Source organism: Populus nigra, chromosome 16, assembly GCF_951802175.1.
Source record: "Populus nigra chromosome 16, ddPopNigr1.1, whole genome shotgun sequence".
NCBI lineage: Eukaryota > Viridiplantae > Streptophyta > Magnoliopsida > Malpighiales > Salicaceae > Populus > Populus nigra.
In genome coordinates this window covers 4,419,594-4,491,682 of record NC_084867.1, presented here as the reverse complement: position 1 = coordinate 4,491,682, position 72,089 = coordinate 4,419,594, and the positions used below count along the sequence as shown (strand labels likewise).

Here is a 72,089-nt window from a genome sequence, read left to right as displayed (position 1 = left end):
AGCTTCATACACATCTCTAGGGGCCAATTGGAAACTATTAGTATGACCGGTCAACAAGAATAGGGTGCACCAAATGGTCCAAATGGATTAAATCTATTTGTACACAAGCTAAGACATATATTTTGTACTTCCATTAAAAACTGAGTATACACTCTATTAAACTGCTTCCAAGCTTCACAATCAAAATGGAGCATCATGACTCCATCCACTGAATCATATGAATGATGCTATGTCATATGCTCGATAGCCTTTGAATATATCAATAACATTTACAGCCTATGAGTGATTGGGAAGTAACCAACTGTTTTTGTATGCGACAAGTGTCCTTTCTTTACCATTGTTAGGTTTATACCAATCATGCAACAAGTTTTGCACTCAGTAAAATTTATATATTTATCGTAGGATAATATGCAAAAGTTTGGACACATTATTTTTTGGTATCATAGGCCAAAAAGTTTCATCATGGATTTTGCAGCATAAAAGTTGTTTTTCAGCCTATTCTTTTCAGGTAACATGTTTTTAGCCTATTCAATGACGTTACCATAACCGGCCCCACTCAAACTATAATTTGACTTGATGGTAAAAACTCATGTTATTGTCGATAATTTACTGTGAGTTGTGCACTCATTCAATAATGGTTCATCAAAATCTTTTAAAAGTTTTAAAAACCTAACTGTATCTATATTTAGTTCTTCATCTAAAAAGGATGTTATATGAACCTTTATTTGAATAACTATGATTCATTCTCATTACATTTATCATCATATATACTCCTAAGTGGATTATTATTATCATTTGTAAACCCATGTTACTAGAACTGGAAGTTGAGCCAATCATTTTTTTTAACATGATTTCACGAGGAACATAGAATTTTTCATATGCATACCAATATAAATGTTATATGACAAATTATTTTTTAAGTAGATGCATTATCACAATATCTTTATGGTAGAGGTTTTTATTATTACACTTTATAAATGAACATCTAATTCTACTTGTACTAATATTCTTTGGTTTATAAAATATAAATTAATAAAACTTTCAATCCTTAAAAATAATTTTTCCTATACAACTCTCCTGGAAGACCATAACCATCATAAAAATAAAATAAACCTTGCCATACTTTTTATTCAAAACCAGTGCCATAAGGTTTAGGTGTCATCGAAAATAAAATAAAAGTTTCATTTCTTTCCTTTCAATTATCAGTTGTAATAAGCCTATGTTAATCTGGTAACATGAAAGGTTATGAAGATCCGACTATGAACCAAAATTAAAGAGAGAAGTTTGTTAAATGGAGAAAGGGCGTTACTCTGAGCTATGCTTCTAGTTTGAGATGAAAAGTCACTTCCTTGTTTCACCTAAAGGGAAAGAAATGAGTCAGATTAAATAAATAAAAAAGGAAGCAAATAGCATTTTCAAGGGCTTCAATCACACACCCAAGAGCTAAAATGAAAGCAAGCAAAAACTAATTCCAATTACATCAAAGAAGTGTCAGTGGCAGAAGAGAAGAGCATCTTACTGCTTTTCAAGAAGGCTTCAAAGATTTTCCACCTTAACATTTAAGAGATCAACCTGGAATTCAAATAAATAAAATTCCAAAATATTGCCAGTGCATTAACATGTATCCTACAAATTTTATAGTTTTAGAATATAGCACGAAAACTGTATCCAAGCATCAACAGCCACTAACTAACCATGGAAATTGTAAGAAACCATAGTCGAAATCCTAGAAAATAAAAAGATAAGAAAATCAAAAGTTGAATATGTAATTGAGGAACACCTCCAAGTTGAATCGAAGCCACAGAGAAAATTATGGAGTTTTCAATTAATTGTGAAGCTAGGGTTTTGGCTTTAAGAATTGAAGGCTTCTTATTATTCTCTCTTCCTGTTCTTGTTTCGTTTTTGTGGGGATAATTGAAAGAGTCGTTGGAGCAACGGCTACATGTACTGGAAGATGAAGAAAAATCAGCTGGGTTTTGGTGTAAGCTGGGTTTTGGCTTTTTTCAATATATGTAGGAATGGCTTCTTTGTGGGAGAAATGGCATTTTGCTATTTTCCCCGTTGGAGTGAGTTAAATAGAGATAAAAAGCCAAAAAAATTGCATTTTTTCAGTTTGGCTTTTCATTTAGCATTATCGTTGGAGATGCCCTAATAAAAAGTACAGTGGATTGCAATAAGAGATGAACAAGAACTCATTTTTTTGTCTCCTTTTTTCTCTTTTTTGAATTTCTTAACCTGAAATCATGTTTTTCAATTCAACCCTGTTTTTTTTGTAGACTAGACCAACAGAAAAGAGAGAAAAAGCGCAAAACAGACAAAAGAAAAAAAGGAGAAGGAAGGTGCCGTGGAGAAGAAAAGGTGTAGAGAGAGAAAGGAGATGGTGTTGTTGGTGGTGTTCAGTTTTTCTCCTTTTTCTTACACAAACTGATAAATGAAAAAAGAAGAAAAGGAGGCACCAAACTGACAAAATAAAAAGAAGGCAGGGAAGCCGCGAAAGAGAGCCCCTTGCTTTCGTGTCACTATAGCTGGGGATGGTGGTGATTCTTCTACGATAAAGTGGAATCTGTCAAATAGAAAAGAAAAAAGATACATTATCAGAAATCCTTGTTCTTTGATGTTTTCTTACGTTACCTCTTTGGATATTGATGGGCTTTGATTGGGATTGGGATTGTGTTTTGTAGTTTTTATCTTCCTTTATTGTGTTGTGATTCTTTATGTTAAGGTGCAATTTCTATATTATGGTCTTGAATAAATGCAGAGAGTAAGGAGGATTCTTCAAGGGTGATGAGCCAGGTTGCTAAAAACACTTGATGTTTGTATTCTATTTTTTTATTTTTCAGGGGGGGCTTTTTTCAAGCTTCTAGTGGCACATTTTGTGTTCATCTTGGATCTTGATCATCCATGCTGTTTTCGACATCACTATTTATTGGCTTTTGTTTTGTTTCTCTGTGTGCTTCACCGTTTGGAAAGGTGTTTTATTGAAGATGTCCAAGTGTCACTTTGCTTTATTGACCGCTCACTTATATTCTGAAGATCGATCAACGACATCACAATGCAAAACATGTATGGCTCTGTTATGATTCTTTAGCTAACAACAAGGGCATGCAACCTCTTGTTATGGACCAGTGTTGTTGAGGGGAGCTTCATTGTCTGCTTCTCTTCTTCGTTACTTGTTGTATTACAGGCTGAGTTTCTAGTGATCGAACTATATTGTCATAGAATTTGCTTTGTATATTTGTTGTTTTTTCACTACACCATTAAACAGTTTTACCAACGGATTAATTCCGTCGGTGTAAGCCATGACATCCGTCGGTAAAATTATCGTTGATGGTCTCACCGACGGAATAAATCCATCGGTATACTACTTGTCGGTAATTCCCCGTTCCATTGCTGATTCTGTCAGAAATAAAAAAACAACCACCGACGGAACACCGACGGAATTACAAGCGGCGACACGCGGCAAAAAAAATTCCTCGCAGGAATATTACCGACGGAATAAATCCGTCTGTATTTTCAACAGTAATCACCGACTGATATTCCATCGGTGATGGTGGCATGGCGATAAATGTTTCAGAACCCCGTCAAATACCGACATTATATTCCGTCGGTAATAGTAATAGTAAACACCGACGATATATTTCTGTTGGTAATTGTGGCATGGTTGGTAGTTGTTTGGCAACTCTCGGTAAAATACCGACGGCCGGTTTCTGTCAGTAAAGCCGTCCGTATGTATTTAAAATATATATATAAAAATTATTAATAGTAAAAAAGCATAATAAACAAATAAAATTGTATTAAACATTAAAAATATAAAAATAATGTTAAATAATATTCATCCAAGTATTCATTACAAATTTAATGTGTTTTAAAAAAATTAAACTAGAATAGCGGCGGAGCTTGAGGAGGAGGAGGAGGATGGTTCTTCCCGGGACTGTACGGCTAAAAAGAAGTTGCACATGTATCATCACCCATCCTTGATCTAATCTCCATGACCATTTGACGGAGCTGATCATAATTCATCAAGAGTTATTCATATTGTTTTTTCAAGGCCACGAACTCCTCAGACTGGGTGCTCGATACTGATGGAGAGCTCCCAACGGTTGAGAAACTACGGGCCGACCGCAAGTTTTCGGGCATAGTGTTGGAAAGCCCGTAGACCTGATTTTTGTCGGGTCACCAGACGATCCCACCTCCATCCACAAATCCAAATCGAAATATGGATGGGTTGAAGGATCATCCCCACATCTCTCCCTCAACCAGCTATTATAGGTCTCCTGAATTTTTTTTAAAAAAATCATCATATTCAATTCAAGAAAATTATAAATTACAAAATAAAATGATTGAACAAACATACCACGAAGTGCTGAGCACGGTTGTCCACGAATTGTTGCACCCCCTTTTGGCGGTCTTGACTCCGCACACGTGTCTCTACAAATAGCTCTATTAGACTCAGCTGACGTCCAAGAGACGCAGCCTGTAAGGAAAAAAAAAAGTTGCAAGTTAAATATATTTATAAGCAACAACAAATTAATTAACGATATATTTCATGTAAATTAATCTTATCATCCGCTTTGCATGTGCGCTGAACGGAACAGAGCCGCCGGTGTGCATGGTCACCGAACCATGAATTTATTAGTTCTGGTTGTTGGCGCCGGACTGTGAGCACCGTGAGAACCGCTCTGAGGTCACGTGCTTAATATATGTCATCCATATATCTCCCGAGATGAACAGCGATTTGAATTCCTGCCAAACCGCCACCTCATTCCATCCTTCAAGACCGTTATTCCTCGCATGTCTTTTTTATTTTATTTTTGATGTCATACCAAAACTCACAACCTACTTTCATAGTAACAAATTAGAATTTTGGAACATAAAATTATAAAAGAAAAATAAATATTAATTATGATGTTACCTAGTTGTCGCGTGATTCTCCCATACCCTCCTCGCTGCTAGAAGAACTAGCTGCAACCGTCTGCTGACGACGTGCTGTAGAATTCATTCTACGCATCTACACAAATTTATACGAATAATTACATAATTAACTTCGATTATTTAATAAAAATTCAACAGCACCTCCCCTATACTAGAGGCTACCCATAATTTTCAAACCTGCAAATCTTTACAATAACCACAAACCAATTGACTCCATTAAAATATCTTTTATACAACCTAACATCTATAGAAATTCAACATCTATATATTTTCAACTAACATTTATAGAAATGCATAAATGACAATTAAAATTGATGGAAATAATAAAAAAACATAACAATCAATAATATAATAAAATTGAGACAACAATGAAATTTAATTCTTCATTTCCAATTATCATTTCAATGGAAAATTCAACAATAAAATTATATTAGAGACTACATCTACACAAATAAAAAGACTAAATTATCAAATAATTATTACAATACAAACAATAAAAATAATTAAATTTTCATTTAACACAATTACACAAATTTATACGAATAATGAAATAATTAAATTTAATTATTTAAAAAAATTCGTCAGCACCTCTCCTATATTAGAGACTACCTACAGTTTTCATACCCACAAATATTGATAATTACACAAATATTGCAAAATCAACTCTATACAACCTAACATCTATAGAAATTCAACATCTATATATTTTCAACTAATATCAATACAAATTCAAAAATAACGATCAAAATTAATCAAAATAATACAAAACATAACAAACAATAACATCATAAAATTAAGATAAACTAATTAAATATAATTCTATATTTCAATTAACATTTTAAAGGTAAATTCAACAATAACAATTCAAATTTAACAAAATCTTCTAGATATTATGACAATATAAACAATCAAATAAATTTAACAAATTAAAAGAAAAAACTAAAGCACAATACATAAATTCAAAATAAATTTAGGAATGAAAAATGTTACCTTAATATAATGTTGATTTCAAGATTTTATATACAAACAATACACAAAACAAAGAAAACCACACAAACAATCATAATTAAAATAAAATAAAATAAGTAAAAAAAATACAAAGATAAAGAAAGAAAAATACATATCTTTTAATATGTCGAAAACTACCAACATAACAATAAAAAGTCTTGCAAAAACCTAATACAAACGGAGAGGAGAAGAGGAGATGAAATGAGGAGCGGAGCAAATATGATAATAATAATATTTTGGGCGGTGGCATTAAATTCCGTCGGTATTTAATTGAAAATCGTGCAAAATTTTGGGCAGTAGCATTAAATTTCGTCAGTATTTAATTGAAAATCATGCAAAATTTTCAAAAATCCCTCTATATTTTTCGACATTCGTCGGCAAATCCGTCAAAAATTGTGCGCCAGAACACGTGCACATTGGTTTTGCCGCTTCTGTCGGCAAATTCTGACAGGCGTGCGCTTCGGTTAGTGCGCCATCCATCGATGAACGCGTCGGTATATACGTTGGTAATTATGGCATGTCCATCAGTATTTGTGGCAAAATGCCATAATTGTTTTTCAACTCTCTTTGAAATACCGACGGGTATATGTCCGTCGGTATACCCTTTGGTAATTGTGGCAAAATGCCGTAATTTTTTTCAACTCTCTGTGAAATACCGACAGGTATATGTCCGTCGGTAAAACTTGCAATTTTTTTCCAAGTGCTGGTTGTGTTGCGTGTCTATCCTCCTACACAAAAGCTTGCATTGCAAACTTGCAGCACGCACAGCACAATAACAAGAGCTGATAATTATAAAATAAATATTTCATGTTGCAAAATATCATGCTTAATATTACATTATAAAAATAAGGCTTTATAGCATATTTAGTCAAAATTTTCATCTTCGTCCTCAATTGAATTGTTATCAACTTCATCGCACTCTTCAATGTAGTTATCATCTTCTTCATCAACATTCTCTAGTCCACTAGAGCTCAAAACAACATTCTACTCCTCTACGTCAACATCAAAAAGACTATCATCGAAAACACGAAAATGCAAATTTTCTTCTAAGTCAATCGAAGGAGCAACTCGATATGGTTGAACAACCTCACTAGCTTGAAAGACTTCATCTATCACACTTGTGTCTTCATTCTCATCCTGAACAACCTCGACACGACCCCTGGGTTTGGTTTTTAAAACGGATAACCAATCACCTCTTGATTGGTCCTTTCTAAAGGAATGGGTGTATATGTAATAAACTTGTTGGCATTGCTTTGCAAAAATAAAGACATCATTTATGTTGCGATGTCTAGCTTTTGAGTTGATTTCAACGAGACCATAGTGAGGATCTACTCTGATTCCTCTGTCAGTTGTGTCATACCAATAACATTTGAATAAAAACACTCTATTTTGGTCGCTATGATATTGCAATTCGATGACCTCTTCCAATCTAACGTAGTAGTCAACTTCAAACTCACTAGAAGTCGATCCCTTAATACAAACACCACTGTTGTATGTCTTTCTTCCATGCCCATATTCTTCAGTATGAAAGACATATCCATTGACAAAATACCCGTTATAGCACTTTACTTTTCTTTCAGGGCCCAGGTTTAGTAAAGACTGTGAAATAGCAGCACTACCTCCCGTTTGATAAACCTTATATATCAAATACAACAATAATCAATAAACAAATATTCTGTAATATTGGCGTATAGTTAATTACATTGCAAGAGATAATGAGTTTGTGATAGGACTTACATGTGTTCTAAACCACGTGGAAAATTGTTCATCTTGTAATTGAAAGATCTAGAATTCGATCAGCTGTGAGTTATTGGACAATAAGTATCATCGATGTTGCCTGTAAGGCTATTCCAAATTATATTAGTTTATGGTATCACAATATATAAATAGTACACTCTTGACAAAGTTTAAGTCAAATATGTACTTAATTAATAAAAGATCTCAGCTCATCGCAGTTAAATAGGACATAATTGTGTGCTTATCTGAACTCTATTTCAGACAAATATCTTCCCCTCGTGGTTTTTTTATGTGTGGGTCGTCTAAGATTGGAGAATATTGACAAGTTCTCACTTGAAGGCACTTCACCACCATCATCATGTCGTGGAACACAGTTGATCCTCATTCTCAAATGAGGTTCGAAATAGTATGAGATAAATGTTGAGATCTCCTCAACAATATAGGCCTCACTTTTTGACGCCTCAACATGCACCTTGTTTTTACCTTTTTTTTTTAAGATTGAACAAGTACCTGTATATATAGAATTGATTAGTACTTAAAAGTGCATTTTTATCAAGGTTTAATATCATCATTTTATACTTGAAGTATCAATAACTCCTTAACTAAAGCATGTTTTATAATAACAAGTCTGATACCATAAGATACCTTTAATTTATGATAAATATTCATCTTAAATCCAGGTCTATTACATAAATGAAAGGATTGATTGATGAGTTTAAGTACGGAAATTGAAAAGACAGAAAGAGGGCCAAACTTAGAAAAGAGATGCTGGTTAAGTCCAAATTGGAACACTATTTGGTCATTGGGTCATATCTGGAGTTGTAGATCTTGGATTTAGGTCTGCTATATATAGATGGAAAGATAAGACATAGGCCCAAAACTTTCATGGGGAGTCCAAGATTTAAAAAGGTCGTTTTCAAGTCCAACTTGTAGCAACAATGGAGAAGTCCAAATTTGTCTTGCAGCCCAGACACTATTTAGTGTTCAGCCCATATCTCAAGTTTTAGAAGTTCAAATGACCTCAAATTTTTTTTCCTGAAGAGCTGAGTTAATTTCTTAAAACTTTCATGATTTAAGTCTGTTCAAATTATGACGTTATCAATCATGTTTTTGGCAGACAAGAAGATAAAGATTGTTACCAAGTCAAGATGTGGTCACCCTCAACAATTAGTCAACAAATCAATAGTTTTGAATTTTGGCCTATAAAAGGAGGCATTTGCCATGTATTTAGGCATCTTGGTTTTCAGATCAAGATCATGCTCTTGCTCTCTCTTTATATTTTATAATGCTTAAGTTTTGCTTATATTAATCTCTTGCTTATGCTTTTCATTTCATTTCCTTGTTTATTTATGTTTCTCTCTTTCATTATGTTTAGCTAAGTTTATTATGTCAAGGTGAAAAGGTTACACTAATAGTGTAAGAATAAGTATAATATAAACTCAACATGGACCTTAATGTTTGATACTAACATGTTTTATAGTTGTTATCTTGTTCACTTTTAATACTTTGCTTGTTAAATGGTTAATCTAGATTTATGTTGTATAATCCTTGGTACAACAAATACTTGGCACTTTCATAGCTCAACCGTATGGTATAACCAACACTTGTGTTATGAAAGGAACTTGATTTGTTGTTAACATAAGTTATAATCATGAATGCCTGACAATATTTACAAGTATTAGCATTATTCAAATAAGATAACAAATATAATCATGTTAACAATTTATAATCCGATTGGAACCTCCTTTGTGTGTGGTTTCTAGTTGAATAATAAAAAGAGTTTATACTATACTTGTTTGAAATACCATTAGTGGATCCTCTACCCTTGACAATTATTTTATCCTTGTTTAATGTTTACATCAATATCACATCTCAAAGCTATCTTTAACTTATTATTGTTGTTGTTGTTGTTATTGTTATTTATAATTTATATAGTTAACCTCCCTATGTTTCGACCCCGGTCTTACCGGGTGTTTTATTACTTCGACACTCCTGCACTTGGGAGAAGACATCAATCTTTTAGTCGTGTCAAGAATTAAACAAAAATTATAAATTTAAAAAAAATAAGAAACATTTATTTATTAATTACATAGCAACTGTAATATCTAACCTCTCGAATGGATACATCCATCTGTACTGGACCGATCCTCCAACTTTTACCTCAAACGGTAAATATACGGGTAGATGCTCCATTGAGCCAAAAAATGATGGAGGGAATATCATCTCAAGTTTGCATATTGTCTCCACAATATTTGCTTTAAGCCTTTCAATGTGATCAACATTCAATTTGCTCAAGCATATATCTCTGAACAAATGACTGATCTCTGTGAGTGCATCCCATATCCCTTTTGGCAACAAATCATGAAAAGCTAATGAGATGAGTGTTTACATAAACACATGGTAGTCATGACTTTTCATTCCAAATAATCTGCATTCCTCCGTATTAACCAGCCTTGATATGTTCGAGGCATGTCCATTGGGGAAACGCAGACTCTTAAGCCATTTGTAGACTAGTAGTTGTGTGTTTTTCTCTAACACGAAGCTTACTCTTGGTTTTATGACCTGTGACCCATCACAAACCAGCTCTATATTTTTACGGTTACAGAACATTACATCCAATCTAGCTTTGATGTTGTCCTTTATCTTCCCCTTCACATCTATGACGATGTTGAAAATGTTCTCAAACACGTTCTTTTTAATGTGCATGACATCAAGGTTATGGCGGAGAAGATTGGTCTTCCAACAAGGAAGCTCCCAAAAGATACTTCGCTTCACCCAATTATGGGTCAAACCATAACAAGGAAACTTATGCTTACCTTACCAAACACAATGTCACCATACTCTGACACAACATCATGCAATTCTTCACCAGAAAGACACGGTGGTGCAACATCCTTTTCAACTCTGCCAACAAAGAAATCCTTTTTGTTCTTTCTGTACTTGTGATTCGGTGGCAAGAAACAATGATGACAGTAAAAAAAAAAGAAGCTTTACCCCCGTTTGTTAGCATGAATGCCTTATTGTTTTCCATACAGCATGGACATACTAGTTTTTTATGCGTGCTCCAACCAGAAACCATTCCATAAGCAGGGAAATCATTGATAGTCCACATCAAAGCTGCTCTCATAACAAAATTTTGGTTCCTTGAGATATCATAAGTCAAAGCTCTAGAGGACCACAGCTGCGTCAACTCATTAATCAACGGTCGAAGACAAACATATATATTCTGCTTCGGACTGCTCGGACCTGGTATGACCATAGATAAAAACATGACAAACATACACATCCCTGGTGGCAAGTTATAAACTGTCAGTATGACCGGCCAACAAGAATAAGGAGCAGCAAATGACCCGAATGGGTTAAATCCGTCTGTACACAACCCAAGACCCACATTTCTTGATTCAGCTGAAAAGTGAGGATGCACACTATTAAATTGTTTCCATGCTTCACCGTCAGAAGGATGCACCATCACTCCATCAACCGCATGATGTGATTGGTGTCATGTCATATGCTCAGCGGTCCTTAGTGACATGAATAACCTTTGTAGTCTAGGTGTAATTGGGAAGTATCTAAGTTTTTTATATGCCACAAGAGTCTTTTCTCTGCCAGTTTTGGGTTTATAACGGGAATGCCCACATGTCATGCACTCGGTCAGCTCAGTATTTTCAAGGTAGTATAACATGCAGAAGTTAGGGCACATGTCAATTTTCTAGTATCCTAAATCGAGGGGTTTCATCATGGACTTGGCAGTAGAAGTTCTCTTTCAGTCTGTTCCCTTCAAGTAAAATGTTTCTCGCCCATTCAAAAATCTTGTCATAACCAGCCTCACTCAACCCGTGATCTGACTTGATGGTGAACACTTGTGTTACGGCCTATAATTTATTTCATGCAGCCATCTCATAATGGTTCGTCAGAATCTTTCAACATATCAATAACCCTTGCTGCATCTGCATTAGGTTCTTCTTCTATGATTGGACATTCACTGACATTACATTCACTCATTCTCATTACATCCATAACCATATTCCTATAAGGATTACTGTTCTCATTTCCAATTTCATGCGTGTTGCTAGCACTAGAAGTTGACCCAACCACCCTTTCTACCATGCTCTCATTAGGAACAAATAGTTCTCCGTATGCATACCAACACAGGTAATCCTCCATGAACCCTTTGGTTAGAAGATGCATCGTTACAACATCTTGATGCAGAAACTTTAAATTTTTACACTTCCTGCATGGACACCTAATACCGCCATCAATAAAATTCCTCGAGATAGATTTTGTGAAATTAATAAAACCTTGAACCCCGTTACAATAATCCATCCTCTGCAAACCTTGGGGTGAGTCCCGATACATCCATGAACAATCATCCATGACTTCCATCGTACCTCTATAAAATTATGACGACAACATGTATTAATTAACTACGTTACGTAAATAAACATAACAAAAATACCTGTTTTCCCCGACGTTATCCAACAAACTAAAAAAACACTTATGTTAAATATTCATTATCAATTATCAACTATCAACGTCCATACAAATTTATACATATATAAATTTACAGAAATCACAACTTCACAATAGAATTCATAACAATTAAAACAGACCCGTTAAACAAGCTATTATTTATTTCATCACAACACACTAATTCGGTGTAATTCAAACAAAGTTTCAATAATTTACAAACAAATATGATTTGACAAAATCTAAAATAAACTATAACAACTATAAAATTATACATTCATACTACAAGTTTTTTTGACAAATAACAATCAAACAAGTATATACGTTAACAAAATACATATACTAAAAAAATAATAAAATGCACATTTCAATGTTAAAACTATATAAAATGATAAAATCCATAAGAACGGATGTTGTGACTATGTACAAAAGTATAAGAAACTTGAGTGCTTATGTTGAGAAGATGGGAGAGTTGGGATGGGTGGTTGGCTGTAGTTTGGGAGGGGAGAGGTGGGATGGGGAAGAAGAAGGAGAAACAGAGGAAAAGAGTGTCGGCAGAGTGGGTATATAATAGCTTTTACCGATGGAATCACCGACGGACACATTCCGTCGGTATACCCGTCAGTGATTCTGCCGATGAAAGTGTCATGTCACTGTACAGCTATCCCGGTTTGAATCCCTCGGTAAAATCATCTGAAAAAATCCACGTCATCACACCGCTGTAACTTTCCAAAAAAAACTTTATAGTCCATCAGCGATACAGTTGTTATGTACCGATGGACATATTCTATCGGTATATACCGACCATATCATCGACGAATGGTATTTGTCGGTATATATCGACAGATTGGGAGACAGAATTATATCTGTCGGCAAAAATTTCCGACGGAATATTTCCATCGGTAATTCTGTTGGTTTTTGTCGATTTTCTGGTAGTGTTTTACCTTCTCTTTCACACTACCAATTGATTATTGGGAATTTTTTTGTTGTAATCTACCCTGATTGTGTAAGTTATTTTTAATTTTTCTCTTTGATTTTTTCATATTTTTCTATATTTCTTCCAGATTATGGAGCTCCACAGGAATTCAGCTTCAATATTAGTGGTACTAATTAGAGTTGGTCTTGGTTTAGTTGCTAATGCATTGCCATAAGTTGAGAATAATTAGGAGGCTTAACTTTGGTTTGGTTAATTCTTTTTATTTATATGTGTAGGGCAATATACAATAGTTACGGTAGAGAAGACAACACTAGAATAATGCCTATAATATTTCTTATATATTATACATTTTATAATATGCCCCCTCATGCTGAGGGTGGAGGATCGACCTGAAGCTTTAAATGAAAAGCAGTAAACGAAGCAATAGAAAATGGCTTAGTAAAGACATTTGTAAGTTGATCATGAGAGAAGATAAAATGAATCTGAATCTTCTTCTTCACAACTCTATCACATACAAAATGATAATCAACCTCAATATGTTTTGTGCGAGCATGAAAAAACAGGATTCACATATAAATAAGTGGCACCAAGGTTATCACACCAAATGATAGGAGCAGAAATAGACAGAATCTGAAAATCTGTTAATAAATACTGAAGCCAGATAACCGCAGCAGTACCATCTACTAAGGCTTTGTACTCAGCTTCAGTAGAGAAGCGAGCAACTGTACGTTGCTTACCTGATTTCCATGAAATCAGCGTCTAACTATAGAGCACAAAATAACCACCTGTAGATACTACTTGCCCAATCTACATTTGTAAAGCCATGTAATGTAAAGGAAGGACTACAAGTAATATGCAAGCCATGTGTTGATGAACCCTTAAGATAACACAAAATACGTTTCATAGAAGCCCAATGAGAATCTGTAAAGGCATGCATAAATTGATAGACTCTTTTAACAACAAAGCAGATATTGGTCTCATAAAAGCGAGATATTGAAGAGCACCCACAATTTGACGAAAGCGTGTAGCATTAGAAAACAAAGGATCTGGCAGTATGATGGTTTTGGATGCAAAGATAGGAGTATCAACAGGTTGGCAAGATATCATACCAGCTCAACTAAGGATGACAAGTGTATATTTATGTTGTCGTAGCATAAGACCCATACCAATAGACTAAACCTCAATACCTAAAAAATAATGAACAGTACCCAAGTCGCGAAGCTTAAATTCTGAGCTTTGCAATTGTATAAAGCATTGAAGCAGAAGAGAGTTATTACTTGTAAGCAAATATATCATCAACATATACCAGAAGATAACAATTATCAGTACCAACATAAAAGATAAATAATGAGGTATCCACCTTGGAGGTTCGAAAACCAATGGATAGCTTACAGTCATTTAGACGAGTGTACCAAACCCACGAAGCCTATTTTAAACCATATAGAGACTTATACAATCTATACACATGAGAAGGGAGAGTAGAATCTACAAAACCTAGAGGTTGTTTCAAGTAGACCTCTTCAGCAAGGATGCCATTGAGAAAAGCATTATGGATATCAAGTTAATGAATTTTCCAATCACGCAAAACCGTAATGAAGAAGACTAATTTGATAGTCGCTTGTTTGATAATAGGATTAAGGGTTTTAGAGTAATCAATACCTTCTTGCTAAGTGAAACCTCTAGCAACTAGGCACGCCTTATACCTCTCAATGTTGTCATCAACTCTACGTTTAATCATGTACACCCACCGACTACCAATAACTTTTATTAAAGGGTGAAAAGACACTAAGGTCCAAGTTTTGTTAGCGCGTAAGGCTTGAATTTCTTAGCGCATAACACTATGTTGCACCTCATACCTGTTAGCATCATTAAAAACAAGCGGTTCATGAGTAGGAGGAGATACTACCCAACTAATGGAAGCAACAGTGGCGGTGGTAGTTGTTGTAGACAGTGTTGTCTTTGGCTACCTAGGACGGAGAACTATGTGATGTTGATGACTAGTTGTTCATGAAGGAGAAGAGCTTGTACCTGGAAGTTGTTGGAGAGGATACGAGGAGAGATCTACACAGAGTTGCAAGTCGGCTGGAGAGTTTGTGGAGAGACTAGTCGGCACAACAAACACTAGTGAACCTGTTGCAGAACTGGTTTGTTCTACAGCAGCAGACTTAAAAACATGAATATTTGTCGATGGAGAACCTATTCCTGCATAATGATAATTGGAAAAACAAGTAGATGGTGATAGTATGACAAGGTTGGGCGGTGATGAAATGGTTGCAGAATTTGTGGGCAAGTGAGGGGTCTATTAGGGTGTGACAGATGGTAGAACATGGGTATTGGTTTGGCAAGCTTGTGAAGTAGTAGGCTGAAAGATTTAAGGGAGGATTCAAAGGTGGGAGGTGTGTAGGTTGTGTGGAGGGTACTGGTATATATGTTATCTGTCCAGAATTCATAAAAGGAAAGACATATTCATGAAAACGAACATGACAAGAGACATAAATACATTGAAATGCTAAATCAAGACAACAATAACTAAGATGAGATGAGCTATACCCTAAGAACACACATGGAGAGGAATAAAAATACAATTTGTGAGCATGATATGGATGCAAAAAGGGGAAACAAAAACACCTAAAAGTACGCAGAAAATTATAATCAAGAGTACGACGAAATAGACACTCAAATGGAGATTTATTTTGGAGAACAAGAGTAAGCATGTGATTAAAAAGGTATACCGATGATTCAAAAGCATAATTCAAAAATCGTGATGATGCACTACATTGGCCTAAAAAAGTGTGGCCAATTTCAACAACATGCCTATGATGACGCTTAACGATGCCGTTTTGTTCATACATATGAGGACAGATTAACCGGTGATGAATACCAATGGTTTGAAAGAATTGATTTAACTTACGATATTCACCACTTCAATCAGTTTGAACAAATTTAATCTTAAGTGAAAAATGACGCTGAACAAGTGTTTGAAAATGATGAAAGATGGAAAATACATCAGATTTGGCAACAAGTGAATAATATCATATATGTTTGGTATGCGCATCAATAAATATAATAAAGTAACGGAAGCCATCAGAAGAAAACAAAGGGGCGGGACCCTAAACATCACTAAATATTAAATCAAGTGGGGTAGTAGTTTTGTGACCCATAGGTCGCAACGACAGACGCGATGACTTGCCTAATGGACAAGCTTGACACTAAGCAAGACAACGTCTAGAAGTACATCCTATTTTATTGTCGAAAACTAACAAATTTAAAATGCAAGGGGTTGAATGACCTAAACAACGATGCCACAGATTGACAATTGTGGAGATGCAAGGAGACCAAAACGCTTAAGGCATGGACGTGGAAGAAGACTCGGAGAGGACATAGAGACCATCATTACTCTAACTGAAAAGGAGAACTTCCTTGGTGATGAGATCCTTGACATAAAACACAGAAGTGTGAAATTTGAAATAAACACGATTATCGCGACAAAATTTTTGAACAGATAACAACGGTTTTGTAATATGGGGAACATGAATAACATTAGATAATGTGAAAATGTATTTTAAGGAATGTAATGTGGTATGTCCAACATGTGATATGTCAACGCCCTTACCGTCACCAAAATACAAATGATCATTACCAAGATAGGTTACAGAATCGGTCAGAGTTGCAAGATCAAGTGTGACATGTTGATTTGCGCCGGTGTCAAGGAACCAAGTCGTAGCAGAAAAATTCCCAACATCATGGTGAGCATAGGGTTGCTGGGTACTGCCATAAAACTAGGAACAATGAGGAGCTGTGTGACCGCAATTTGAGCACAATTGGCAGCAGATATTCTACTATCCAGACCACTGTCCAACCCTTGTGTTGCACCTATTCTGCTACCCATTGTTTGGCCTTCAATCGGCAGTAGATTGGAACATGTTCTAGTGATTGTAGTGGTTGTTGTTGAGCCGTCAATTGCCACGAGAACACCCCTGTTATGACTGAAATGTGAGATGTGATGAGACATAGCAAGATGAGCAGAGGGCTGTGGTGTTAGCAGCAATGGTGGCTATTATAACGACCTGGCTTTTTCATGGCCAAAATCGATGGAATTTTATTTTTTTAGGTTCGGTTCTAGATGTTTTTCACCATATCATTCTACATATTTATAATTTCATTCTATTCAATAATAAGGCATAATCCACGTAGGATCATATAAATCAACATTCTCATAAAAAAGATTCGCAATACATATGCCCATAATATTATATCTCTATACACATGCTTAAATTTATAATAGCCCAATCAACATCTCATAGTCAGTTTAATATTCATCGCAACACAATAATATCCATCTCAAACAGGTCATTTCAGAACATTAACATTTTCATCATTGTTTCAACATTCATCAAGAACTCGATTGACCTTTCATAATCGTTTCGATAATCATCAAGAATTCAATCAAACAGTTCATCGTCTTTACATCATTCAACAAGGATTTAATAATATATAATAATAAGTAAATGATTTCAAAACATAAACACCATACGAGAAAAAGGTGGAAACCACCTACCTGCTTCACCAACGGGTTGTCCTTGTCCTAACAATGATCTAATCCCGGCCGTACCACCTAAACATTAATGACCACAAATCAGTACATTTGCATCCTTAAATCACATTCATTACTATACTTATTTCAAGAGTCCATGTGTTCACATTCAAGTGTTCTGCATTTTACACCATCATACAATGAAATTGTTACAAGCATTTAAGTCATTTTCCCAAGGATCTATTATAGAAAATCAACAGCGAAACTGATTCGCTGCTGGCTACATAGTTCGGCAGTGAACTGTTTCGTTGTATGCCACACAATTCGCTAGCAAAAACTAGTTCCCTGCAGGCCACACAATTCGACAGCAAAAACTATTTCACTACAGGCACGACACAATTTGGCAGCAAATCATAAATTTTATGTAGAAAACACACTTTCAGCAACCAATGCTAATTCGTTGCAGCAAGCACACTTTCCACAGCGAATGCTAATTCGCTGCAGACAACTCAATTTCAGCAGCAAATCACAAATTCGATGCAGAACACACACTTTTGGCAGTGAACGTTGATTCGCTGTAGACAACTCAATTTCAGCAACGAATATGTGATTCACTACAAACAACACCCTTTCAAAAGCAAACGTTGATTCGTTGCAGGCAACACCCTTTCAATAGCAAACGCTGATTCGCTGCAGACAACACACTTTCAGCAGCGAATGCGAATTCACTGTAGCCAACACACTTTCAGTAGTGAATCATAAATTTGCTGCAGAACACACACTTTTGGCAGTGAACGTGATTAGTACTTAAAAGTGCATTTTTATCAAGGTTTTATATCATCATTTTGCACTTGAAGTATTAATAACTCCTTAACTAAAGCATGTTTTATAATAACAAGTCTGATACCATAAGATACCTTTAATTTATGGTAAATGTTCATCTTAAATGCAGGTCTATCATATAAATGAAAGGATTGATTGATGAGTTTAAGTACGGAAATTGAAAGAATAAAGAGATGGCCAAACTTAGAAAAGAGATATTAGTTCAGTCCAAACTAGAACACTATTCGGTCATTAGGTCATATCTGGAGTTGTTGATCTTGGATTTAGGTATGTCTTATATGGATGGAAAGCTAAGACATAGGTTTAAAACTTTCATGGGAGTCCAAGATTTAAAAAGGCCATTTTCAAGTCCAAATTGTAGCAACAACGGAGAAGTCCAAATCTGTCTTACAGTATAGACATTGTTCAGTATTCAGCCCATATCTCAAGTTTTAGAAGTCCAAATGACCTCAACTTTTTTTTCCTGAAAAGCTGAGACAATTTTCTAGAACTTTCATGATTTAAGTCTGTTCAAATTATGACGTTATCAATGATGTTTTTGGCAAACAAGAAGATAAGGATTGTTACCAAGTCAAGATGTGGCCACCCAATCAATAATTAGTAATTAAATCAATAGTTCTGAATTTTGGCCTATAAAAGGAAGCATTTGCCATGTATTTAGGCATCTTAGTTTTCATATCAAAATCATGCTCTTGCTCTCTCTTTATATTTTGTAATGCTTAAGTTTTGCTTATATTAATCTCTTACTTATGCTTTTCATTTCCTTTCCTTGTTTATTTATGTTTCTCTCTTTCATTATGTTTAGCTAAGTTTATCATGTCAAGGTGAAAAGGTTACACTAATGGTGTAAGAATAAGTATAATATAAACTCAACATGGACCTTAATGTTTGATACTAACATGTTTTATATTTGTTATCTTGTTCACTTTTAATACTTTGCTTGTTAAATGGTTAATCTAGATTTATGTTGTATAACCCTTGGTACAACAAATACTTGGCATTTTCATAGCCCAACCGTATGGTATAACCAACACCTGTGTTATGAAAAGAACTTGATTTGTTGTTAACATAAGTTATAATCATGAATGCCTGACAACATTTACAAGTATTAGCATTATTCGAATAAGATAACAAATATAATCATGTTAACAATTTATAATCCGATTGGAACCTCCTTTGTGTGTGGTTTCCAGTTGAGTAATAAAAAGAGTTTATACTATACTTGTTTGAAATACCATTAGTGGATCCTCTACCCTTGACAATTATTTTATCCTTGTTTAATGCTTACAACAATATCACATCTCAATTATTTATAATTTATATAGTTAACCTCTCTATGGTTCGACCCTGGTCTTGTCGGGTTATTTATTACTTCGACACTCCTGCACTTGGGAGAAGACATCAATCTTTTAGTCGTGTCAGAATGCTGATTCGTTGTAGCCAACACACTTTCAGCAGCAATGTTAATTCACTCCAAACAACTCAATTTCAGTTACAATACAATCTCAGCAGCAATCATAGATTCACTGCAGAGTCACATGATTTTAGCATGAACACACACGTGCACTTTCAATTCCAACACATAATTTGTTACTAAAATCCAGCAAACACGTGATTTTAACATCAACACACACATGCATTTTCAATTCCAACACATAATCAGTCACTAGATTACAACAGAGTTTTATGATTTTAACATTAACACATACATGCATTTTCAATTCCAGCACATAATCAGTCACTAGATTCTAGATTCCAACAAAGTTTAATGATTTTAACATCAACACACACATGCATTTTCAATTCCAACACATAATCAGTCACTAGATTCTAGCAGAGTTTCATCAACACACATGTATTTTCCATTCCAGCACATAAGCAGTCACTAGATTCCAGCAGAGTTTCATGATTTTAACATCAACACACACATGCATTTTATTACGCAAAGCATTCTAGCCAACTCTTCTGCTAGGGTCAGTCCTCTTTCATGTTTTATTCATTCCATTCATTCATTTTTCTTTCTTTGTTAAGTGTTAAGTGTTAAGTTTTCTGAAGGCTCAAGAATAAGAGGAAGGAAGTTACATGACCCATACCTATCAAATCTAAGTAAGTTTAGGGAAAGTTTGACAGTATTCTTTCTCTTCTCTTTTTCGCTCACCTCCTTCTTCCTCTCTTGGTTTCTAGCCCCTTTCTCCTTCCCTCTAAGTAGTTGTTCAATCTTCTCTCTATATCTTAACTCTCCCTCACACACATTCAAAGATGCATTCTCTACTGGTTTGGTTTAAATTTCCGTTAGGAGGAGGAAGAGAAGGGAAACACGCAGCTTCTACAAATAACTTTAGGATAAGCAAGAGGGCAAGAGCATGCAGTTTGTTTTAGGAAGAGTGACCTTTTCTCTCTCCTTGTATTTATAGCCTTAATAAGTGTTCTAGGGTGTTTGGGCGCTAGACCAAAGTTGTCCTTATCACCCTTTTTGGTTATCTTGGGTTGGTTTCTATTCTCATTTTCCCCTAGGATAGGCTGGTCCAACACAAATTTTTATTAGGTTTTACTGTGCCGCTGCTGATTCAAAAATCAACACCCAATAATTGTGTTGCTACTGATTCAGAAATCGACAACCAAACTATGCCACTCCCGATTCAAAAATCAGCAGCCAAAAATTTTGCAATGCCGATTGAAAAATCAACATCCAAAAACTTTGTTTCTGTCGATAAAGAAATCGGCAAAAAAAAAAACTTTGTTACTTTTGATTCAGAAATCGACAGCCAAACTATGCCGCTGTAGATTCAGAAATTAGCAACCAAAAACTTTGTCGCTGGCGATTCAAAAATCGACAGCAAAACTGCGGTACTACCTATTCAAAAATCAACAACCAAAAACTATGTCGTTGCTGATTCAGAAATTATAGCAATGGTGGTCATTTCGACTTTACTTTTCTTTTTTTGTTGAGTGTTTACAGTTGCGGTTGTAGACATGGAGACAGTAGAGAGGGATTTGCATCCATGAAAAGAAGGGAGTTCTTGTGCAAAAATTTATAGGTAAGAAGGTGGTTGTAAATGTCAGCATACAATAACGGTTCTGCCTTGGTTTTAAGACTCGTTACCAAGTCTTTGAACTCACCACGAAGGCTATAAAACACATATAGATTAAAGTCCTCAAGAAAAATAGGCCGGCCAGCAGTAACCAATTCATCAAATAACGATTTGGCTTATTGCATGTATATACTAACTGATGAGTCACCTTATCGAAGATCTTAAAAGGAACCATGAAGTTACATGATGCGAGAATTAGACGAAGACATAAGAGCTTTCTCATGAGTGCGCAAAATGCATTGTAAGGTATGACAATCTACCACGAGATGCAACACATCCACACACAGAGAGAGGAGAGGAGAGCAATGCACTCAAAATAAGTTGATCTTGTTGCTTCCAACAAAGAAAAGAAGGGTTGATTATAGAGGAAGAACTAGCAGAACCGTAAAAAATATGAGATGGAGGACACGACACTAAGCTGTCAATAAAGTGAAAAATGCCTTGACCAAAAAGATAGGGTTGCATATGCATTCGCCAATAGAGATAATTTATGTTTATAAGTTTCAACAAATCAACTTGGTGGGTGTTGGATAGAGCAACGATAGCAGAAGGTGGTGTTCCTATAATGTGCAGAGGAACGATTGAAACATGCGAGGAGAAGTCACTAACGTGTTCTGCAAGCAAAGACTGTTGTTGTTGAGGAAGAACACCACTGACAGGAGCTTGTAGATGGCTGGCTAGCTGGGCTGCACCACCGATGGTGAGAGAGAAGTTGGCGGCAACAGTAGTAGAGTTCATTTAAAAAAGAAAGAGAGAAGGCCAGTTGCAAGGGGAAAAGGGAGAGAAGAGTTTTAATGATAGAAAGCTCTAATACCAAGTTAAGAATAATTAGGAGGCTTAACCTTTGGTTTAGCCTATCCTTTTCTATTTATATGTGTATGGCAATATAAAATAGTTACGGTAGAGAATACAACACTAGAGTAGTGCCTATAATATTTCCTATATAGTATACATTCACTTCCTTTTTACATTCTTAAATTGATTAGTTTTAGATTTTTTTTTCTTAGGTTATCTCCTTCATAATGTATTTATTTTTCTTTTCATTTTTGGGTGTTCCATTATTGTTTGATGAGATATGGAGTTATTGTAGGGCTTCAGTTTTACCAATATCTGCTTAAGTCTTCCTTTTCTTTTCTTTTTTATTGGCTCATCTTTATAAGTATTCCCATTATTATGGAATATATTGTAGAATAGAAAATATATGTTCTTTGATGTATTGATTTATCATGTGTAGTATGCTACATTACAATACATGTGTACTGCCCTAATCATATAAATAGTAGAGGTGGCTACCTGATTATGTTAGCCTCTTAATTATCACAAACTTTGTTTCAACTTGGTATCAGAGCTGATTTATCTAAATAGATTTACGACTTCCCCTCCTTCACCTTTTTCTCCAAACAGCAACGGGATTCCATTTTCCTCCTTCATGATTAATTCTATTGGATTAATTCTCTGTTGAAGCAAACATTATCTCCCTCTATTGCAGACATGCTAAAGTCTGTTTTTCCCTTCCATACTGCTTCTTCTTTGCAATGATTAAGTGCTCTACACGATTAACATCTTCCCCTCTGTTGGATTAAGTTTTTTGCTGGACAAACGATTAAGTGTTCTACAATTCAGTGTTCTACTCAACTTCTATCTTCTGTCTTCTTAATAAATATGGATCCTTTAGTTTTTACTGCAACTGGCATCAATGTTAGTTCTTCTTCTCCCAACACCAATGTCAGCGCATCCTCTCCCAACATCAACGCAACTATGTTCCCCTCTACTATGATAGTAGTTATTATTCTCCTCTCCAACACACAACATGTCATCAACCTAAAACTCACCAACAACAATTATTTATTTTGGCATATGTAGATGAAGCCATAATTGATTGGCCAAGGGGTTTTCTCGTTTGTCGATGGCTCGTATACATGCCCATCTTCGCATAACCTATTCAGTGACTCTTCTGTCACCTTTGCTAGCTTTAGTTATGGTCCTTCTCAAACGTTTCTGACATAGAAACAGCAAGACCAACTCATCCTCAGTGCTCTACTCGCATCCCTCTCCATCGATGTTCTTTATCTTGTAGTGGATTACCCAACTTCGGCCAATGTTTGGAGCATCTTAGAATGTGTTCTTGTCTCTTCATCCAAATATAAGATTATACAATTGCATGGCTCTCTTCAGAACCTTTATCGAGATGATACTGTCATTCTTTACCTGCAGAAAGCTAAGGGATTTTTTGATGAATTAGCCTCAGTGGGCAAACCTATCTACCTCACTGATTTCAACTTTTATGTTTTTTGAGGCCTTCATGGTGAACTTCATGATTTGGTTACAAGTTTGTCAACCAAAGTCGAGCCCCTTGCTTACTCTAAACTCCATAGTCACTTGTCTATACACGAGTTTACACAGAAGCTCTCTTTAATCTATTCTGATTATTGCACCGTTGTTGCCCACACCTTCACAGCCTCCCTCTGCCTATGTTGCACAACGTACTTTTGCTAGATTTAATGGCAGTGGCTCCTCTCCTCATTGGGGTAGAGGAAGGAAAGGAGGCTGGAGTGGACATTCTCACATCAACTACAACCAATATAATGGGCAGTCTTATCGTGGCAATAATAGGGGTTCCTTTAGCAGAACAACCGTAACTATGGTAGCAATTGGAAGCAGCAGAAATCAGCAAGGCAAAACCAGTGGCCACGACATATTAGATGCCAACTTTGCAGCATGATTGGGCACTCTACACAATAATTCTCACAGCTTGTGCATCATGGGAATCAAGCCTCGGCCAACCTTTCCTTTAGTGATGCTTCAGCAACAAATTCTGTCACTTGGTTTCCTGACACAGGTGTGAATCAATATGTTACTCTAGACATTATCGGTATGACACATGCAGAACCTTATCTCATTAATGATCAATTGTATATTGGTGATGGTAAGGGACTTGTTGTATCTAATACACCTCATAATATTTTTCATACTCCAAAACGAGCCTTTACTCTGTCTAATATCTTACATGTTTCACAAATTAAGAAAAGACTCCTATCTATTCAATAATTTTGTTATGAAAATTGTGTTTCTTTGAGTTTCACTCCTCTTTTTTCTATGTCAAGGATCTCATAACCAAAAAAGTTTTTCTTTTCGATCATTGTAAAGATGGCCTCTATATCCTTTCGGAGTCCTCTACCATGTTTATGCCCCAAGCCTTTCTTTGCTCCCTCATCACAGTCTTCAGCCCAACAAGTAATGTCTTGCCCTACTCTTGAGCCTCTGAATTTTAAGGAGGTTGATCATTTTATGTGCTAGCATACTACCATGAAGTCTGAAATTACAGCTTTACATGCCAATAGCACTTGGTCTTTGGTAACATTTGATCCATTGCGATGATTTTGACTCCTTATCTTGCAATAAAAGGTAAATATCAGAAATTATTTTTTTTTAATTGGAGTGATTTTTCAATTTCTTTACCAATTAAAGGTTTATTGAGATTTATGAGGTATGTTTTAGGTGGAAAAAAAGGTTGAAAAACATTTTTGTTTACATCAAATGAGGTAGAGCTTAACTTTCTAATCACATGAAGTGGCCGGAGATCATGCTAGTAACAACACACATCTGCCACTACAGGCAACATGTCATTTACTTTGTATTATTTTTTTAAAATGCCATTTGCTCATTTAAAATAAATAAATGAATCAAGCTATTAAGGCATGCAGACCCACACATGTTTGGCCTCCTCTCTTATGAGCTAGGCACATTGATCTACTGAAGCCCAAGCGTCTGGCCTCTTTTTATAAAGGCTTTTATAGCTTTTTTTTTGTTTTTGTTGTTTCCTTTAATTTTCATTAAATGTTTTTGAATTTAATTTATTACAAATATAGTAGAGATATTGTTATCGTTCAATTTTTACTTAGTTTTCGAATAAGATTATATCATTTTTTAGTATTAGGGAGCATTCTTTTTGTATATCTTCATTAGTTTTTTATTCTTTTTTATATTTTATTCTTTGACTATCATGCACATATCTATTTTTATGATCTTATAATTAAATTAAAAAAAAAAGATTGGCCCCAAAAAGTTTACCGCGAAAACACACAAATAAGGTGTTGTTCTTAAATTTGTAACACATTCGCGCCAAGATCATCAATACATTACATTTTATTTATTAAAACTTATGTTTATGATAATGATGAGCTTTTAAAAAAAAAAAAAAATTTGAGTAAAACAAATGTCAAAACAAGAAGTGCATTAACAATATAAGAGGTTTTAATTAATTTTTTTTATTATTATTTCAAATTATCTATTTTTTATATATTTATTATGATTGCTTTTGGTTTTCATTAAATAAAGCACATAGCAAGAAAAGGCATTTTTTTTGTTAAAAAAATAGATTGATAAGAAAAAGATGAATTATACTAATAAATTATTTTGTTTCCATATAATTATTTCTTTTCTTAAAAACAGTTTTGACATATATATAATTAAACAAAAATATTAAATAGCTCCCAGTGGGACAAGAATCTGCATTCATATCTTAGCTTGTTGATTTAATTAGTATTATGAGTCTTTTTAATATTTGTTAGTGTATGTAATTATTAATTTGCATGATTAAAAATATATATCAATTTTCAATTAAAGTTTTTTTAAAAGAATAAAAAACGCATTGACAATAACTTTTGATCCGAATCACTAAGATAACAAGTTATGCAGCGAAGTCCTATTTTCCAACCTTAAAAGTATCGTAATCAATGATGTAATGAGGATATTTTTTATTCCATAAATTTTTCTTCTGCGTTAATCACGCCTAAACAATCACCGTCACCTTCAACGTTGTTGTTTGGTTCTTGTGATCGCCGTAAAGCACCCATCGTCTTCGTCCTCATAATCATAGTCGTGATCTTCTGCTATACATCCTTGAAACATTTAATCTTGACCAGGATGACGAATGTAATTCCAAGTTCATGTCATCATAATTACAGTTAATAATAGTCTTGAGGGTACTTGAGAAAAGAATCCTTATCTGCAATGATGAAATTGATGGCTGCATGCCAAGCACAGTGTGATCAAGCCTGACGTTTGGGGACTCACCGGAATGTATTTTCTTAACAGTTAAGGTGCGTTTTTCCAGATAGGGCAGGAAGGTAGACGGTGATGGACATGCTGCTTGCTGCTCTGTTTTCAAACTTTCATTGATTTATTCTTCTTAATTTGATTGGCATTAGGATGCAATGACGAAAGCACTGAGACATTATCTACTAAGAAATTGATAACAAGCTTTACTGAACACAACGCATTTCGAAATTCCATTAAGGTCATATATTTTGGACATTTAATTTAACTTCGCTTAGAAAACGATATATATAAGGATATTTTCTAAATGATTTTAAAGATATACGCATTTAAAAAAAATTAATAAATTGTCATGGATACCGAATTCAAAAAGTTAAAAAAGAAATAAATTTCTTAACCTTGAAGGTAAGGTTTTTTTTAATAGGGGTGGGATTGTAATAGTCTTAGCCTTGATTTATTTCTATTTAAATTTAAGGTTATCATATTAAAATATCTTAAATTTGAATTTGTTTGAATTTCTCTTCTATTTAAGTAGAATTCTAGGTTATGGAAAAAATCATGTAAAACATTTATGGATATTCTCTATTAAATCATGAGAGGATTGGATAACTTCCAATACGCTTAGAAACTATCTTTTTATCTTTCTTCGTTGGATCTTTTTAGTCATTTTTTTTTAATTCAATAAAATCATTATTGTTATCAACCTAAATTATAGGTTTGTTAGAGATGAAAACACATTTTTGACTCCAACCTCTTAGTTGCTGAGATGACCAAGTTGGTCTAAGATGCATGTGTGTTTGGTATTATAATAGTTTTTGTAGTTGTGATTTTAAAAAAATTATTTTATAAAAAATACTTTTAGTTGAGATTGGTTTGGTATTTATATATGTTTGGTTAAAACTGTTGTTGAAATTGAAATTGAATAAAAAGTAGTTTAATGTGTTTGGTTAAACATGCTTTTTAAATTAAGGTTATAAAATAATTAAAAAAAGATATATATTAATATTGATGGTTTTTAATTTAAATATTGTAGATTTAACTACCATTATTACATCATTAAATAAATAATATTTTTTATCAAATATTTTTTATTATTCTATTAACTTATCTACAATTTCATCACGTATGAAATTCATCTAATAAAGACTATAGTTTTCATGTTTTTTTAGTGTGCAAAAAAATCAACTAATATATCTTCTGAAACAAAATTGAAATTGCGATTAAATTCCATAAATCTTACGTCATCATGCAATGTTCTTCTAATTTATGTAGTGTTCTTAAATAATATTAAACACTAGTTTTTCGAGTAAAATACAATTTTTAAAAAATAATTTTGTTTTTATCGGGTCGGATGCGATTCAGTTGAGACACTGTTCATGTCAACAGTGCCTAGATAATTCACTTGGGCACTGTTCATGTGAATAGTGCCCAAATGACTTAATTCACCTGGCAGACGCGAGAAGAAGCAGGTGAATTATTCACATGGCAGACGCAAGAAGAAGCAGTTCTCAGCTGCTTTGTGGAACCGGCGGTTTCAACTCAAAAAACATGGATCCCACACAACACTTAAGTGTTTTTTTTATTACTAAACATGATGTTTACGCGGTTGGTTTTAAAAGCTAAAGTTACCGCGTAAACAAACATCTTTTAAATGTGTGTTTTGGGTAGAAATGTGGTGAGATGTAGTTGGCTTTTTTATTTATGGTATAAGCCTCTTAAAACACAAGCTATATCTCATTAAAAACAAAAAATACATGTTTTTTATTATTTTTTTGTGAATCCCACCAAAAAAACTAACTACACCTCATCATACCTATATCCCAAACATACCCTAAAATTCTAGTCCAAAAGGGCGCGGGTTCAAATCCCACTCTCAACATGTTTTGTCTGTTTTATTATCACAAATCTATTTCTTACCAATATAGATTTTTCAAGTAGCTATTAGTCAATACAACAAGTTTACGTTTATTTCCAATGGTCCTGATTATGTATGTAGACCAAAATGATTGAATGTGAAATTTAAATAATTAACTTTGTAATAGCAATTTAATTTGTCATATGTTATGAAAAATATTGCTTGTTAACTATGGTTGTAAACTTAGATAATATTTTTTTAAAAAATAAAAATTCTGGTAAACATATATTATTAGGGTTTTTTTTATTCGATGGTAAAGGCTTAAAGAGTATAAACGAATCAGCATATGATGTAATCGAGACTAATTTTTATTTCTAGATCATCTAAAACTTTATTATGTTGGTCACTTTTTAATTCAAATATTGATATATATAGAGGAAAAAGACTAAATTATTATAAAATTAGAAGTGAAAGCTAAATCAATCACGCTGAAAGTTGAACAATTGAAATAAACTTCTTCCAAAAAACTTAATGGCACATCCTGATTCTAGATGTTAATAATTAAAATCATCATAATTAATGTTAAAGTTAAAGGATTTCAATTTATTGGATTACATGTGAGGGACTAAGATGATGTTTGGCTACGCGGCTACGGCTGCGTTTTAATTAAAATGCAGTTGGCAGCTATTTGGTAATGAAAAAAAGCAAGTTACTGTTCATAGATCCCACATGTTTTTTACGTTCAGAACACAGGTAATGAAAAGCAACGAATTCATGCTTTTCACGCACTGTGCATGCTAATTGCACTGTTCACTAAACAGTGCAATTAGCATGAACAGTGTACACTAATACAATGTTCACAGTTTTTTTTTTCAGTGTGTTAAATTTTTTAACAATTTTTTTTTAAAAAAACACTAGTTTAAAGTGAGTTAAATTCACTCGCACTATGATGTAAACAATATTTTTTTTCCCAAAAAACTAGTATAGATTGAATTAAATTCACTTGCACTGCAATATCAATTTTATACCTGATAATATTTTATCTACACTCAAAAGTTTATGAAAACTGTAGTTCTTATCGGATGAATTTTGTACATAATAGAATTATAAATGGTTTAATGAATAATAAAAAATATTTTATATAACGTATTTTTTATTTCATGATGTAATAGGAGTAATTAATTCTACAATATTTAAATTTAAAACCATTAATATTAATATATATTTTTTAAAATTATTTTATAACTTCAATTTCAAAAGTATTCTTAACTAAACACATTAAACTACTTTTTTTTCAACCTCAATTTTAACCGCAGTTTTAACCAAACACCTATTTCTTCAAACCAGTCTTAATTAAAAATATTTTTTATAAAATAATTTTTTTCAAAACACAACCATAATAGCTACCGCAATACCAAACACACCCTAAGTTGACAACATATTTGCAGGGGTAAAAAATTAATGTCCAGGACTCCATTGTACACCGGAGATATGGATTCAACGCGGAATGAATGTATCGAATATAGAATGCACTAGATACGAGCCCATGACCCCAATCTAATTTGTGGGTCGATAAAAAAAGATATATTTATTCAATGTAAGAAAAAAGAAGAAGTTAAGGTGAAACAAGTGTTTTCAAAAACAAAGTTAAGAAATATGAGAATTGAGTTAATGATTTTACTGAGTTTAAAAAGTTTAACTAATTTAAATAATACAAATATAAAAATATAATGACAAAAAATAAATGGAAAAAAAATTGATAATGTAAAAAAGATTAAAAAAACACATTGTTGAATCCATCTTTGTTAACATGTCAAATTTGCGATCTAATTGTAATGCCAAGGTAATCTCGTTAAAAGCAAACTAAATAAAACTATGAAACTTTATTATTATCAAACAACCCAATTTTAAAGGGAGAAACTGGAAAAAAATAATAAAAAACATAAAAAAGATCCGAGTTAACCCGAGCTAACTTGCTATCCTTGCAACCATAAGCACGAGATTGAGATAGCTACATAGAAAGAAAATTAGAAAAAAAACATGAAGACCAATTCTTAATAAATCAAATGTTGAAGGATGAAATTGAAAAAAAAATCAATTTTAAAAAAGAATCTAAACAAATATCAAAGTCAACCTGTGTTAACCTTCAAAACCCTTGATCCTAGGACTAACCCTGTAGAAGGAAAACCCTAAAAATAATGAAGCAAAATTCAAAATCAATAAAAAATTGAGGGGTGAAATTGAAAAAAATGCAATAAAAAAATCCAAAACAAAAGAAACAACAACTAATAGAATAAGGACTGAATTTGATGTAAAAATAACTTGAAATCAAATGTTGGGGGATGAAACTGAAAACAAAATTCAATTAGGAAAATGAAAAAAAAAGTAGCAATCAAAAGAACGAGGATTAAAATTATATAAAAATCAAATAAAATTAAATGACGAGGAACGAAATTGAAGAAAAAAATCAATTACATATTTTTTAAAAATAGCAATCAAAAGAATGAGTATCAAGTTGAATACACAAAACAAATGAAATGACATCTTTTTATTTTGATATGGAGAAGAAAGAAATGAGAGAGTAGAAGAAAAAAATCCAGCAAAGCCCAACTACTATATTATCGTGCATATGCGTCACACTACCAAAAAGATCAAGACAACATTATTTCAAGTTTTTTTATTAAAATAATATTATTTTAATTTTTTTTTAAATAATTTTAAATTGATTTGAATTAATCTACCGAGCCATGATTTGAATCTAAAAGTGAGATTACCCTATGGTTGAATCGTTTAAATATAGTAGAATGATGACATTACTAGGTAGATCTAGTGTAACACATTATCTATAGACTATACTAATAAATACATGACATGTAAACAAAATCATTTGAACTGCTTACGTCATTAAGTGAAGATCATTGTATTTTGTATATGTGTCTTGTAATTATTGGTATAGTTTTTGGATGATGTGATAGATTGACTTTACCTAATAATTTCTCCACAGGTTGGTTGGTGGAAATCTAATTAATATCTACAATTGATACGTATTTCATTGGACGATAGGACTATATATTAAGCGGTGGATTTTGAACAAAATTCTAGAACATGGTTAAATATATAGTTTCTTAGCTTATGCCAGCACTCAATTTTAAAAGATAATTCGATTCTAATAAAAAAAATAATAAATCAAGATTTCAAAGGTTTTGTATAATTTTGATCGTCTAGAGAGCACACCGTACCAAAAAAAAATATATATTGTGTTGCTTGAGAATAATATGCATGTCGGCAGAGGCTTTTAGTTTTGAAAAAGAAGAGAAAAGGAGAATTTGAAATCAAGGATCTAATTGCAAATAAATGCTAAGATATAGGGACTAAATTGAATTATTCGAAAAGTAAAGGAACTTAAAATTAAAAAATGCCAGGAAAGGCTGCTGCCCTCCCCTCCCCTGTCTCAACGAGAATCCGCAACTGCATCTATATTTTGAAGCATTATCATAATATTTTCTTGACCGGGGGGGACCTAGGTAGCAGAAAGTGGGCAATTGCATCCCTTAATATTTTTTATACTTCAGTTTTAGTCCCTGTACTTTAAATGTTTTTCATATAGCTCCAAATAAAAATGTACTTCTGGCCCCTCCCATAATTTTTTTATTTAAACTTGAATGCATCTAACAGGTTAAGCCATACCCATTAAGCCCTTGGGATTGCTGCGTGTAATTTTCTTTATATCAAAGAGAAAATGACTCGAGGATATTGGAAAGGCACAATTCCTGCACGAGTCAAATATAGCTGCAAAGACGGACAGGTGTAGAAGACTTTTCTACTCCTACCTCCTCTCTTTTTTTGAGCTACAATGGGCTTTGGAGCAACAGAAGCCACGTAGAAAAAGGTACTGTTACATATATTGCTCATCTTGTGTGTTAGATTTGTTATTTTAATGGTTATAAATTTAAATTTTTTTAAAATCACTATATATGTCATAATTAATTTTAGAATTTATAAAATCAATTGAAATATATATAAGACGATCTGAATTTTTTAAAAAACAAAACCACCGTTACATTACAAATGGATTTTGGAGTAACAGGAGACAAAGACTATGAAAAAAAAAATACTATTTTAAATCTCGAGAGATAACTTAATGTGTTAGATTTTAGATTTGTTTTTAATAATTATAAGTTTGAGTTTTTTTAAAATTATAAAAGATTTTATGTTTATTAATTTTATAATTTATAAAATTAATCAAATTATATATAAACTGATAGGATATCTGCATCATCTGCATCATCTGTAGGCATTAAAATTAAAAAAGAAAAGCGCACTGTTACATTGCAAAGCAGACAACCAAGAAAAGATGTCCTTGTTCTGAGATTCCAAGCAAAGGCTCAAAATGCCGCCTCATTTGGCACACTCCAATAGCAACACGTTTTAATGTCACACTCTTTCTTGTTCGGTCAAGCACGTTTCATGCCACTCTAGCATTTAGTATAGAGCATGGATCACAGCTCATCTAGGACCACAGAAGCATGGACACCAAGGGCCCATTACCTCTACAAATTCCAATCATTTCGTTTTCTATTATTTAATTCACTATTTTAGTTTCCACTCTTAATTTTGTTTGTTGGTCTCTTACAGGGTTTATTAGTCAAGCAGATCCTTTGAGTAATTAACTTGAATTCTCTAACTTGTTAATTTATTGGGTTTTAATCTTTATCTCAATTGATTGATGTTAAAGTTAGTCCACTATTCACCCATTATAAAAACAAAGTAATCCTTATTATTCTTTATAATAATATAATTATTGATTTTTTTATTTTTTATCTTTATTTCAAAAATAAGATAGTCTTTTCATCATGATATAAAATATCTTTTTCAAAATTATATGAGATTATTTTTTAAATTTGGTCTTATTTTTTTAATTGTTATTTATTTTGTTTTGAATAATTTTTTTGATTCATTTGTTTTTTTTTTTCAATTTCACCCCTAGGCATTTATTTTCATTTTTTCACATTTGTTTTCTTTTTTTTTTGTTTAGTTCTATTGGGTTAGCTCTCAATGATTTTTTTTTATTTCACCCCTACCATTTTTTAATCTATAAATAGTCTTTCATGTTACATATAATTTCAATTTCACCCTTTATGATTTTTTTAATCTTTCAAGTTCGGTCCTAATTCTTTTAATTGCAATTTTTTTTACGACATTTTTTTTTAGATTTCATCCTCATTGGGTTTTTTCCTGTCAGATTTTGGCCCTGTTCTTTTTTGTTATTCTTTTTTTTTGCAAGTTTTTTTATTAATGGTTTTTCAACAATTTCATTCTTCAAATTTAAATTGGATGACATTTGAGTTTCTTGATGGAACTTGGATCCATTATTTAACAAGTAGCAAGTTTTTTAGATTAAATTAGGTTTAGAAGGTTCGCCTAGGTTTGTTTGGTTTTTCTTCTTTTTTTAAACTGATGTTTTCTTCTTCTTTTTTAATTGAACTTTGACTTATTCTTTTTCCTGGTTTTCCTTCAATTAAGTTAGCATTGAGTTGTTTGATAATCCGAATAGGCTTAGATGTAGTTCTTTTTATTATTTTTTGTCAGTTTATATATTGTTAATGTTTTTTTTTGTAAATATTTAAATTGCCATATTTAACAAAAAAAATTATTCGGCCTATGACAACACGCATGCAACATATCTAGTAGTATCTATTGCTACTAATATAGACTCATCGACTTATATTTTTTTTTATTGTCATTAGGGGTGGGATAATGGATAAAAAAGAGATTAAATAATATAATAGAATATCACATAAATGATGAGAAATAATAAATAAAAATTATCTTTCATAAAATAGAGATTCAAGAAAATTTAAAATAGGGTAGAAAAAGATTCTACACAATCAAGATAATAAAAAAATTAATTAATAGTTAACCATAAAATTCCCAAATTATAGACCATTAGTCAAAGGGGGAATGAATATAAAAAATATATATTTGACAGGAAACTAAATACTATAAATTAAAGACTAGGGTACACATAAAACAGATAAGAAAATCCTAGAGAAAGCACACCTTAGCCAATAACACTAAAAGAAGAAGAAGAAGAAAAAATGATGAAAAAAGAAAAAAAGATTTTTTTTCTTTTCTTGCATAGCTCAACTACCAATTGTCTTCTTTTTTTTCTTTTCCTTTTCGTGTCATAATTTGACAATAAGGCAACTTCTCTCTTCCCTATTTCATATAACCACTAACCACCACATTTACGACAAATATGAATTCAGACTAGCCGTCTTCTTTCTCCAATCAAAGAAAGCCACCACTTCATCTTCCTTCCACTCTCTTCATCGATTGACTAAACCTAGTAGCCATTTTATCTCCTCCACGCCGCCTTCTTTCGTATCTTTTTCAAAATTATATGAGATTATTTTTTAAATTTGGTCTTATTTTTTTAATTGTTATTTATTTTGTTTTGAATAATTTTTTTGATTCATTTGTTTTTTTTTTCAATTTCACCCCTAGGCATTTATTTTCATTTTTTCACATTTGTTTTCTTATTTTTTTTGTTTAGCTCTATTGGGTTAGCTCTCAATGATTTTTTTAATCTTTCAAGTTTGGTCCTAATTCTTTTAATTGTAATTTTTTTGTTTACAACATTTTTTTTAGATTTCATCCTCATTGGGTTTTTTCCTGTCAGATTTTGGCCCTATTCTTTTTTGTTATTCTTTTTTTTTTGCAAGTTTTTTTATTAATGGTTTTTTCAACAATTTCAACCTTTAAATTTAAATTGGATGACATTTGAGTTTCTTGATTGAACTTGGATCCATTATTTAACAAGTAGCAAGTTTTTTAGATTAAATTAGGTTTAGGAGGTTCGCCTAGGTTTGTTTGGTTTTTCTTCTTCTTTTTTTAATTGAAGTTTCACTTCTTCTTTTTCCTGGTTTTCCTTCAATTAAGTTAGCATTGAGTTGTTTGATGTAGTTCTTTTTATTATTTTTTGTCAGTTTATATATTGTTAATTTTTTTTTGTAAATATTTAAATTGCCATATTTAACAAAAAAAAATTATTCGGCCTATGACAACGCGCATGCAACATATCTAGTAGTTTATATATTGTATATTTTTTTTACGTGTCACAACCACCTCCACTCATGAGCGCATGTAATCCATCCGTTTCCACTATTCAAGCCATTTTCTAGTAGGCTTTAAGGTAAGTATGACTTTCCTCTATCTATTTTAACATTATAATGTATTATCCTTTTCTAGGCCATAACCCAATTAACTATTATCATCCTATGATCCAATAGTTGTTTCTCAAAAGTGAGATTAGGCTCTATACTAGTGTTACTCTAATCCAAAATCACTACTTTAGATTTATATATTCCTTTATCTTTAATAAAAAGTTCTCATGTATCTATTTAAGTAAACTTTTACCATGAAACCATAAAAGGTGTTGTTTATATATATAAAAAATAAACATGAAACATCTTAGATATATCTTCTTATTTTTTTTATGGTATAACACCCCTTATCAAACATGTCTATGTGACCATTTAAGATTCCTAGTTATCATAAAACTAAATGGTAACTTTATTTTTCTAATTTTAAACTCTATTAATCCTAATTATCTCATTGAGATGTCATTTCAATGATAAAACATTGAATTGATTCTAGGTTAGAAACTTATTTTAGGTAGGATGTATAGGGATGCCATTCTTTTCTATTACATAACTAGTCCCTTACTTAGAATCTGTAAAGATCAATTAAGATTCCTTGGTGGTAACTTTTTTTTTTTTTGTAATTTTACCCCTTAAGAATTCTAATTAGCTCATCAAGATCCCTATATCATTCCCTTTTTACAAGCTCTTCTCACATGGTTATAAATCTACAAAATTATTTGAATAAAATGATGATGTGTGTGAGGGATCTTTTTAATTTAAAAATATAATTGTAGTTTTTAAAAAATATATTAGGAACATGAGAAATCATCTTCTCATTCTCACATGAATTTAGAATTTGAACATTATTCATTAATTCCACCATGATTTCCACCATAATATTAGAAGGAAGAGTACAACTTTATGTATATTAAATAATTTGTAGTACTAATTATTAACATTAGGGTGGGGCTATCCCTATCACACTCTTTAGTCTACTACTTTTCTTACACCAAGTACTTTGCGCACATATTATTTTATTATATATTTAAAAATTTCACTATATCTTTATTCATATGATAGATAATTATGCAATCTATAATTAACTAGTTAGTGGATTCATCTTTGATCTTTTGATAAATTATTCTACCTATTAACCTTTTTTTCCCTTCTAATTATGAAAACCTATAACTAGAAATTGAATCCTAAGTGGAGTCAAATTACAACCTCATAAAACTATATTGATCAAGATTTTAAATCTTAATCTATCCCAAGTACCACCATGCAAGAACAAGAATAGATAAAGAATAACATGAATTGAAAGAAAAAGATGTTAAATAAAGCAACAAAGTAAAATGAATACTTGTAAAAGAAAGTAAACAAAATTTGTAAATAAAGATGCTAATAAAAAAAATATAGATTGAAAAATTTATAGAAAGAAATTGCATATGTGGGGTTGAACATCTTTCCTAGTAATTGGATGGCCTTTTTTATATTGATACAATGTTTGAATTTCATCTAAACATCTAATTTTCCTTTAATGTAGACAACATCAAAATAAAAAATGCTTAAAATAGCTTGCCATCGGGCAAAAATCTATTTTAAAGCAAGATTTTAGACATTTTTTTATAAAACTTCTTTTGCAGATTTGCAGTCAACACGTAAAAGAAATTTTTGATTTAATAAATCACTTTGAAATTTTATAATACAAAGAACAATTGAAAGAATCTCTTTTTTTATAGTGGAGTAATTTTGTTGACAATCATTCCAGTGGGCGGATGTGTACTGGAGTATTTGTTCTTTGTTATCTTGTACTTTTTTAAGAATCCCACCATATCCTAGGTCAGAAGCATCAGTCTTGATGATCTTAGGAGCTAACGGGTTAGCTAAATGGAGGAGAGGAATGGTTTGAACCTATTTCTTAATCTGTTTGATGAGGTTGGTATGGAGGTCAGACTAAGGAATGAGGTTGGTTTTTAACCTGTCATGTAAAGATTTGGCAAGACGTCTAATATTAGGATAATAGTCTATAACATAATTGAGACTACCTAAAAACCTTTGCAATTAGGTTTTATCAGTAATCTTATCAGGAAATTTATTTGTAAAAGTTAAAAATCTCTCTATTGGTGTTACAATACCTTGGCATATATAATGGCCTAGAAAACAAACACAAATAGAGAGATTTTTGTTTTAGAAACAACTAAACCATTTTGTTTTGCAGTATGAAAGAATATATGTAGATGTTTGAAATGTTGATCTATGAAATGTGAAAAAATAAGTACATCATCGATATAAACAATACAAAATTTTAAATGTGCATTAAAGATGTCATTCATAATACGTTGAAATTCAGATGGTGCATTCTTTAAGCCAAAGGGCATGACATTCCATTTGTATTGGCCAAAAGAAATTGTAAAAGCAGTTTTATATCTATCTTTGGGATCAATCTGGATTTGTCAAATTCTGGATTTCATATCAAATTTAAAAAATATGAATGCAGAATGCAATTTTTGCAATAAATCTTTTTTGTTGGGGATTGGATATATATATATATATATATATAAGATTTAAAGAAATCTTACTAGTATTAGATGGCAATACAAAAGGTTATAATGAATTACAAAAGAAAAGTATTTGATGCCTTCTGCAAATGAACTTGTGTATGGAGTTCTGCCTTCAAAGCTTGGGAAAAGCCTTTTCATATAGAGGAGTTTGAGACTGGATTTTTAAAATTTTCATAAAGTAAAAGATTTGCTTTTTAAAAAGTTGAAAAAGTTGTTTGTTGTTCTGAAAGTTGTTTGTCATCCTTTATAAGTGCAAGGTCAGCTTTTTGAAAAGTTGAATGGGAATCTAGCTTGTTTAACCACTTTTGCTGACAAGAGGAGTTGGGCCAATAAGTTTATAGATTAGGCTAGAATATTTCTAGGCCTAGAAAAATATGTTTTATATATAACAAATGCCTATGATTTTTGTATAGGTGGAAGAATTCTGTAACAATCATCTTTATTGTCATCCACTAGGCCAACAATTGAACCAGAAGATGAAAATGAAGAGGATTCATTGTCTTTGATGCTTTGTAAGAGTTGTTTCATGATTTTAAAATACTCTTCTTTAGATTTTGTTGAGGCAGGAAGAGCATAAGCATGAGATTTGGAAGTTAGAAATTTGGATTGAGGATTTGGGTTTATAATATGAGCCTTCTGGTGTTGTTGAAGTCATTCCATCACAACAAGTTTGGAATTTTTGTTTTTTGCTACAAAGGAGTCCCACCATTTTACTTTGTATCTTCTAATGAGAATAGGATACCCATGCTAGGTATTAAAGTAAAAATACCAAGAAGGATCCTGTTATTTCAAGTATTGTCATGTAATAAGATGGGGATTTGGATAAGTCCAAGGGTTTGAAATACCAATTTAGAGGGAAGATTTTTATGGTTGCAATAGAAGGATCATGATGGAAAAATTCATTTTCTATAGTTAAAATATTTTTATAATGTGGCTTTGAGATATAATCAGATTTTTCTTTTGAATCTTTTTGAAGTAGTTCGATCGAAAAGTTTGAATTAAAAGGAAGCAGAGATTTTTTAAAGGAAGAGCCTGCTTCGATTTTGAAAATTGTTTTGAAGGATTTAACTAGTTAGGAAGATTTCTCTTCTTAGGTGGATTTCTAGTTAATATCTTGTAAAGCCAAAATTAATTCTGGTGAATTAGATAGGGATTCTACCTAATTTTGTACTATTGAAGAGTGTTCTTCTTCCTCCTCTTCTTCTTATTTTTTTTATAACTGCTCCATACCATGATTTGATTTGTTCTGCAGAGGAAATTGTTGATTGAAGTAGTTTTGTAGAGTTTTAAGATTTTTGAGATTTTTGAGACTTAGACTTTGTTTGTGGGTCTGTGCTTTTCTCTGGATTAGGATTTAGGAGGCATCAAGACCGATTTTGTTGGAATTCTCTAGTTAGGAAATCAAGAGTAGAATTTGTATCTCCTTTTATATATATATATATATATATATATATATATATATATATATATATATAAATACTTAATATAGCTTGCCGAAAGGCAAAAATTTATTTTGAAGTAATATTTTGAACATCTTTCTATAAAACTTCTTTAGAAGATTTGTAATCAATGCATGAAAAGAATTTTTTATTTAGTAAATCGATTTAAAATTTTGTAATGCATAACACAATAGAAAGAATTTTTTTTAATAGTAGAGTAATTTTTTTGACAATCATTCCAATGTGCAGATGTATATTGAAGAATTTATTCTTTTTTCTCCTGAACCTGTTTGAGGATACCCTTGTATCTCAACTTAGAAGCATTGTCTCAACTATTTTGAGAGCTAAGGGATTGGTAATGTGTAGGTAAGGAATCTCTTGGGCTTGTTTTTAAATTTGTCAAACGATTCAAAAATGTTCATCAGACCAAGGGACATGGTTTTTTCTTAGTCTATCATGTAAGGGTTTTGCTATTTTGCTTACATTGCGATAACAATATGTAACATAATTAAGACTTCCTAAAAATCTTTATAGTTACTTTATTAGGAATTTGCTTTTCATTAACACTATCATCATAACGAAGATTAATAACATGTTGTTTTCTCTTCCAAAGGTATTTGGTAAATCAGAACAATTTTTTTTCTATCTTGCTTTGAAATTCTAAAATTCTTTTTTCTTTTGTAAAATTGAATTTTGTAATTGTTGCTTAATTTTTTGTAAAAAGACATCTTTTATGAGATGTATGAGATGAGTTTGTTTTCCTTGGATCAATGTATTGATGTAATGAGCATGGATAGAACATACTTCGATTAAATTTAAATTCCTAATCTTTGGCTTTTCTAGGAAAGAAAAAACAAGTTTTGAACCATTGATTTTTGAAATAATATTTTTATGATTAATTTTATAAGGAGTAATCATGTCAATAAAAAAAAGTGCCACGAATAAGAGTATGATTATATAATTAGTAATAACAAAGAAAGTTTTTAGATAAAGCTGGTTATTAAAAACTGATGCTTGAGTTTTATGTTCAATAGCTAATTTAGTATTATTTGTTTCAGAAAGTTTTTTAAAAGTGTTTTGTAAAAACTATTTTTGAACTATTCCTTCTTTAATACAATTAAGATCTGTATTTCTATCAAATAAGACAATAATGTCTATTTTAAAGTCATTTGAAAAAATTAATGTATTTTTATGATATATTTTTTTTAAAGTAATTTGAGTTAAAACATGCAGAAAATCTTCAGAAACATGCTTAATGTTTGATAATGCATGATTCTCTAGGGTTTGGTTTTCTGTTTCTAGTTTAGAATTAGATTGGTTTTCTAATTTTGAAAGAAAATGTTGTAAAATAGCAGTATTTTTGTGGGGCTTGTTTGTGGTTTTGTAGTTTAGTCTTAAGGGTTTTGATTTCAGATTGTAGTTATAGGATAGTAACAACATGTTTGGATTTCTTCTTCTTTTTTTATTGAGAATTTTGGTAAGGTCATAGGTGTTTGTATTGGTTGATGGCAATGAAACTGGTCCTTAGACAGGCTGTGGTGTTTCTAAACTATTGAAAGAACTTAGGAGTTTGTTTAGGTAGGTTTTTTTTTGTAGTTGAGGGTCGTCATGTTTTTTTATAGCTTCAAGAATAAACTCTTGATCTTAGGTTAAAACATGTATTTGTTTTGAAGTGGTATGGTTTGATGTTTGTGAGTCTGAATTGGATTTGTTAACTCATCTATTTGAAAAAGTTCTTCAGAAGAATCTGATAGGTTAGATTCAGTATCAGATGCCTCAATAAAAAGATTTTAGATATGGTGAATGTCTTCCTCTTCTAAATGTAGTTCATGTAATTTTGTATTAATCTAACATAATCTAGAGGTATGGCTTTTCTGGCTATATTTGTAACAGGTAATGTTTTTGGAGTTAAATTTAGGTTTGGGTTTTGATTTTAACTAGAAAGGTTTTATGGGTTTTTTAGTAGTCTTTTTGTAGCAAAGCTCAGTTTCGATGTAGAAATATTCTTTATATTTATGCGTTATTTTTTTGTGAGGTGGCTTATTTGACTTTGAGGTGGTAGGTTTGGAGCATGAACCATTATATGTTAGCTTTAGTAGGGACAAATCAAACTATTGATAAAAGCAACCTAGTTTTTATCGAGTTCTTTTCATCTCTCACTTGAATATTTTTGAAGTTTAAGGTTTTGACAAATTTTAAGACCTTCTTTTTAGGTAAAACTGACAAGCTCCCCATATGTTAATTGGTCTTAAAGGACTATTTTCGAGACAAAAGTATCTTTAATTTTGTTCCTGACTCTTTCTCCTAGAAGGGTTAGCAATCTTGCAAGGAATTTTTCTTCCTAGAAAGGTTAGTTATAATCTTCTCAGAGCATGAAACGAGTGATGAAAGTGTTTTTTATACCAGTTGAAGTCACTGAGTTTTTTTACATCTAAGGGTGGAAAGGAGTTCAACATTTTTTTTCTTTGAGATGAGAAGGATCTCCTACAAAATATAGAGAAATGGTTAAAATAAAGGTTGAGACTATATCTTAGATGGTTTTTTTTGTTACAGTTAAGGATGAGTATTTGGTCTTGAGTCATTTGGATAGAGTTAAGGATCTCAAGGTGTTGGGTTTTAGTGAGATGATAATCCCACCATCCTTTTAACTGGACATAAAATCCAGGTATAAAAAGCTCAGCTATAGCTTTGTCTGAGGTTCCAATTAAAAAGCTCAGCTATAACTTTGTCTAAGGTTCCAATTTGGGTTTTGTAAGCATTGACTATCATGATCATTTGTTGTAAGGTGTTTAGGATATTGTATTCAGACATTTCATCTATGTTCCATTCATAAAGAGAAGAAACATTGAATTTGTGTTGGTTTATAGTGGTTGGTTCATTATGGGTGGCTATATCAGGAGCAATGGTTGTTTTAGGAGTAGGATTCCTCCAAATAAGTTTATTAATTTCAGAAGTTTCTTCGTAAAAGGTTTTTTCATCAGAGGTTTGGGTTTGATGATTTTAGATAGTGTTATATGGCTTGTGGAGGTGTGAGGATTGTTGCCAACTTGTGGGGGGTGTCAGGAAAGCAATCAAGGTCGAGGATGAAGTTTCACGGTAGTTAAGGTGATCTTTAATGGCTTTGAGAAAGTCATTTATGTTGTTTTGGAATTGAGTTTGGCTTGGTTTTGTGATTTGGTATGGCTTGAATACTTGGTTTCTTAGTTTCTGGTCTATGGATTTTATAGCTTCAACCGAAAAAACAATTGTCCTTTATATTTGTTTTTCTATTTTGGTCAATTGTTTTCCGATGGTATTGAGGTTGGTATTGATGAAGTTGTTCTGCTGGGTAATATGTTTAGTGTTTGTAGTGATATCATCACTTGGGTTTTTATAAGAGGCAGCATCTATAGTCTGATTATTATATGGGATTTTAAGATTTCTTAAAGGTGGATGTTTAGACTTAATGGAAGTACCACTAGCAAGTTCCCAAACCAGAGTTTTACTTCTAGATGTTATAAAATATGCATGTTTTGTAAAGGGATATGCAATATAATGTTCAGTTATATAAAATGATTTGAACCAGTCAAAAACAAAATTTGAACTTTATGTAATGTAATGAAATTATAAAAATATTTTTGTATTTCATGTCTTTCTTTCATGAAGGTTTTGAAAAACTAAGATCTCTTCTTAGCGTTATGGCTGGTATAAAAATCATCAATAAAATATTTTTTTATTTACAACAAAATCTATTTCAAGAACATTAAGCTCATTTTGAATGTTTTCAGTTATAAATGAGAACATTGGAAAGGTTGGAGGAGAAGGTTTATTAGTTTGAATATAATGGTTTTGGTATGTTTGTGGTATAATCATCATTTTAGAAACTAGTGTTAGGAATATCAAAGACTGATTTCCTAGATGAGTTTGTGTGGTAAAGCATATTTATAATTAAGGAAATTTCATAAATTCTTTCAAGATTTATTGTACTTGATGTAGAAGATTCATTTGAGAATCTAGAACCGATTGATTGTCTATGGAAGAATAATCTAACTTTACCATCACTATATTTGGTTATGTGTTTGGCTTGGATATTTGGTTATGATGGTTGAATAGACTTAGGCTAAGTGGCACCTTTAAGGATCTATTTTTCTAGTAAGGTAACATCTTTCCACTATATAAATTTAGGAACTACTATATTTGATCTAGAAAAGTCTTTTTGAAGGAGTAAGGTTTTACTTTTTTGGGATTGCAATTTATGTTTGCTATAAAACGCATAAAACATGGCTTTGCAATGAATTTTAAATATCAATGCTACAAGGATTGATCCTTCAAGCATGTTATAATTAAGGGTTTTATTTGTAGGATCATGCTTTGAAGGATGTTTTTGTCTTTGAAGGATATGGCTAGATTTGGGTAACAATAAAAAGAAATAGGGCCACTAAATAAATTAGATTCAATGGAACTAAGTAATGAATCTTGAAAATTTTGGAATCTAGCATTTCTTAGAACAACTAAAATGGAAGTGTTTAGTCTTTTTTTGGTAAGGAGTTTTATTCATACTTGTACTAGGTCAATCTTAATATATTTGTAACTCCTATCTAAGTGTTTTTGTAGGGATTTTTTGGGAAAAAGTTGGATAGTTTCAAAATATTTTGTAAGTTGAATATCTCTTTATTCAGTTTTTATTGTAAAATCAGTTTTGAAAAGATTAAAAGAAGAAGTTTGATAAATTTGGTTCTTTTGAACCTTTAGAATTTTTCAAATATATATAAACTAAAATGATGTTATTAGAATCATAGGAGGCATTGCAAATTTCCTAGTTGCACAAGTGATGAACAATAAAACCTTAAGGACAAAGAATTCATCTTTGACAACAATTATAGTTTCATTCTTTTAAAATGTTTCAATAAGTAAGTACTCTTTTTTATTTTAAATTAAACATTGTTATTTTTATTATTAGTATGCATACTAAGACTTTGATCTTATATATATTGTAAGTTTGAATATATGCTTGGTATGCAAGCTAATATTTTTTTTTATTATGTTTATATTGAAAGGTTATTTTTCTTAAATTTTATTTTGAAGGTTTATAGATTTAAAATTGTATGTACTTCAGGCTTACCTTGAATAATTTTTTTGTTTTATATACTCTTGTTACGATAAACTAAATATGCTTAGTCACTAGTTTAATAGGATACAATATATTTGGATAACAAAAGAAAGTTTTAATAAAATACTATTTGATTTAAAAAGCTTTAATTCATTTTTATTTAACTTTTATGTGATGTATAAATAGCCTTATAATGAAGAAACAGAATTAACCTAATTTTAAAAAAATATATATATTAATATCAAAAACTATATGCCTTTAATAAAGTGTAGAAGTCTCTATAATTTTCGCATATACAATTTTTCTAAGGTAAGACACAATATATTTGACAATCCGTTCGAACGTGCAGTCGAAACTTCGACTGGATGTTGAAACATGAAGTCGAAGAACAAAATAACTTTGTGCTTCCACTAAAGACACTCAACAACGCACATAGTTTCTTTATTGGCTAAAGGTCTCACATTTATCCAAAATATGGTATATCTGAATGTGCGAAGAGCCTCATTCGTACTAATATAGATCATTTATCCTAGCCTAGTCTACCTTTTTTTTTGTTTTTTTTTTTGTCGAAAGAGCCTAGTCTCCCTTTACACTTTAACCTAGCTAGAAGTGAAGAACTTTGTCTGTCTCTCTCTCCCTTTAATTGTCAAAGAAAGCGCTAGCTCCTAGTCTTCTTTGAAGAGTTTAGATTTAATTTTATTTGAATTAATTATTGGATGGAAAAGCATCTGATTTTAATGAATTGGAATTATATATCGTTGAAATTTAATTAAGGTATCAAATTAAATTAAAGGGCATGCTAATTTAAAAAAAAATAAAATGCTGTTAAACTCCCCTTTCACGCTTGTAATCGTCGCATATACAGAAATGGTGCTCATCACATGCACACGTAATATATTACATAATAATTCATGGTGTAAGGACATATTCAATACTTTTGGATATTTTGTTCTAATTGACTGGGAAAGATTAGGAGACTGCGACCCTGTGGTAAATTGTACCGTGAAATATGTTGTTAGTTTTTTTTTTCTTACACCAAGAACAGTGCAAACAGTTGTTTAATTTGCCTGTAAACGAGTCAAGAGAAATGACTTTCCAATGTTTTCAATTTCTTAATTGAATACATAGACTTTAAGGAAGTTCATAGGAGGCTCCAACAGTGGCTTTGCTTCTTTTGAAAAGTTGTTACGCAAAGTACTGTATTCTAGGTGAAGCCTCTTGTGGGCTATGTGTGTGTGTGTGTGTGTGTGTATATATATATAAAGAATAATGAGGCACTGGTTTATATAACTTGCTCCTAGACTCCAATGCCTCATCTTTTGTTCTTGCAATAATATTTTGCTTTTCTGAGTTTGTTTCTCTTACTACATGAGCGAGGACATCATCATGTCTTCTTTAAAAAAGAGCATGACAGGTTCTAAGGAAGATGATACTTCTGAACTTAGGAGGGGGCCATGGACTCTTGAAGAAGACACCCTCCTTGTTCATTATATTGGTCGTCATGGAGAAGGCCGATGGAATTTGCTAGCTAAACGTGCAGGTATAGTACTTAATCTTTTGTAATAACACATCAGTAATATATAATACTGAATTTATATTTATAATATATTTCTTTTATGATTGATTTTTCTTGTTGATCTATATAGGGTTAAGGAGAACCGGGAAGAGTTGCAGATTGAGATGGCTAAACTATCTAAAACCAGATGTAAAGCGAGGAAATCTTACTCCACAGGAACAACTCTTGATCCTTGACCTCCATTCCAAGTGGGGCAATAGGTATGATTTCTTGATCATGTCTTTTACCATATATCCTTCTGTGCCATCAACTTGTCATTAGTCTGGATAGATAGATAGACAGGCATTAAAAAATAGGGCCAAGTAGTCATCACCAGACTGACCAATAGCATATGATATCTTTCATAATTGATCAAGCAGAAAAGCATGTTGAATAAGTATCCACATCTGATTCTAATTCCCTACTTCAGGCATTATTTCTTTCCCACTGTTGGGTGGCATTGCTCTGAAAGTTTGTGCTTTTCAGTTACCCTCCACTTGTAATTATTTCATTTTCAATAGCCAACTAATGTAAGTAGAGCTCATAGATGGCATAGTTGGGTTGTGTTCAATTTGAACACTCAATTGTATTTGTTTCTTGAAAGCAATAGCCATGACGGCGACCAATAGAAGTAGAGATCATAAATGTCGTAGTGTAACTTGTTTATCCTTCCCATTACAGGTGGTCAAAAATCGCACAACATTTGCCAGGTAGAACTGACAATGAAATCAAGAACTATTGGAGAACTAGAGTGCAGAAACAAGCAAGGCACCTTAAGATAGATGCCAATAGCACAGCATTTCAGAATATAATTAGGTGGTTTTGGATGCCAAGATTGCTTCAAAAGATAGGAGGATCGGCAACATCTTCATCAGCCATGCCATCCCAAAGACCAGCAGTAGTTTCTCAGCCGAACCTCAATTATGCTCCTCATCTTTCAACGTTCCCGCCAGCACTCCCTCCACTAGTACAGCAGCAAGAAGCTCCTCTTGATATGAGTGTGACAATGCATTATTTGGAGCCTCATGAACAAACCTCAGACTCAGAGCTTGGCACAAGTTCATGCATTTCTTCAGCAGAATCAATGAATGTCTCACAAATGTCTCAATTATCAGAATACCCTACAAGTCCCTTTCAAGCCATAGGCAACAACAGCAGTGAGTACAGCACCTTGGCGAAGGGTTGCTATTATGTTGACAGCAATTGCTATGACATGGAAGCCATCAACCTAGCAACGATGCCAGTGCCTGGAGAACTTGGGATCTCAGCTGGCGATCGCCACATGGAAGATGGTGATTGGGGTGCATACGATTTCGGAGATACTATGTGGAACATGGATGAATTATGGCAATTTAGGAACTTGCAAGGAAAGGAAAATTAAGGTCTTGTTTTTGGAATACCCACAAATACTTAGTCACGAAAGCGACAAATTTATATTTCTTGGATTAGTTGTGTAATTGTGTGATAAGCCATTGTTAATTTTTGTACCAAATTTTAAACAGTAACTGTGGATTTTGATCCTGTGCAAACATTTATCAATGTCAAGATATTTCATAAAACCTCCTGTCCCTACAGCAATCCTAACCACTAAAACTAATATATATGATCGATGTTTGTTAAGTGCCTTGTTTCCATGATCGTGCGTGACACATCAAGTCAAAGAGTAGTGGGATGGTGGAGAAGTTCAGGAATGATTCTCTTTCTCATACAACCTGGAAGATCAAGTGTCGAGTCAATTTGTCTGAGTGAGGTGCTCGCTAGCTCTTGTTGAACTTCAATCCATGACGACAGTTGTTTCTACCAACTAAAAATAAACGAGGTGAGGTAATTCCAGGAAACAAAATTTCTCACATTTATGCCATTAATTTTAGGACTTTGTGCTGTGAAAAGAAAGCCACCAACCTATGAAAGGTCAACTAATTAAGCATCAACTATGAGAGTATAGTTTAAGTAGTTAGATTTTAAATTTATTTTTAAAAAATTACTAATTTGAGTATTACAAATCTTAAAGGTACTGGAGATTTATTTAATCATTAAATTTAAAATCTTGAGGGATTAGTCGAGACACACATAAACTCGTTCAAATATCCATGATTACCAAAAAAAAAAAAAAATAAGCACAAAAGGTCTCGTGGGGACTGATAATAAATCTTATTAGTCTTGGTGATTTCTGGAAACAAAATAGAGTCGAGACAGCTCATTGTATGGCTTCAAGCTTATCATCACATGCTCAATTCTTCTTTCACTATCAGCATGGGAATTAATATAGTCGGTTAGCTAATATTGACTGGAAGATGAAAGCAAAATGCCATTTGAAGCCACCTACAATGAATTTGACAAATTCAGGCTCCCATAAATGAATACACTGCAAGATTCCAATTTAATCTACACTGGAGCGAGGCTGAATTTTATGATGATTGGAAAAAGATGGCCATGATGCCTTAAAGAGAAATATTCTAATTAATTAGAATAAGTTGACTGGTCATGGCAGGGAACTCCCCACCATAGAATTTTAAAACCCAATATATTAAAAATTAAACAATGTCAAGGAATTCTACTTTCCTGTTTGCTAACGTATCTGATGACTTCACTGCTGTGAGCTCACAGTGGATTATCTAATATAATATTGACACTAACCCCCCTGCAAAAACATTGTTAAAGTAATTTATTTGGAAAGTGGTTGATTTCGAAAGATATGAAAAATAAGTTAGAAATTTTAATTTATAATGTTGGGTTAAGTCTGAAAAATAAATTAAAAAATATTTTATTAATATTTTAATTATTTTTTAAATTTATTAAAATAATAAGAATTCAATTTTATAGATAAAAAAATTGAAGAAAAAATATATAATTTTATAAATTAATTTAAATAAAAATAATAGAAATAAAATATAATAGATAAAAAATTTCAATTAAGAAAATAATAAGCGAAAAGTAAATAATAAAAAAAAATAAGAACTAAAGTTTAAATAAAAATCAAATTAAATTAAATTTTAAAAAATAAAATTGAAATGAAAAGGATTCAAAACAAAATTTATAGCAATTAAATAATTAAAAACTAAATTAGATATAATTAACATATAACAAGATATTTGAATTTTTTATAATTTTGAAAAGTATTTTTCATCTAAAATAAAAGAGAAATATTTAAAAAAAACTAAATGAAATTTATCTTTGACTAAAAAATATTTTTTATTAACTAAATTTTTTAATAATAAATAAACCAAAAAAAAATTAGAAAGTGATTCCACTCTCCATGGTACCTGATACTTTTAAAAGAAAAGTTCTCATTTTACAAGTCTTCGTATAGAAGTTAACCTGTTAGTTTGTCTAAAAAAAAAAAGGAGACTTACTTATTATTTATTTTAATCAACAACTAATAAAGGATGGTGGATTAAGTTAAGACATTATTACATGAACATATTTTTTTTTCTCAAATTAAATCTATCATGATAGTACATAAATATATTTATTATAATATTTATATAATTTATTTAAGGTAGATATTTATCTAGTTATGACAGATTCATACATGACTATTCCTAATTATTTGTAAGAATTACTATATGAACAATATTTTTTTTAAGATTTTTATTGGAGTATGTTTTTAGTATATAAGTTGGATAAAGATGTATAGTTTTACTCATAAAATATATTTCACAGAAAAAAATCATAAAATTATATTTTTTATGTGAAACGGTCGATTCGGTTATACAACTGTATCCATCCGGTGGAGTAGTTAGCAGTTGTCACACTTAAAAAACACAACGCATTTAAATGTTGTTATTTTAAAGCGTGATAATTATCTTGTTGCTCTTAAGAATAGAGATAATTAGTAAAATTGTGTTTCAGAAATGCAATAAGATAAAAGTATATTATTTCACCAAATCTTTTCATATAGTTTATAAAAACTTTTAATTTAATTTACTGTAATAATTTTAATTAAAAAAAATACAACAACAAATTATTATGTTCTACACGTAACATTTAAAAGGACCACAAAGAAGTCACAACTGTTTGATAGTTTTTTGTTTTTAATTTGTGCTTTCCTGGTATCCTCACACTCCTTTAATTTAAAGAGTGACATTAATCTTGTTTGGAGTTTGTATCTATATTTTTTAATAAATTATTTTTTGATAATTAAACTTATATTTTTATCTTCACAAGAATATAATAATATCTTATCCGCTACACCAATACTTCATTGATGATTCAACTGTTTTGATAGTTATCTTCAAAGCAAAGCATACATGGTGGTTTTTTGAGGTTCGTTACAGGAACAGAAATATTCCTATAAGAAACTCAAAATAAAATTTTGAAGATAAAGATCTATCCCTAGCAATTAATTATGAATATATCGAATTTCAAGTGCACCCTCTCTCTGTAAACATTAGAAAATCGTAATTTCTTTCTTCTTCTTCTTCTTCTTCTTGCTTTCTATTCAAATTTATTATAAGCTGAATTCAGCATATCATTTCTGAGAAGAAAAATAAAAAACAATACCACTGTAACAGTTGAACTGCTCAAAACTCACACCTAATTAAGCGTGGATCTGATGCAGGTTTATCAAAGTTTCGTCAACTCTTGAAAGTTACGTACTTGTAAAAGCACTTGAAAAGGTTCAGCTTCAGCCAATTGCCCTGGCATCAGTCATTGTCTTATGGATGCGTGAAGAGACTGAACTCTCCCTTCCCTTTCTCTCCATCTCTGTCTTTCATAGCCATCTGCTGCCTTCACACAGTTTCACGTTTCCCTGTTATGCTTTTCCCATGTGGAGTGGGTCCTAAAATCAATCACTTCGAAAGTTGTCACTCATTGAAGAGAGCACATTTGGTATTCTTATCCAACTGGATCATATCTACGGTTATACTGCTTTTTCAAAAAATATTTGAAGTGAAATGATGTTAATTTAATGTTTTTTTTTTAAATTAATAAATTTTTAATCTCTTATTAAAATCATAACCAAAATTATCAATATAATATTTTAAAAACAAATGTAAAATAAAAAAATATGCTTTGAATCATGCTGTAAATCCATTTCTGATCATGTCTTAAGAAATTCTTTACATTGAAAGTGGTGTGGATCTTGCATCATAACTTCGGAAATAAAACCAACCCATTAACTATTACCTCTTCAAGGATGAAGGACACAACGTTTTTTTCATGGTTGGTTGCTCCATTTTGGGACATGTTCATGTGCATTTTCAACATCTCTTTGACATTTATCAACTATGGAGATTTAAGTGATCCATGTGCATCATGATTTGGCTTAGGGAAGAGGGAAAAAAATTGCAAGAATTTGACCATTTTGATTTCATTGATGGAATAGGAATGGCTAAGGGCACAAAGTTTTGACTCATTATTCTGCTTGACACTCGGTGGTATAAAAAGAAAAAAACAGAGAGATCACACTGTTTGGGCCATGATCTAAATAGGGTGCACCCAACATCGTAAGTGGTCACTATTGGGTTTCTCGAAACAAATAAATGCAATAGAAATGATAATTTGAAGGTTGGATTATCTATGATAATCTTGGATTATCTATGATAATCTAGGATTATTTAGGATATGAGTGAAAATTACTTGAACATCAAATCTTCTTTTTGAGGTTTAATTAATTTTTTTAAAGTTGAGTTATTACAAACTACAAGTCGTCCAAGTGTATAGCTTCTAATAGTAATCCACATGAACCATATGTGATGAATCTTTTAAAACTTTTTTTTTATAAGAAAGGGATTCCTAAATGCTAGCTTTTTCTTTTGTGTTTCACATGTTTTTCTATACAATATGTTCTGTAATAATTGTACAACTCACACACAAAATATAAGACATAACATTTTAATCATATAAAAACTTGATAACTCTATAAATGGCAAAATCACCCCCCTGAATAATATCACATTATTATTTCAGGATAAGTTTTATAAATTTATTTAATTAAGTCCCTATTTTATTTTTAGGTCTAGAACTGTAATCTCCTATATTAATATCTAAAACTTATCCACAATCAAGTCACACTTGATTAATTATCTAGGATAAATTTATGACCAATAGTTCTTAATGTGTGTGACCCATTAGGTTTCTAATATGTTGGCCCAAATATAAAATATAATCATAAATAAACTAGGATTAAATAAATTAAATAATTGATTAGTACTTAAAAGTGCATTTTTATCAAGGTTTTATATCATTATTTTGCACTTGAAGTATCAATAACTCCTTAACTTAAGCATGTTTTATAATAACATATCTAATTACATAAGATACCTTTAATTTATGGTAAATGTTAATCTTAAACGCAGGCCTATCACATAAATGAAAGAATTGATTGATGAGTTGAAGTACTGAAATTGAAAGGACAAAAAGATGGCCAAAGAGATGCTGGTGCAGTCCAAATTGGAACACAGTTCGGTAATTGGGTCATATCTGGAGCTGTAGATCTTGGATTTAGGTCCATTTTATATGGATAGAAAGATAAGACATAGGCCTACAACTTTCATGTGAAGCCCAAGATTTAACAAGGCCGTTTTCAAGTCCAAATTGTAGCAACAAAGAAGAAGTCCGAATCTGTCCTGCAGCCCAGACACTGTTCAGTGTTCAGCCCATATCTCAAGTTCTAGAAGTCCAAATGATCTCAAATTTTTAACCTGGAAAGATGAGACAATTGTCTAGAACTTTTATGATTCAAGTTTGTTCAAATTATGACGTCATCAATGACGTTTTTGGCAGACAAGAAGATAAGAATTGTCATCAAGTCAAGATGTGGCCACCCACTCATCAATTTGTCAACAAATCAATAGTTCCGAATTTTGGCCTATAAAAGGAGGCATTTGCCATGTATTTAGGCATCTTGGTTTTCAGATCAAGATCATGCTCTTGCTCTCTCTTTATATTTTGTAATGCTTAAGTTTTGCTTATATTAATCTCTTGCTTATGCTTTTCATTTCCTTTCCTTGTTTATTTATGTTTCTTTCTTTCATTATGTCTAGCTAAATTAATTATGTCAAGGTGAAAAGGGTACACTAATGGTGTAAGAATAAGTATAATATAAACTTAACATGGACCTTAATGTTGGATACGAACATGCTTTATATTTGCTATCTTGTTCACTTTTAATACTTTGCTTGTTAAATGGTTAATCTAGATTTATGTTGTATAACACTTGGTACAACAAATACTTGGTACTTTCATAGCCCATACTGTATGGTATAACCGACACCTGAGCTATGAAAGGAACTTGATTTGTTGTTAACATAAGTTATAATCATGAATGCCTGACAACATTTACAAGTATTAGCATTATTCGAATAAGATAACTAATGTAATCATGTTAACAATTTATAATCTGATTGGAACCTTCTTTGTGTGTGGTTTCCAATTGAATAATAAGAGTTTATACTATACTTGTTTGAAGTACCATTAGTGGATCCTCTAACCTTGACATTTGTTGTTATCATTGTTTAATCCTTACGTTAATCTTCCATCTCAAAGTTCTCATCGACTTCTTCCTCTTCTTCTTCACTATTATTATCATCATCATTATTGTTGTTGTTGTTGTTACTATTGTTGTTGTATTATTGTTGCTTATAATTTATACAAGTAACCTCCCTGTGGTTCGACCCCGGTCTTGCTGGGTTATTTATTACTTCGACACTCCTGCACTTGGGAAAGACATCAATCTTTTGGTCGTGTCAATAATTTAATTTATTATCAATTCAGTCATTGGTTGATCTATATTTGAAGATCAAGTGCATCATCTAACAACGTTTCATGATCCAAATATTAGAAAAATTATAAGTAATTTAACTTAACCATCTAGTAAGCACTTTCTCAGTGTAATTATTATCATTTCATAAAAAAAAAAAATTGATTTAGACATTATAACATGGAGTGTATTTGCTCAGTCAAATCATGTTTATTCTTAACATCATAACCATTGGTTCTTTGAATAAAATTTGAAACTCTTTTCAAAACTCATTCTACCTTGTGCAACAATCTTACAATCAATAATATTTGAGAATATGTGGAATATTTTTCTAATTCACCTAGGATGATAAATCACTTTTTAATTACTCAAATATCTTCATATAGTTCATTTTATATATAATATTTTCTCATTTGTTACCTTTGATTAGGATAACGTGTAATCAAGATCAAAATATAGCATTCCCTATATAAGATAACTTAATAATCTAAAATATAAGGATCACTTACACAACTATCACATGAGCCTTTATATAAACATGAGTGATCTCTTCATATGAAATCTTTATGTGGGTCAATTCAATATACATGGCATATAATAAATACTTACATATTAGTTTTAGGTTTTAGGTACCCCTCCTATCTTAACTTATAAGAATAACTACCTTTTTTCATATAAAAAAATGACACAGTATATATATATATATATATATATATATATATATATTGAAGACTTTACAAAAAACATTGATAACTAGAAAATTTCAAAAATTTCTCAAACTCAGATTTATTAAAAATCTAAATATGATATTTTCAAAAAGATTTTTATAAAATACCTCTGAAAAACAAGAACAAAGAAAAGATCGGAGAGGAATAGTAAAAATCAAAGAGGAATAGATTTAAACTATTCCTCTCCTCCATTTAGCTAACCCTTTTTAGGTATGTAACCTGTCATGCAGATTTAAACTCCATCAAAGAAGGCGTGGTTCCAAAAAGATTTTTACAAAATACCTCTGAAAAACTCTTTGCTGCTAATAATTCCAAATTACATATTGTAGGAAAAACCCAAGCCTCTGTTTTCAACAAAGGCATTTCTCTTAAAACATTTTTTGTTGTTACAAAAGACATCAATCATACCATCATTCTTGGCACTCCATTTATTGACATGATTACTCCATATCAAGCACATCATAATTGTATTACCTCTAAAATTAAAAACACCAAACTTGTTTTTCCATTCTTAGAAAAATCTAAGACTAGAAATTTAAATTTGATTAAAGCATGTTCCATACATATCTATCATATCAATGCACTGATTCATGGGAAACAATTCCATCTACATGATTTACAAAACCATGTTTCTTTTTGTCGTATCAACAAACAATTACAAAGTTCTGATTTACAAAAGAAAATCATTGATTTCTAAAATAAGATTGAACAACAAATATGTTCAGACTTACCTAATGCTTTTTAGAAGCGAAAACAACACATTGTTGATCTTCCTTATAAAGATACATTTTCAGAAGGCTTGGGGCTCTCTGGTTTTGTAGGCTATGTTTGAGGGGCTTTTCCCTTATCTTTGACTTTTGCTTTAGGAGGCATTAGGACCTATTTTGAAGGAATTCGCGGGTTAGGAAATCAGGGATGGAATTTGATTCTCCTTTAATGTAAACAATATCGAAATCAAAAATACTTAAAATGGCTTGCCAACGGGTAAAAAAAATCTGTTTGGAAGCAAGATTACATCTTTTTGCAGAACTTCTTTTGTAGATTTGCAGTCAACACGTAAGAGAAATTTTTGATTTAATAAATCACTTTGAAATTTTGACAATATATATATATATATATATATATATATATATATATATATATATATATATATATATATAAGTCTCAATGACTATAATTAATGCCTAGTATTAATAAAGCATTGACTATAAATAATGCTTTAATATATTAGAAATATTATAATTATAACTACTTTATAATTTTCTTTACAAAGTATTTTTGTTCTAAGAACATTATCTTTACTCTAGATTCAGTAACCAAATATATGTGAATATTAAAAATAAAGAAAGTCTTTTTTAATAATGAATATGCTTTTATATAAACAAAACAATGGCATGTATAACCAATCGATTGATTATAAGGCATGTACATTAATAGTCACCACCTGCCACAATCACCACCTCATGTCACGCATAGTCACCCATGCCATATTTGGTCACGCCATACATAAGAACCTTCTATATGTTTTTTATGGGCACCAACTATGTCATGCCATTGAGGTCAAAGCCCAAATTCCTTCTAGATTTTCTAAACGCATTATCCAACACACACATTGAACATTTTTCAAGCTATAAGGCGTCTACAGTGCAATGCACTACCCATGCGCACAAACTTTTTTATAATTTATTGGCATATTCTCTACATGTATACGCTTTTATGCAAATCTAGAACCAACTTTTTCTAGTCAATGGCTGATAGGGCAAACATGTACTCTATTCAATGTAACCAAGCACCTCTTGTCTAATCTAATGGTTATTTCTAGCCAATATATTACTAACATTCACCAACCACTTCACCAATAATGAGTTAGACACTACATGGGCACCAACATTTTCACCAATCAATATCCATGCAACTACTGAGGTAAGCTCACATGACTAAGGTCTATAAATACATCGAATCATCAAAAAAATAAAAGAGGTTAGAAATTCTTAAAAGTTACAATTTTTTCATATTGAACAATTTCATTATTCAACAATTCTTTCTTATATTTTCTCTAATTATCTCATACATTAATGAGTCCCTCATTCCATAAATGACTTTTTTTTCAAGCAAACTTCTAGTTACTAGTCAAGCCAAACAACTAGTAAGCCTAGACACAAAGCTCGTATTAAGCCTACACATCTTTTTTTAAAATCATAGCCTATGGAAAACCTATTTTATGTCTAAAAGTTTATTCATAACTTCATCGGTGGTGATGTTTATACAAAACTAAATAAAAAACTAGTTCATCATCTTTCACCAAAAAATTATTTTTATGGTTGATAAAAATCCTGGACAAGAAAGAGTAATTAATCTCTTCCTATAAGGACTCTAGCTCCCTTAGGTCTCCAAAAACTCTTCAATTAGATACAAATTCACAATGACATTGTTGTGGTGATGAAACTGTATTTTCACATCTTTCCTCGTGCGCAATAATAAGCTTTTATACATGCACCATTAAGTGTACAATAACAACTCTAATACAAGATAGCATGACATGTAAATTAGTAATCCTCATACTTCTACACTAAAAAAAAATTTATATTTATCACTCTCACATGAGATTCTCCAAACAAGGATCTAGTCACCATCGATCTCTATCTAAGTCTCACTCACATACCCCAAAAAACCCTAGGTATAAGACAAGATCTATAACTCAATAAGCTCCTAAACACAAGCCCTATTAAATAGGAGAATCTATATTTTGTCATAGTATTGCACACTCAACTCTTCTATGACTATATCTTTGTAAAGACTAACCTAGACAACTATAAAAGACTCACAAATGCTTGAGAGCATATATAAAATATGTGAAGCATTCCTAAGTTTTTCATATAGGATAGTGATGTTATATGCAAAGTTCTTTCAACAACACTTCATAGGTTTACGTGTGCATGATGTCATGGTCTAGAGCCTAGCTTAATCTGTTATTTCTTTGATCTCAGCTCTAAAATCATCTCTCATTTCATAAATAAAAAAATTCATTGTGCTCTTCACTATCAAACAACGAGAAGATAAGAGCATTATGACCTATCTCCAAAGATTTAACTAGAAAATACTCAACGTAGAAAGACTCTTTTAATCGATTACTATAAAAGCTTTGATTAGAAGAGTCTACAACTATTTCCTATAGAAAAATTTGTATATTAGGGTAAAAAAAAGCTAGTGTAAGCACACAAGATCACCCATATTTTCACCGAGCAAAGTCTTCCCATCATCACCAATCTCTAACTAAAGCGTCTAAAAAGTGAACCAATGGATATATTTATTATTGTTTGACATTCCTTGAGCTCTTAACTACCTCTCTGATCATCAAACATACTAAGGTGTTAACTTCTATCATAAGGAAAGAATTTGTATAATATTCGTGTCCAATAAAAAAACGGCATGAACACGAGAAAGCTTAATAAGTTCTGTTATTTTCACTGTGACCAGTAGCTTGACATTAAGAAATGTCATGCCTTGAAAAAAAGAAAGAATGAAAGATTGATCATCAGAGGTGATCTTCACCAATTCATGAAAAAAGAAATAAGATCTAGGCATGAAAGAAAGAAAGTCTGCATACTTGATCTATTTGAGATCAAGTAATCCTAGAATTAGTTTTAGGAATTGTATCTCCATCTATTAAACTTCTCAATAAAAATAGTAATTTTTCTCCATATCTTCAATGTCTCTAAAAATATCTTTTAAAATATCCAAGCATGCCTTTATAAAGATCTTAATACAAGGTCTCCACGTCTCTCCACGTCTCTAAACTTGTCTTTATAAGAATCTCCATAGTAAAATCTTCATCTCTCCAAACTATCTCCATGAAAATCTCCACGATAAGTCTCAATATCTCCAAACTTGTCTTTATAGAGATCTCCATGCAAATTCTTTATATCTCTAAATGTGTCTTAATCAAATCTTCATATACGTCTCTAAAAAGATTGGGGATCCTTCTAAAGATCTCTGTGATCATTTGTCTTTAAATGGATCAATTGTCCTTCTCTAGAAACATTGATAAACATTTATATGAAAAAACTCGAATGGAAACATTTTGCAAGACATAAAAAAAAAACATCAAAACACCTAACCACAATAACATTTTCATAGCCATAATAGATAATATTTATATTATAAGTATTTTTCCCCTATTTATGCTAGTTAAGTCTTTTAAACACGTATATTTAAAAAACTTAAAGGGTAAATGGTGGTGTAAAAAAAATAGAGAGCATCTCATTTTGGAAAAGGCTTAAATGGAGTGGCACCATAATGCCATATTGTTTAGGTCATGGCCTAAATAGAGTTTTCACTTACCACCCCACACCTAGCATTATCACGCAACAGGTGAGCACTACCCCTCATTGTTTATAGGTAAACAACCATACCATGTTGTTTGGGCCACGACTGAAACAACTACATTTTTCCTCTTCCAAACACATTATCCAATATGCACAAACTGAATATTTTTTAGCTATGAGAAGTCTGTGACATTGTGCAGTACCCACACATATAATTATTTTTTATCATTTACTGATAAATTATGTAGAAATACACACTTTTATACAAGTTTGACACCACCTTTTCTAGCCAATGATTATTAGTGCAAACACACACCACATTCAATGCAATTTAGGTACCTCCTTTTTAGATCAATAGTTATTTCTAACTAAAGTATAGTTAATATTCACTAACAACTTCATCAATAACATGTCAGACACTACATCCAATAGCGAGCATTAAAGTTACCACTAATCAATTTTTATACAACTCTCGAGATGAGATGGCGTGGCTAAGGTCTATAAATACCTTGAGTCATTAGGTAAACCAAAAAGGTTACAAGTTCTTAGAAGTTATAATTTTCTCATACTCAACAATTTCACTTTTTAACATTTTTTTCTTACACTTTCTCTCAATTCTCTCATAGACCTACTAACGTAAACATCAAAGAATCCTTTGTTTCTTGAGATATTTGTTTTTCAGGTAAACTACCTGTCATCTAGGATTGCAACCTATGAAAAGCCTATTTCTTGTGTGAAGTTTTTTTATGACTTTATCAACACTTATACTTTAATTCTAGAGAAACCAAAACTATTTTTTTTCCAACAAAATCATTCGATATTGTTATCCATTTACCAAAACTACATGTTTTTGCATCAAATATTAGAAAAATCCCAAGTAGCCAAAAATAAATGAATAAATACTAGTATAGATTATTTAGACATAATAGGTCATTGGGCAAGGTCATTTTGCTTGTGCAAACCATGAAAAATGCATTCAAAATGAATGAATTGTTGTATTATTGCTTTAATTTTGCTTTGTCATAGTAAGATGATGATGATGATGAAAGCCAAGAAATGTTTGCCATATTTTTTAACTAGGTTTATTTTGTTATAAATATATTATTAAATGAAAATTCATCTTCCTTTATTTTATTTCTTTATCTTTTATTAATAGATTCATGTATAGATTTATTAATTGTTTTTTTATCATATAAATAAAGATTATTTATTTAAATATGATTAGTAATAAGATGTTTTGGCTTCTCATTATGTTTTGTTTTCTCTCTTTATTGGTTCTCTAGTTCTTCCTCTTAATTTTATATTACTTTTCTTTTAATTGTATATCATGTAATCAAGGTATGAAAGCTATCTGTTCATCTTTCTATTCTATCTCATCTAAATTTAAATTTTATTTTTATTCATAAGATCAAAGCATATAGGATGACATAGATTTGAAAGATAATTAAACTTCTCACAAGGGACATCTCGGTGAACTGATTTGTGAAAGAGGTAAAAATCAGAAAAGAAGTTGCCACATTTATAGTTACTAAGAATCTTAACTAATCTTCAGATATTTTTAGGTAAGGAGCTAATTATGCTGAAAGGAAGATGAAAATCATCCTATAACATCCTACGTAGTTAAATTATATTGTTGTTTGATTTTACGATAAAAATACTTCTTATGTATACATGCTAATATTTCTTCTAAACTAAACACATATGTTTATTAGAAGTAAAATTCACTATAGTGATTTTGAATTTTAGCTTGACAAATAAGCTTAATCCTCAATTATTTTTATTATTATAGAGGCAAGATTCAAAATAATAATTAACAAAGACTCAGGTTTTGAATTGTTTTCTTTAATTACCTAATTTATATTAACCTAAAATAAATTAATTATTTTACCATGCAAAACAACCATAAATAATCACCAATATTCCAACTAATAATTAATATAAACAAGAATAATCAAATATGAAAAGAAAATCATGAATAAATTATGAATTTCTTCAAAACTACATCAACATCACCATACGTTAGGAGATCTAACTAAACAAATCACCAAAATTATTCGGATAACAAATAGATCACATATAGAGATTAAAATTGACCTTTATGAGTCAATGGAGTTGGTTAGAACTAGATTAGAGAGGCTAGAATGAAGGAAAATAGTGCTGGAAAAATAGTAATGTTGGCACATGTATAATATGCGCAGAGTGACCAGCATAGCTTTTCAAGGCTTTGTTGCACTTACAGGTAAGGCAAGAAGGTGTTGGACTCTTTCACAGCATAAACGACTCCTTGCTTTTCTTATTGGTTTTAGAGATGTCAGTCACCTTCATCGTTGATGAAAGATCAAAGGTCGGAAAGTTGCTATGTGATGCTAGATTTTTATTCAGCAGCTTCTATTTTTTTATTACTTCCTTGTGCAATTTTCTTAGGTTTTTTTCTTTTTTAAGTGTTTCTTCTCTCAATGTCTAGGTGTGTGTCCCCCTTCTCTTTGTGTCTCCTCCTCTATTTATATTGTGTAGGATCTTTTGCAAAATAGGAAAATCTAAATTGGAAAATGATGTTATACAATTTTTATTATTTCTTTTTTATTATGGATTCTTAATTAATTAAGTTTTCTTTTTTCTTAATATGTAGGATCTCTTTCAATAATCTTTCAATTCCTAATTATGCATTCCTCATATTTATTTTTCTCTTCCTCTTTTGCAAAATATCCCATTATTATTTTTTAGTCCCTACTCTTATTAGTCTTTTCTTCTCTTTTTTTTCTTATTTCATTCCATAAAATGTTTTTTTCTTTTTCTTGTTTTTTAATAAATATTCCAAAAATTGAATTGTATTAAAAACATAATTTTTGAAAATACATAGGAAAATTGGGGGTAAAAATGGGTTATGATAGCTACTCTCTCTTTACAGTACTTACAGTAGAAAGCCATTGAGAATTTTTTTTTTAACTTTGTATAGTAAGTTTATAAAAAAAAATCACTAAAAAGATTTTTTTAAAAAGTGAAATCATCTTGTCAAGAGACAACAACCTTTAAAACAATAACAACAACAACAACAAAATAAACAAGTCTCATCGAGAGTTGACTACCCTCAAAACAAAGCAAAATAAATACTATTGAAAATGAAATAAAATGCTACTTGAAAGAAAATATGGCATCATATTGGTTGGCTTTACATTAAAATAAAATACTATTTCAAAGAAATTTTCCATCAGATTGATGAGCTTAAATTTAAATGAAATGTCATTTGAAATAAAATTATTATTTAAAAGAAGATTTGTCATCGAATTGATGGGCTTTATTTCAAATAAAATGTTATTTAAGAAGACAATTGTAATCAGATCAATAGACTTGACTTGAAAAAAACAATTACAACTAGATATGGGTTTAACTTTAAAAATGAAATTAGATAGAAAATTATGACCAGACTGATTGGCTTAACTTCAAATAAAATGTTTTTTTAAAAGAGAATTGTCATTAGTGGGTATATCTTGAAATAAAAATTTTGTTTAACATAAATTTGACATCGGACTGATAGGCTTAACTTGAAATAAAATGCTGCTTAAAATAAAATTATCATCGGGCTGATGGGCTTCGTGTGAAACAGAATACTTTTTTAAAAGAAATTTGTCATCGGACTGATAAGTTTCTCATGAAATAAAAGTGCTATTTAAAAAAATATATTATCAAACAAATAGGCTTGGCTTAAAATAAAAATGTTATTTGAAGAAAAACTTACCATCAGATTGATGGGCTTCACATGACATAAAATGTTGCTTAAAAGAAAATTACCACTAAACTGATGTGCATATCTCCAGGGGGTGGGGGGGATAGTCATCAAGTTAGGCTTATCTTTTAAAGTAATATTCCATCAGGCTAATAGGCTTAAATTTGAAATAAAATATTGTGTAAACAAATTTATCATTAAATTGGTGGGCTTAATCTTCGAACTTAAGGACTTAACTTGAAAAATGTCATCGTGATTGATAGGTTGTGTTTAAAGGAATAGTGTCATTTTGGTTAATGGACTTGAAAGAAAGACGTTATCATGATTGATAGCTTGGAAATGATCCAATTAAGAGGTGACTAATCTTAACTTGTTGAAACCATGTAAGTTGAGAACTTCGTGAATCGATAAGAGACTTGAGTTCCTTTTGGTAGTAGCAACTGACTTTAGTTTTGTCTCTAAATGATACCTCACAGCCGAGAGGGGAAGAAATTTTGCATATTTTGAAAGTTTAATCTTCCTTTTTAATGTCATTTGCACCTTGAAAGACCTTCAACTTTAGATGTATGAATAACTTGGTACTCACTTGATTGAAAGTGACACCAATATCTCCAATGCTACTACAAGTTTATCTTTTATTCATTGATTGAGAATCGTGATTCATGATTTTAGCTTGGACATTTTGAATTTCTTGTCATTGTCCCCAATTATAATCTTAGAGTATTTGCGCATTGTTGTTTTTTATTTTTTCAGCATCACCATGAAGAAGAGTTCTTTAAATCATCATCTGACTATTGTTGTTGATATGGGTTTCGTCAAACTAAAATGCCTCTAATCAATCTAGTCAGGACATTCTTCTAGTAACAATTATAAGGCATGCATACATCATTATCATGATTTTTTTTCAAAACTTTGCAAATTCAATCAATGAGATTTTTATTATAAAACATTTTTCATGAAATCATATTTTTTATTTTGAGACCAGGCTATAAATTTTAATGATTGTGCTTATGCAAGTCTATCGCGCATGTACGATGTCGCGGCAATTATCCTCTTAGGTCGAGATCTTTGTGGGTGAAGGGTAGAAAGGACAAGGCATTCTTATCCTTTTATCTGTAAAAACAATGAATGGGAGTTGTTGCCTAGTATTTTGGTTATTAAAAACCTTAATTAGTCTTAGAGTCTAGATAAGGGGATTGATTATGTATAGAGATGACGTATCACTCATAATAAACCTTACCTAAGATAAGTTGCATTGTTTATTTGTCTGATATAAACTAAGATAATGTTATGTTTTCTAATTGTTGATCTATCTAATGGTTAAAGTCAGTCCACACCAGCAGAGTGGACCATAACTTTAGGAGTCAAGCCTAGTAGTTCTAAAGTCAAAACATAAAAATAAAAGAAATTATCTTTTATTTAATACATATAAGTTCATAATCTCATATATTAAAAGAAACAAAATAATGTTTTTGGTGTTTTAAAATGTAAACCAATTTCTAATGGATAATTATAAACTGGTTATGATACCCTTTGACTAATTCTTGTATTTTTCAAAGTATAATAAAAATGTAATTTTTTATTTTTTCATAAGAATATGCATGAAAATTTTAGAATTTGGTTTCAAGCATACAACATGTGAGGAGCCCACAAATGATTTTAAAATGATTCCTGAATTTTTTCAATTTTTTTGGAAATTATTTAGGGCTTGTTTGGCAAAAGCATAAAAAATAAGAAAATAAACCTTGCTGGAAAATCAATAGGGCATATTTGTCGCACACGCCGTTAACTAAGAATTCAGAGGCTGAAAAAAAGTTTTAATGTTGTGTTTGGAAAACATGCCTTAAGAACATAAGGAAGCATTTTTATTATGGTACATAACTTAAACCTGGCAACCAAAGCTTAACCATGTTCTCATAATTGCCTTAGATCATCCAAAAAAAAAACATAAATTAAGAGCAAAATAGTAAACAACTATGCTACCTACAACAACCAAAAAAACACATGTTTGTGTATAAACATTGTTTCATTGATTAATTTCATTGTCGTGAATCTCTCACAACATGCTTATAACTTGTGCAAACCCAACAAACTACCATAAAATAGCCTAATCCAAAGCAAAATAAATACTTAACACACATTGCCATAACTTCAAAAATGATTAACTAATTATTAAAACATACTAAAACAACATTAAACATTATCACATACCATACCATTATCACATTCTAACACACTAAACAAAGCAATCTAACAAAACCTAAACATATATAAACTATCTTTAAAGCATGCTTAAACATTTTAAAACAAGAATCATAGCTTTCAAAAACTAGCGAGTGACTTCAAATTAGGCTTGAACAATAATTTAAAACACAAAATAAAAGGGGGAGGGGTGTGATTATTGACCTCTACCCCCTCATCAAGTTTGAAGTATACTTTCCAACAAAATTATTTCTTGGCTATGAATTTTTGAAACAAATTTAGACTTCTAAGGGTGGCTTATTGAAGGTTGTATGTTGTTTTTCTTGGTTAGCTAATGGTTTAGCTAAGGATTTTCAAGTTTGGCAGTGTAAGAGTATTTACTTTCTCCTTTTTTTCTCTTTTTTTTCTGACTACCTTTAGCATAAGTTTTTAAAGGTGAATAGGGATCATTCATGGACCATAAGTTCATTCTCACCCATTGATGTCGAAGAATGAATCCAAGCCATCCATCAAGGTTAAGGATCAGGCTTTGTAGGGTTTTAGAGTTAACAAAGGAAGTACACTAACAAACATGGTTGGTTGGGGTATATGTTTTAGCCTCTTGTAGTTGTGCCTTCAAGGATGTAAAAGAGCTTTTGTTTTGTCTAGGTAAGAGTACAAAATACAGGGTGTGAGGGGGTATGTTCCTTGTCTTGTTTTGGGAAGAGATGGGGGAGAAACAAGCTCTATAAGGTGGCAACAGAACCAGTTTTTTTTCAGGGCTTTTTAAGAAAGAAGATGAACAGTGACCAAATAATTGGTTGTTTGACCCTCTTTGTTTTGTTTAGGACCAATTGGAATAGCATCGTTTTGAACCAAAACAAACCATTTGAAATAGGTTTCTTTGTTTAATCTGGTTTCATGAAACTATATAGTTGAAATTGTTATCTCCCAATTTGATAATAGGTTGTTGTGGATACAAGCATAAATAGAAGAAAAAAAAGTAATTAAAACTACAAGCTTTTATCTTGGTTAGTATGTTTTCTATGAAGTAGCACTATGATGCCCCTTTTAGGTTCTATTTTATAAGATTAAACCACACCTTTTTTTCAGGTTTTGATTGCTCATTGTTAAGATGTTGAATCTTTATTATCCACTGAAATGTATGTAATTGTGAAGGAAATTGACTGATGAATGTTCCTTGATGATTTGGAGATGGATGTCATTTGAAATTATCATGGATCATCTAAGGGGTTTTTTATCTACTGTTTTGCGTATCATTTCTATTTCATGCATGTTCTGGGTATATTTCATTTCCCTCGTCATCTCTGGGGTTGCCGATCATGAATACTGTTCTGATGGAACCTTGTCGTTGGCTTCAAGTTGATTGCAAGTTTCTTTATTTCAAGGTTATTTGCACAGCTTTTGTGAGGTTTATAAGAGTGTCGATTTTCTTGTAGTTATTTATTGGGATGTGATCTTGATGGCAATTAGGAGGGATTTTGAGGCCTCCAAAGAAAGGCCCTGCTGTTCAACGGTCTCGGAGCCGCACGCTCACTGCTGTACATGAGGCTATGCTTGAGGATCTTGTGATGCCTGCTGAGATTGCTGGCAAGCGCATTAGATACAGAATTGATGGATCCAAGATAATGAAGGTAATTTCGTCTCTCATTCTTGGAATGATAATAAGTGCAAAACATCTCAATGAGCTAGCTAATTGTTTATGCTTTCACCTGAGGACTCATCAGTATAAGAACATAGCAAAAATATACTTGCCTGATTACTCCAGGCTCATGCTAACTGCATCATAATTACACGCAGGTTTTCTTGGATCCAAAGGAACACAACAGCACAGAGTACGAGTTGGAGACCTTTTCTGCAGTTTACCGGAAGCTTTCTGGCTAGGATGTTGCGTTCGATTATCCTGTAACTGAGGCCTAGGAAGGCAACGTGTTGTCGACTTTTAAATGTTTTTCGCCAAAACTTGTTTTGGCTGGTCTATTTAAGTTATGTTTAGAAAATTTTCCAGTTTTCTAGAAAATACAGTAATTTACAGCTGTTTTGCTACAAGCAAATGTAATTTTTTGTTAAATGTAGGGCTCGTGGGATGAAGTGATAAAAATCATAGCACGCATTTCTTCTGTAAATGTCCAGGTGCTTGACGCCTTCCACTGCCCCACCTTCAACCTGTAGAGTTGGTGTTCAAATTTTGGAGCTTGTTAAACCACCAGCACCTAGTTGAATGCTTCAAAAACTTTAGCAAGGATTCTCAATTCAACTATTTATGCTAGCATACGAAAGGCATCACTCAACTCTCAGACTGTTGGTGAGAAACATTGTCCCTTCCTTATATATATAAAGCAACTAGTGATGATTAACATAAATCTAGTTTCATGGATTAATATTGTTTGAAGGGTAGTTCAGCAAGCCCGCAATTACAAAACATGAGGACGCCAGATCCAGTGAAAAGAGCTGAATATGTATTCTAACTCCTTACAAAAAATCAAGAGTTCATTCAACAGTTAAGAAATGAAAAAAAAAATGCTTAATGTGAATCGATCAAAATTTAAAGCATCTTGCCTCTCATTTGCGAAAAGCCTCTCTCAGATCTGCAAGTATGTCAACTAGAAGGCAGCCTCTCAGATCTGCAAGCATGTCAACAAAAAAATTAATAATAATGTTGTTGTTGTTGTTGTTTCTCTTTGGAATTTACTTTGGCGTGATTATGTTAAACAAAATGGTGGGTCTCATTTTTTAATTGCCACAGTATACATAATGCATAATCATTAAAAGAAGTATAAGCAAAAGCATAAAAACAGTTTTTTCTTTTTCTTATATGCTTAAAATTTAATTTCATATACTGCAAGTCCTCATTTTAATAAATTTTCTTTTTTATTATTATCAAGCAAGGCACTTGCATCAATTTTATTTAGTTATTGGTCCTGCCCTGTTTGTTTTTGCGTTTCAAAAACGCTTTTAAAAAAATTTAAAATTTTTTTATTTTTTTCCTTACTTCAAATTAATATTTTTTTAGTGTTTTTAGATCATTTTAATGCGCTGATGTCAAAAATAATTTTTAAAAAATAAAAAATATTATTTTGATACATTTTTGAATGAAAAGCACTTTGGAAAACAACCGCAACCACACTACTCATACCTAACTAACTCCATTTGTATATAAAACATGAACACCTCCAATATATGGAACCACTAAATTCTCCAGCGTAATTTACAAACACCAAGGAAATGGATATAGAAGCTGAATGTACCTCAAGACAATATCACAAGACCAAGGTACATGGCTCCACAAAGAAACAAGAAAGATATCACCCCCCTGCAAGTCAAATTCACAATTAGAGTAGAAATGCCACCACCCACATATGGGATCATCATAAAGTGGCTATATTAGTTCCTTGAAATTGAATCAAAAACTTCAGGAAGAGATCAATCATTTCAATCTACGATGCTCACCATATGAATCCCCATCCGGCACCGTTACATGGACATGGACATGCTTCGGCAAATTTCTCTGCATCACTAGAATGATCTCTACGAGATATCAGATCATCATATATGTCTGCATTAACATAGACACATTATCAATGATTACATACGCAGACAGTTTGGGAATCAATTGTGACCAGTTTCTGCTCCATACCATAAACTGAAAACAGGCTGTTCATGACACCTGCAAGGATAATCATGGAAGCAATGACCATATTTTTTTCTAAAATGAAGGCATGTTGGTAATTTTCACTAAGCAACAAGTAAAGAAAGAAAGCCAAATGGCATTACCAATGAAAAGAATGATGTACCGAAGTATATGAACTTTTGTTGTTTCTTGCAGGACCCAAACCACCCCAAGGAAAAGAACAAATCCTGAGAGCTCAACATGTAACTATCATTAAGATACATACTTTATATAAAGTCTCTGCATATTATAGACAGGTTACTGAATAACTTACCAATGCAAAGTCCTCGAAGAGTCCACTGTTTAAATGATTAAACAAAAAGAATAATTATGCAAATCTATAGGAAAGGACAAGCTAGATGTTAAGGAGATCAAAGGACAGGGGAGCATAGAAACTATAATCACTCTATTCTAGGGTTTATCTATTTTTGACAGGATTAAAATGAGTCTTAAGCATGCTGTTTATAAGATTTCATTTCAGGATTTCATGAAAAAATTTCTTTACTTTTCATCAATTTATTTGTTGAGGAACTCCTGAATTCAATTATTAAAAGGGGAAGACGATTTGCACCCTTTCATATGAATTTGTAATACCTAGTAGAACTAAAGCATTCACAAATGTAATATTGGCAACAAATCAATGCACATAGCCACTTACATTTTTAGCTACCAAGAGCACAACAAGTAGAGAAGCAATAAAACATCCTGCAGCTATTCTGGCAGTAAGAAGATTTGTGGATGCAAGTATCAAAACCATCCCCCAGAAGGATGAACCGAGATCTAGAGTGCATAAAAGATGAGGAAGAGAATTTTATTGATAACAGCAGTAATTAATAATTTTGAGAAATATACTCACAATGAACCCTGGGTAGAAAACTTTAGAAATGAAATAACTCATCTCACATGGTATAACCACAACTCTCCACACACATGCACACAGAAAGAGAACTAGGAAAGACAATCAAAGGACAAAGAAATTACATCCAGCAGGCAAGATTAACCAGTATATGCCACCACGTGTTTGAGTGGTTCCACCTTCATCTGCATGAACCTGAATTCCTTCAACCTGCGTATAAAGGTGCTCCAGAATTCATATTACTGAATATTGAATTCTAGAAAGCTAGATGATCATCTAAGAAACTTCCATTTAATTATTCAAAAAAGAACAGTTAAATGGATAGATTTCTTAGACTAACATTCTAGATACATCAATGGGTGGTAATAGGATCACTATAAAATTACTAATCTTAAACATGATCATAACAACATGGGACGACCAGATATGTGAATTGGTGAGTTAACCAAACATAATCTTTGTACATATGGAAATTGGGTGAAAGAAGATTGTCTCTCTGATCCATTGCAACCCTGTTGAGAATTTACTAGCAATGGAGATGATCATTTTCCCATAAACAGATCAACAGAATGAAAGTCACTTTTCTTGTCACCAAAATAAAATGGACTGCACATCCTGGTATATATGCAATGGCTTCACGAGGTTGTAAAAGTTGGTTGTTGACAGAGCTTATTTTCATTCAAAGAATCTATCAGAAATATGATGAAAAGCAGGTGCCCCATTTGAAAAGTGCGAGAGAAGGTATATGTATATAGTTTAGCAACACAAGCCCAACAAGCTTTGAGGAAGAAAGTATAAAGGGAGAAAAGATCGTATTACATGGCCACATGTTAGTTTACAGGCAATGGCATGGCTTGCTTCATGAAGGAATACTGTCACAAGCTTGAATGGTCTCAGCAACACTGTTCTCCATAACTAGAATGAAGAAAGCAGAAATCACAGATAAACAAGTAATAATACCAGCACCATCAAAGAAGTGCCAGAATTTCTTATATTATTTTTTCATGGGGAAAAATCATAAATTGTCAATTGAAATTGGCATCAAAGATACTTATGATTTGGTGTTCTGTTTCAGAATTCCAGACTTTCAATATCCTTACGAAAACAATTCCACCTCTACCAGAAATTCAAATGTTAAAATGCGAGTTGCTATATTTTCATTCTGAAACTAAAAACTTTATAATTGAACATGTTTTTGATAATTTGAGTTAATTAACACAACAAGGGTGGAATTTTCAATAGCTACATTAATAATCTGAACTGTCAACAGTGAAGCCCTTTCAAGGTAAGCATAAAAGGAATCCAACATGTGAAGGAATCAATGGCACTGACAGAAACAGAATGCAGTAATAAATACCCATTTGCATGTTATTGAATTAAAAAAAAATACCATTACTCATGACAAGAACAAAACAGTTTTTTTCAAAGTCAGAGAACAACATCGTCATTCCTCCCCGAAAAAATATCTTTGATAATAGGGGCATTGATCCCTTCTTTCAGAAGAATAAAAATACTTCACAGATCAAAACAAGGTCTCAACTTCTTTACATAACACAGGAGAAAAAGAAGATCTTTTAAGTTTACTTGTTCGATCAAATGGGTTTCACTCTCATTGATCAAAACATTGTAATGAAGCTACGCTACCGTAAAAACAGAGAGATTACTACATACCGCAAGAATAACAACGGCGCACACAGAAACAGTGACAAGAAAGACTACTTGCTCATGGTTACAGCAATTCCTTAACTCCCAATTTGGCCTCATCTCTCTCCGTTTCTCTAAGCTGTTGGAGTTTAATCACCCCACAAGAAACAGATGCAAGAATGTGACTTGACGATGTCTTCTTGATGGTTGCCCACCAAGCAGATATATCTCTGTGTGTATAAGATACACTGGGAGACACAGAGGAAGAGGGATTCTCCTGCTGTGCTGTCTGTGTATTTCCGAGAGTAACGAGTAAGGAATCAGAGAAATTAGAGAGGGAGGTACCAACCGGGTTGACCGTTTGCTTCCTTTCTTTGTCTCCTTCAGTCACCCTGTCATTTAGCGTTGCCCTCCTTTTCTTTTTTTCATTTGTTTTTTATTTTATTCATGGGAAATCTAATAAAAACGCATTTCATTACACATAATACATTTTTTTAATTCTATATGGAGAGGGTGATTGGTAGTATGGTAGTGATTATTTTTTAAATAATTTTTTATATTAAAATGTATGTTAATAAATTTTTTTATTTTTTAAAAATTATTTTTGACATCAGCACATCAAAATAATCCAAAACATACAAGTCATATTAAATTTTAACAAAAAAAATTAAGATATTTTGGGAAAGCAGTTAGCACTTCCCAAACATATTCTAAGTGTAGATGTGAAGAAATTTTAAGGAAATTAAAATTCAACACAAACAAGATAAAAATTTAAGGATAAAAAGTTTATTTTTTTTATGATTTCATGTTTGTGTTACGTGGTTGTTAATATGATTGTTATTGAAGACTTACATCATTTTTAATTTTAAAATTCATAGAATTAGTTAAGATATATATAAGTTGGCCTGAACACCTATAATAATTAAAAAAAATCCAATATTTTTAGATTACTTCATAATTTTTTGTTTTTATTTTTTTTTCCG

General features: G+C 31.8%; 2 protein-coding genes, 1 long non-coding RNA gene and 1 pseudogene across 6 annotated transcripts in view; 2 read left to right on the top strand and 2 right to left on the bottom strand.

Moving 5' to 3' along the window:
- LOC133675775 (uncharacterized) overlaps nt 1–2,532 on the bottom strand; it is a 5,956-nt gene extending 3,424 nt beyond the window's left edge. Inside the window, exons 1-2 of the long non-coding RNA XR_009835477.1 lie at nt 1,520–2,532; nt 1,310–1,358 (exon numbers count right to left, since the gene is read on the bottom strand). This is a non-coding gene — a long non-coding RNA (uncharacterized LOC133675775). The remainder of the gene's footprint in view (nt 1–1,309; nt 1,359–1,519) is intronic.
- A 43,285-nt stretch (nt 2,533–45,817) lies between these two features.
- On the top strand, nt 45,818–47,811 carry LOC133675044 (transcription factor MYB62-like). Its single transcript, XM_062096310.1, has 3 exons — nt 45,818–46,237; nt 46,344–46,473; nt 46,934–47,811. The coding sequence occupies exons 1-3, from the start codon at nt 46,066–46,068 to the stop codon at nt 47,631–47,633; spliced, it is 1,002 nt and encodes a 333-aa protein (XP_061952294.1). The 5' UTR covers nt 45,818–46,065; the 3' UTR covers nt 47,634–47,811.
- A 17,696-nt stretch (nt 47,812–65,507) lies between these two features.
- Nucleotides 65,508–66,913, top strand: LOC133676026 (small ribosomal subunit protein eS7-like; annotated as a pseudogene).
- LOC133675281 (uncharacterized) lies at nt 66,674–71,509 on the bottom strand. Of its 4 annotated transcripts, XR_009835392.1 has the most exons (11): nt 71,134–71,508; nt 70,282–70,377; nt 69,588–69,672; nt 69,265–69,386; nt 68,881–68,905; nt 68,711–68,794; nt 68,574–68,603; nt 68,387–68,492; nt 68,185–68,249; nt 67,496–67,560; nt 66,674–67,102 (listed from the first exon to the last, which is right to left on the bottom strand). XR_009835392.1 is itself a non-coding variant. In XM_062096611.1 (10 exons), the coding sequence occupies exons 1-9, from the start codon at nt 71,224–71,226 to the stop codon at nt 68,186–68,188; spliced, it is 705 nt and encodes a 234-aa protein (XP_061952595.1). In that variant the 5' UTR covers nt 71,227–71,508; the 3' UTR covers nt 67,290–67,560; nt 68,185. The 4 variants fall into 4 exon arrangements, 3 of the variants coding, with proteins under 3 accessions (XP_061952595.1, XP_061952596.1, XP_061952597.1); XM_062096611.1 differs by lacking the exon at nt 66,674–67,102 and having other exon boundaries at nt 67,290–67,560; XM_062096612.1 differs by lacking the exons at nt 66,674–67,102; nt 68,574–68,603 and having other exon boundaries at nt 67,290–67,560; nt 71,134–71,509.
- Between the last annotated feature and the right edge of the window lie 580 nt (nt 71,510–72,089).

Coding starts and splice junctions, on each gene's coding strand:
- LOC133675044 (XM_062096310.1), top strand. CDS start 46,066: ATGAGCGAGGACATCATCATGTCTTCTTTAAAAAAGAGCATGACAGGT. Junction 46,238..46,343: donor TTTGCTAGCTAAACGTGCAG/GTATAGTACTTA, acceptor TGATCTATATAG/GGTTAAGGAGAACCGGGAAG. Junction 46,474..46,933: donor CATTCCAAGTGGGGCAATAG/GTATGATTTCTT, acceptor TTCCCATTACAG/GTGGTCAAAAATCGCACAAC.
- LOC133675281 (XM_062096611.1), bottom strand. CDS start 71,226: ATGAGGCCAAATTGGGAGTTAAGGAATTGCTGTAACCATGAGCAAGTA. Junction 68,795..68,880: donor TCTTCGAGGACTTTGCATTG/GTAAGTTATTCA, acceptor TTGAGCTCTCAG/GATTTGTTCTTTTCCTTGGG. Junction 68,493..68,573: donor CAGCCTGTTTTCAGTTTATG/GTATGGAGCAGA, acceptor ATGTTAATGCAG/ACATATATGATGATCTGATA.